This window comes from Lichenostomus cassidix, chromosome 3 (genome assembly GCF_008360975.1).
Source record: "Lichenostomus cassidix isolate B80296 chromosome 3, HeHo_3.0, whole genome shotgun sequence".
In the NCBI taxonomy this organism is placed as follows: Eukaryota; Metazoa; Chordata; class Aves; order Passeriformes; family Meliphagidae; genus Lichenostomus; species Lichenostomus cassidix.
In genome coordinates, this window is record NC_139483.1 from 83270230 (window position 1) to 83341772 (window position 71543).

Consider the following 71543-nt stretch of genomic DNA (forward strand, 5'->3'; position numbering starts at 1 on the left):
CTAGGATGTGGGTGCTCTTTCCTCTGTAGGTAGAACTCATTTCCTGCATGGAAGAGAGATACAGGCAGTATATCTCTTCTTTCCTATATTACAGAAGGTAATCTGGGGTGTTGTTGCTTGGTTAATTTCTTCATTTGTTTTGTTGCTTTTGTTTCTTAAAAGCTGAAGAAGGTTATTGTGACTTTTCTTATCTTTTATTTCACCTCAGCTAACCCTTCTAAGATCCTTCGACACAAGTATGGCTCAGCTAAGCCTCTAGTAAGGTGATCACTCAGAAATTACTATACTGGGGGAAATGAGTAGCATGTTTTCAAATATTTTAACCCAGGAGAAATCACAACTATTTTCTAGTCTTAATTCGTAAATAAATAGGCCATAGGTCCTTCTCTCTGTTTCTGCATTAAGCAAATAACTTCTGTTGAGTTGTGGTCTACTACTGCCATGGACAGAATGAAAATGAGGATGCTCTCTGGGAGAAAACATCTGAAAAAGGAGGGGGGAAAAGATGGTATCATGCCAGATGCCATTGTGCCTTCTGGTCTGCCACGAGGCTGTGCTTCAAGCCTCTGTGGGGCAAGGGCATCTGCTAGAAAACAGATCTGAATTTTCAAATCCAAAGATACTTGGTATGTATTGTCCTGGAGATAAACCTCCAGAAGTCCTGCATGTAATAGTAGTATTTATATAACAATTCAGTTCTTCAAAGAAGTGTACAGAAGCTGTGAACTAATCTGCACAGCAATTCCACAGAGTTTATTATATTTGGACTGTTTTATCTCTGGCGAGCGTGCAGGGAGATTAAGCAACTACTCTGGAGCTACCAAATGCATCTGAGGTAGGGCCAAAATTAGAATATTGATTTCTGGCTTCCTGAGTCCCAGCCTCAGTTCACTACATTATGTTGTCTTTACAGATAACATTTAGACAAATAGCTCTTGACATATCAAAAGCTCAGTAGCCTCTCAGTAAATTGAGCAGGGCTTTAGCTGTTCAGTTTCTGTGATTTGTGCATGCCTCACGCTTGGTCCTGGTACTGTCAGTAGCTATTGTATATTTACAGTGAAGCCCACTTGTATCCTGAGGCATACCAGACTTCTTTTTTTCTCTGAGTAGAAATAAGCCTAATTATATTTTCCTCTTGTCAGTTTGAGGTTTGTACTTAAAATTTCAAATAAATTTTGCTTTAGTCCTGTTCACAAAAATCCCCACATTGGCAGAGATTTTCAGTTCTGACCAATGGTAGCTTGTCCCTCTTTCTAATTTCTTGAGTAAGAAGTCAGAAAAATCAGAAGAGTCCTGCATACCCAAAGTTCAAATCTCCAGGTACTTTTGAAATCTCCGCATACCAAGGATATTCAGTTCCTGATATCCAAACGCCAAAGAAAAGGCAAGTATGTACTTGAAAGCTGAAATAAATTCTACACAGAAAATAACTCGAGTATATTTGTATTAGAAAATTTGTCTCCAGGATTCCACAGAGGTATAAGAATATTGCTATTGTTGCCACCCAGGATACTTCCAAAGTACACCTGAGCTTGCTGAAGTGTAGAACCTTTTTTTCACATTTCTAAACTCCAGGTATCCCATCTGCAGCTAACAAAGGACCTGCTTACTCTCACAGAGCCTACTTGAAGTTTGACAGTCCTACAAAAGCTGTACTGGTGTTTCAAACACGTCAAGTTGTCTAATAGCCTTCTCCACCCTTCTTTGTTACTCGATGTAGCAGCACGATGTCATTTATCAGAGCACCAAAACTGGAGACATGCTGAATATGTGAATACCAAGGAAGTGGTTTCCTTAGCAATAACAGGCATGTGAAAGTCAAAACTTCCTTTCCTCCTCATGTGACCTTTTTCAAAGCAATTCAGCCTGGGGACAATAGGAGTGAATTCCAAACACCCGCAGTGTTCCTGCACAGCTTGGTAAGGATTTGCCAAATGGCAAATTCATCTTACCTATTTATTAATGTAAAATTATATTTCTCTTTCGATTTCTTCACTAGGGATTTGGTGTGTTTATATGTACAGGAAAGTGCTTCTTGAAAGCAGAATTACCTAATGCCACATAAACAAATGTGGCTAGCACAGGTTTTTCCCATGAGAAATTTTCTTGTGTTTTATAAATAAAGATAAAGTTTGGATGTTGTTGGAACAGTGTCCCAGAACTTGGGCAGTGCAGGCCTGGCCAATCAGGCCTGGGGGAAGGCTTCTGACTGACCAATCTGGGTGACTTTTGAGAACTCTATATTTGTGATGAAATCAAAACAATAAAGGTCATTCCTTCTTGCCACTGAGAACTGATGCATTCATTACTCTGCTAGCTGCTCAACAGCAGCAAACAAATATATAGAATATGAGTAATTTTCTTGCCATTGTGGACCAAAACTTTGTTATGCATAAAATCCAAAGCCCTTTCTGTTGTCAGGAAATAAAAGGGCATGAAAATTGTTACCAGCTTGTTTTAAAAGCTGGACTTCCCTGATGAAATTTTGCCCATTTTATTTAAGGTGAAAATCAACACTCCTTAAGGGGAAGAAAAGAGAAAGGGAGATGACTTATGAAGGCAAATAAGACATCTTATCCATCCTGCACACAAGAGCAGTATCGGTCCTCTGTTGCTATTCTTACCCTATGTAGTACAGCCTTCTCTCATCCCTAAGGAGACAGCAGTGATAACCAGAAGTACTTGCACGAAGATTCCTGTCCAAGAATCCTGAAGTATTTTCTAAAAGTAGCTACTAAATTTAAACCTGAGCTGTCTACTGAGTTAGGGAACTATTCTCTCCTTTTTTCCAGCTGGGGAGGTGATATAACAGGTAGTTGTCAAAAGGTCAGAGAAAATTCCTGTTGGAGCTGGAAATGGTCGTTCAGCATGCTTTCTGTATTTTAATGTGTGACAGACTGTCTTGCATTTCAGAAACTCAAGGAAAGTTCTGGTATTACAGTTCTCCCCAGATTCGATTGCTGGACCACTCGTACACAGCCTTTTGCCTTGCCCACTGATGGGGTCTGTATTCAAGTCCCTGGTGATTCACAGACAAGGGTTTAGGCCTCAAGGATCACTGATTATCATCTCACTTTTGGTCACACATGCTGTGGTTTGCTTGGGTTTTCCCCAACACTTTCAGCCTTTAGTTTTAAACTCTAAAGTATAAGTTTTCAGAAATGAACAATGCAATGTGAATAGCCGAGTTTGGAGCTGGTCCCACCAGGCAGGAGAAGAAATTTGACAGGAGACAGTTCCTCTGCAGCTTCTGTGAATCAGAAAGAGATGTGCCGTGGATTTGGAGCCTTAATGTCTGGAGGAAAATAGGGAAGCCATCTGCTCCCACAGGTGCTGGCGCATCGGTGCTTTGTGCTGGTTCCTCCAAGGCAAAACGTATTGTCTAGCCAAGCATTCATGTCCAACAGAGTGTGTAAGTACCTGCAGCGAGTTGTTGTATGAAATCCCAATCCACTCTTGGCAAAATGTCATACCAAGCATGTTCATGTTTAATGCTGAGAGCTATTCAACTGCTCTGTAATATTCCTTTGGTTTCTGAAGGTGGACAGTCATGAGGATGCTTGAAGAAGGATGCAAATGGGCTTTTCTCGGTGGGGCTGCTTGGTGCATGGCAGCAGCCTCTGCCACTGATTCAGTGCCCAAGGGGGTGACATTCAAACTAATTTTTGATAACACCCTCATAGCCAAAGTCAGACATGATCAGAAACAGGGGCAACTGAAGCAAAACAAACACAACTGTTGTGAACAACTGCAATGAGCCTTTCTGGATATGAGACACCTGTTCCACACAGAGAACAAAGACCAGGAAAACTAGGACTGTGCTTCCCATGGGGGAGCAAGTGAGCAGCAGCTGGGTCACGGCTACGATGGCACCACCACAGTGTGGTGCAAGACGGAGGTGGGCTTTCTGCCATCAGAAGGCTTAGCAAGTGATGCCACAAGCCCAAAGTACCTCATTACTCAGGCTGTGTGAAGTAGGTACAGACTTGGAATAGCAGTGGTGGTGAAACCAAAGACAACAGACTGCTCCCAGACAGTGCCTTGACATAGGAAGGGAGTACTCAGAAAAAGGCCCTTGCTTCATTTTTCTGAAGAAAAGATGTGGCAGAAAAGGATCTGAAAAAAGTGTAAGAGAAATGCAGAGAAAAGGTAAAGGGCTGCCCATGAGTCCCCCTCCAACAGTAACTATATAGGCTGGGTCAAAGTCAAGCTAGGCAGTACCCTGGGTCCATAGTGAACTACTGTACTGCCAAACAATGCTGATTTTGTTACATGTCTCTGCTGAAATTAGCAATTCAGGACTTATTCAGCTGTCTCCATGTTGCTGTTCTGTGTGCAGTGCTTTCAAATCTGCTGTCACCTTGGCCAGGAGTTAATGGCTGTCGCTGTTGCTCTCTCTGAGAAACTGGAAAGGCACTGGGAGATTCTGGGATGGAGGTGGGCACGGTGAGGTTGCAGTGGGGACAGGGTTCCTGGGAGCCCTGGGTGAACATGACACTCAGGAAGGATGCTCCCCTCCCAGCAGAGCCAGAGCAGAGCACCCTCCAGCCTCCAGCCTACTCCACACTGGAGGATGTCTCTCTGGCCAGGCTCAGGGTTTAGAGAGGTGCAGATCAGCAAGGGGAAAAAGCAGCTTTGGCCAACACTTCATCTCCTTCAGACTGCACCAGCCTACCACTATCCGTTCTGCTGCCAGCACATGAAGAATTCAAATGAATTTCAAAGGCTAGAAGTCTGCCAGTGGGGAAGCAGCACTGCACATTAACCACCCCAAATTCCAGGAAGAAGCACAGACTGGTGCAAAACCACAACAGCAGCAAAAAATGTGAAAGACAGGAGAGGTGTGCCTGGGGCTTGGGGGAGACTGGCACCAATCTGCCTATGTCCAGTTACAGTGTAACCTGCTGAGGCTCAGGGAATTGTTTTCCTATCAAAGACAAACTTGAACTTACAGGCTCAGTGCATTGTAATTACCCAACACAGAGCAGACTGCAAGATGTTTGTCTCATGATGTGGGACTAGGCACTATTTACAGCAATCCCATAGAAGTGTCGTAGGCTGATACTCTCAGCGACATGTTGCTAATTAATAGGGTTTTCTTTATTCCTTTTTTCATATTAAGACATGCTCTATTTCTCTCAATGTGTCATTTAGCTTGACAAATTTATTTGAAAAATTACTCAACAAATGTTTAAGCAAAGATCCTTTCAAAGTTTTTGTCCGTTTTGGAGAAAATCTGGCCCAATACCTATCTGTTCCTTTGTAGGAGAATAATACAGTCAGAATATGCCAGCTTCTCCTGTGTAGTCCAGTTATTTTTTTTCACTTAGCTTTTGCATGCTTCGGTTTTACAATTGCTCCCACAGGTCATAACAAACCAAGATATAAAGAAAATATATTCAGCATATTTTGAAAAATAACAAGTTATATCCTTTACAGGAAATGTGAGCTGAGGCATACTATACAAACTTTTGTCCTGTCCTTTAATCTCACTTAAGAAGGGCATAGTTCAGCAATGCTGCTTTCTTTAGAGCATATGCTGATAGAACTTAATTAATAAATCAGATTTCAGATTCTGTGACTACTACAAAATGTTCAGCAGCAAAGTCACTTTGACAGAGCTGCTTTTCAACATATTATCCTTCTGCTGAAAGATCTCGCAATGAATCCAATATTTGTCTCAAACACTGAAGACAGCAATGACCTGCTATAAAAAGCACTGCCTGGCAGTCAGAGCTTGCCATCATTGAGTTACTGCTACAGCAGCTCATTCCCAACCTTACTGAATAAACACATGTATTAAATCATTCAGCTGATGGGGAAAAAAATGCAGATTTTATTCAAATATATATACTATGATGTTACTAGACTTCAGTTTTTGAGTTCTGTGTTTTAACAAAACTCTGGCTTCTAGGAGATGGGAGTGCAAGCTAAGGCAGTGCTATATGCCTTAGTACAGAAATTTTCCAGCCATTCCAGCACAAAAGTGATGTCAATTTAGCGCACTTTTGAAACTTGCTATGAAACGATTATGGCAATAAAGAGAATCCAGCAAATCATTCTGGAGCTGTTTCAGGTGAAATGCCCAGTAAAATGAAAAGCTGAGTAGCTGAGAATGAAGGCAGGATGTAGCAACAAGGGTGGGATGCAGAGACAAAGGTGGGATGCAGAGACAAAGGTGGGATGCAGAAGCATAATGAGAAGTGGAGACGAGTGTAGGATGTGAGGATGAGAGTGGGATGAGCAGGCCTGGAAGGACACGGAGCTCATGTGAAAGACGTCTTTCACCTAACACTAGTTGTATCCTTTCTCTCAGCACAGACATACAACCTTGCCTCTTCACAGTGGATCTGTAAGCACTTTAGTTTTGAAGAGCCATCAGGTATCAGGACTAAATTAAAGGCATCTCTGCAGGAAAGCAATAGCGTGCTACAGAACTTTCCTGATGATTACCTTGAAAACATGCAGTCACCCACAAAATATATTTGCTGTTGCAGACAGCTGAAGGACACACAGAAATGCAGCATCTCTGCTATTGCAACTACCAAGACCTGAAAAACAGGTTCATTACCTGTTCTACAGGTGTAAGGGGAGGATATGGATCTATCTGTGGTTTCAATTGTTCCTGGTGCTCGTCACTTGATCAGGAAGATTTGGTCCCATTTCTGGTTCATTCTTCCTTTGTTCCAATCTGTTTCACAGATGATGCCTTATCATCTAGTAAAAATATGAAGCAGACACAGCAGTAGAAGGAAAAAGGGTATTACCTTGGTTTTATCGGGATCCTAGGTGCACACTCATCAAAGGTCAAAACACGCTGAGAAGCACTTCCTGTACATGTATACAACTTTCATGGACTTTGTAAATTAGCATATCAATCTGAAATTCTTCAATAGGAAACTTAAAAAATGAAGTATTTGTCTCTCTATTTTAATTACACACCCCCCGCCATGAGACTATAGCTTAGTTTACAAAAACATGTTCCAGAGAGGAGGCTCCATCTAAGGTTGGAGCCTCTGGTTCTGAGATAGTATGAATGTTTGGTCTTCCCGCCCTGTAAAGCTTCCAAACTAAGCTAAATATCAGACTACAAGAGTAATAACCATGTGGGGCTAAGGTACAAGGAAAGTTTGTGAAGGGTACAAGGAGAGGGAAAAGGTATAAAAATGTATAAAAAGGGTATAAAAAGAAAAGACAAAAATCATCAAACATCACAGGCAGCATTTGGGAAAAGCACCTGCCTCTGCAGCATTGGTTTACATCAGCAGATCTCCAAGAACTGTACAAAATTAAAATAAATGGAAGGAATGAGGCAGATTTAGGGCAGTTGGCAAGGGCAGGTGATTAGGGAAGGACTGTTGATCAATGGACCACCCTTGAGAGGAGCAGATGGAAGAGTTGTCACGTGAAAACACAGTGTGGCAGGTTCTGGAATGATAGCCAAGCTCCCTGAATCCTCTGTGGCCACCACTACCACTGAAACCCACCAAGCAGACCTGTTCTTGTGCCCATGCACCTACAAAGGATAAGCTACTGCTAAACCTAACAAATGCTGCTTCAAGCAGGTGTGGTTATGGGGAGCCTAAACATTTCAGCCCCAATGTGCCAATGTCATGATGCTTTGGGGTTTCCTCCTCCAATTTTTAAAGAAACTTAAAAGCTATGTTAAAAGAAAGCCACAAAATCAAACACTCATGTTATGCAATGTAAGAATTAGAGTTATGCTGTTTAATTCTTTGTCCCTGTATGATACAATCTAACTACATTCCACCAGCTACGCTTTTAAGAAAAATGCTGCTGTTTACTTATCCTGGTAATTTACTATAGAAAATAATACTATAATGAATGACATGTTCAATGGTTACCAATGTAATAATGTGATAAAATATTGTGGCATTATGTATTTGCTCCTTATACAGTAGTTACTATATAAATGTTTTAGTGAACAGCACAGAAAATCTGAAGCTTGAAAGTATCTTTTGAGAAAAAGACTTCTAGCCAGTGAGAAAAAATATCTCAGAAAAAAGCAAAAGATATGGACTAATTACTTTGCTTTCTTGTCCCACACATTCAGCTAGAGAAGAGGAGCATTCCAAAACTCACATGATAGCAGCAGCTTGTCTTGTAAACCAAAATTGTTAGTTCATGCTGTTTGATGGCATCTCCCCAATGTACACTGGGCCATGATCCTCACAAGCTCATGCACTGTGCGTCTGTTCATGTCACATGCATTTACCACAACTGTCCAAAAATGAGTAAATCATAGTTCTTGCAATACAGTATTTCATGTTCTCCCCTCTCTTATTTCTATATTCACCTCTACTCCAAATTTTAATCTGTTAGGAAATTATACATTTAATATTTTCTGGTCTGTTCCTGGTGGAAGATGCAAAGAGCTACAGACATTGACTATTCTCTTACAGTACTACAAATATAAATTGCTTTAAATTTAAATAATTATATAACATCTTGTACCAGGAAAACTGCCTTCTTTGTCTTCAAAGACATTTATTAGAAATATTTCTAATTTTAATTGTTAGCTTCTTACTACTAGATTTTTTTGCTTTTTACAAATACCAAGTGGTACTAACTAAATAGTCCTGCTGTCTTTAGCAAGACAGCTTAAGGAGAAAATTCCTTTGATACCAGAAGGGCAAAACTGGGCCCTTCGTTCTTTAAACAATGATTCAAAGTCATGTTGCCCTTATTGTTGGCCTTCAGTACTAAAGATTTTTCTCATGCCTGGCTTCACTTTGACTTCATGGCTAAGGTTTCAGCTAGTGATGGTATCAGACAATAGCAGAACGCAATTCAAAACAGCTACTGGAAAAATCCCTACCCTCTTCCAAAGCTACTAGGTTAGGGTAAAAGAAGAGCTGTAACACCACCTACAGTGAAGCGAACACATGCATTGAGGCTATGTGACATATATCTGTACATTGGTTTGCTCATTATTCTCTAGTGTTGTTTCAAAAGCAAGTTGCAAGTGGTCTGGTGACAAGGCTTGAAAACAGATAGAGCTTCTGCATCTTTTGAAAACTGGCTGTGTTTTTTTTTTTTTTTGTTGTTGTTGTTGGTCGGTTGGTTTGTTTTATTTTTTTTAACCAGCATTTCTCTGGAATTAACTATTGCATTGTCCCATGATGCTCATCAGAAATGGCAAGCATATGCTGTCATTGTCATTACATCCTATCTAGTCATTTTCTAAGTGAACTCAGGTATTTTTTGTTAGCATGTACTTCTTCTACTATGCTATATGGAGGTAAACTGTGGTATTAAAAATTATGGAGAGAGAAGAGGGTAACTGGTAATAGAAGGGATATATATCAGGGGCATCTCTGTGAGGCACTACAATGAACCCTATCAGTCCAGAATAATCTTTCATTATAGTTGAGATTTGAAGTCTAAAAATCAATATTATTTAAATTTTAGAATGGTATTTTCTAAGTATTTTCTAAGCTGTGTTAATTTTACTTTGAAGTTCAGATGCAAGACAATATTCTGGTTACTCTGATAATGTTTTTTGAAGGTTAAAGACTACATACCTCTCCACAGCTGTAACTCACTGAGTGCATGACAGAAGTACTGAATTAGACATCTGCTGCTGTCCTCTTCACCAGAGAGGACACTTTAAAAAGCTATCTGCTGTGCTTTCAAAGAAACCCATTGCTGTGTTCCAGCACTGAAGACAATAGCGGAGGGCAAAGATGCAATGTCTCTTATCCAAATGTTATATATTCACATGACATCTCCTGCAGATGAGAAACTATCATTACAATGAAGAAGAAAACGAATTTTGGAACAGTGTATTTTTCTGAATTGTTTCAGTAAGAAATTAAGTGGCAGAACTGCCCAATCTTAGTATTATTCATTAAGCAGGTTCGTTATGGTTGTATCTATCAGCCAACCCACATCAGATCCTCTTGTGCTAGACATTATAAAACCAAGAGCTGTTCACAAAGTTGGACTATGCAGAAAATAATTTTGTACCGCTGAAATGTGTTGCTTGGAGGGGTGCCTAACTTAGTCACTTTGTCAGTACAAACATTTTTAGAGTAAGAAAAGTGGTGTGATATTAATTTCACCCAATAACTCAGATTGCATAGGCCATGCTACAGAGAAACAGAACATCAGCCAGAACTTGCTTGTTTGTGACTAGGAAAAGGCAGAGAAGAAGCAGAGACAAGTGGTCAGAGCTGCAAGGGGAGGGTGGAAAATGTTGACTGAGGGAAAAATGAGGAATCAACGTTTCTGACAGAAAAGAGACTGGAAGAATTCTAAGAGTACTGAATAAATATTGAAGAAGGTATGTTCTTCCTCAAGGAAGCAGAACTTTGTCACTGCTGCTCCCAACTCTACCCCTCACTTGGTTTACTGGTGCAAATAACACGTGAGACTATAAGTATTGGCTCAAAAGGGATTTGAGACACATTTCTTGAGTTTGGATCAAAAAGATATTACCGGTTTTGCCCTTGATGTTGCAGTGTGTTTGTCCTTCATTAAAAAATAAAATTAAATTACTGTGCTTTTTCTTCCTTTCAGCCTTCCATCCAGCAGCTTCACTGCAAATCAGATGCTATGTAGGGTAGGTACATCTTCTTTCCAAATGCCTTGTTTAATCTCCTCCTTCCCTTCTGTTCAGTTTCTCTTACAGTACAATAAACCCTGGGCTTTGTCCACCAGTCTGTGTGTATATATTAGCTCCACAACCTTATTTATATCTATAATGACCTCTGGGGAGAGTATATCACAACTTTTTCATCTCACTACAGCAGTGAAAGTGAGTAAAATATAGTTGTTTTTTCTTTGAGCAATGGATTTGATGAGGAAGTTGTCTTGGTAATTAAAAAACCCCAACCCCCTCCACCCAGAGAACTCTGAATGGCTTCTCCATTAATCACTACAAGAGTACCATTGACTTACCATGTTTGTAAGAGACATGCCACTAACAAAGTAGACACAATTTTTTTTCTAACTCAACATTTCATTTAGCAGTCTAATAGCTTTCACTCACAGATACTACAATAATAAACCGTGACTGAAAAAGGGTAATAAATATAGGCCTGCACATCTTAAATATATGACTGAATTTTATATGTTTACCGATCTACTTTAAGTGTAAACTAGTAATGTTCAGATCTTCATAGGCCAGCAAAATTGGGCTAACCCAGCCTTCTGATTGATCCATCAATCCGGGTTAATGATAAGATTGTCCCGGGTTAATGATAAGACTCTCTCCTCCGAGAGCGAAGGGCCCCGACACCCCCTCCCCCACCCACAACAGAACCTCTTAGATGGAAGTGAAGAAAAAACTATTTATTTAACAAAACCACGCAGAGTGCCCTGCAAGGCACAGGGGAAGGGGAAAAACAAGGTGAAAGGCAGTTATTCAACCTGATTAAAAAGTCCTTTTCTCAGACGCAGTCCCTCTCCCCTCGCCCCCACCCGGGGCCGGGTGGAGCTCCCGGAGAGCTCTGCTGTCCTCTGGCCCTCCTGGGTCTCCGGGTGGCAAAGCAGATCGAAGAGAAGGGGTCCAACGAGGAAAAAAGAAGAAGAATGGAAAAAACGGGAACAGAGCTCACTCCGACCCCCGTCCAGCACGCAGTCTCTGCCGGGCGACGAATCCTCCCCCGGAGCGAGGCTTGGAGAAAATGTTTTCAAAACAACCCGCGTTTCTCTCTGCGGCTGGGTGTAGTTAAAGAGACAGGACCACACAATTTTACACATTTTTTCTTTCTTGGGCATATAAGCCAACGATAGGGGATAAAGGATTATCATATCATCAATCCAGGACAGGGGTGTTAAAGCCTTATGAGAGCTTACCTCTGATGGAGTTACCAGATGTCAGCCAAACAGCAGTGCTCATGCCTGCACTTACCATGGCAGAACTGAGATATGACACTAAAACAACCCTCTTCCCCTGTAAAAGCAGCTTAGGAAAGTTTTTTTTTCACATTTGAAACAGTTTATGAGGAACATGGCCAATTACCCTGGGCCAATCAGTGGCAGATCATAAAAGCAATGCAAACAACTATGTGTCTGCTGTGACCAGTGTCTTACTTCACCCACATATTGTGAAGCTGGGCTTTTGCAGGAGGGATTTGTGCAGTATGGATATGAGTGATTCCAAAATTTTTGCCCTGCTCCGCTGCTGAGACTTGGTTTAATCCTTAGGTAGCTATTCCAGTATAAATACTAGATGTCATTGGTCCTTCAGCTTTCCTTACATCTTGTCCAACTCAAGCTCTGGGTTGTTGGGGGCAGGCTTATCCTTGAGGAGACATTTGTACCACAATGGCATAGCCAAGGTCTGTCCCTGGACTCATGCCTGGCTGTGATGGAAATGCAAGCCTTGTAAACCATTATAATGCCTGAACCTCTGTGCTAAAATCAGCAGACAGCAGAAAAGCACCAAATCAGCTCAATAGGTCAGATCTTAATTGAGAGACAGAAATGCAGCAAAAAAAATCTAAGCCCAGTCTCTGTTTTAAGATGCACAGGAGGGGTGCTTACACATTGATGTTCAGCTCGCAAGACTAAAGGCTGAGAAAAAAGGACCTTCATGTCATGTACAGGAAAAATTCCAAGTTAGCTAAATATATTTTTGTTAATCATAATATTGATGAGTCTTCCACGGCGACAAGACACAGTGTATGGCATACAAACAGGAATTAGTCTCTATTGCTGTTTCACCTATGGCGTGGGACTCCTCATGGCAGTCATCATCAAAGGGCAAGAGTCAGATGCTCTTCGCAGAAGGAAGCCAACATGGGGTACCCACCAGTGTACTTTTACTGCCAGCATTCAGAATCAGACTACTTGTCTGCTGCCATTAGTCACTAACAACTGAGAGCAAATGTGTAAGGAGAATACAAGTAAACAGGTGCAAGTAAGCAGAAAGTGGGATAAAATGCAATAGGATTTTGCCAAAGCTATATTTTGTGAAACAAGCCCAGTACCCTCTGTGAGCAGAGGGCTCCTGAATAAGGAGAAGGCAGGAGATTCAGTATGCTTAGACCTCAGTCAGCATTTGGCACATGATTTCACAGAAAGCTGTTATAGGGGTTGGTGAGATGCAGCAGCGTGGGTAAGAAGTTGGCTGAAAGGAGATGCCACAGAGGGAATGCTCCCTCACAGAAAGAAGCTCCAGAAAGATCAGGCATCACACCTATCTAAAGTGTAACAGATCCATCCATGCAATAAATTACAGAGTGTACCGCTGACATTTCCTGATGGTGCAACTGGGCGGAACAGCCAGGAGAAAAATCAGGATAGCCTAAAGAAGGGTTTGCCTGAACTTGAGGACTGGAATAATGACAGAAGTTCAAGCACCAAGGCATAAGAATAGGCATTTTGAGAATAAACAATAAATATATCCAGTTTTGAGGAGCTTAACTGTGACTTACAGGGTAAGGACTAAGTGGTGCATACTTGTGGGTCACAAAATGAGCATAACATAGTGAGAAGGCTTGAGGAACTGGCCTTAAGGTGAGACAGAGGAGGTGCGGATTAGATATCAGAAAAAGATTTTTCACTGTTAGGGTGGTCAGGCACTGGAATAGCTGCCCAGGGAGCCGGTGGAGTCACCATCCCCGGAGGTGCTCAGGCAGTGTGTGGATGTGCCGCTGGGTGATGTGGTGTAGAGTTACACTGGCAGTGCCAGGTGCACGGCCAGGCTGTGTGATCTCAAAGCGTCATAATTCCATCTTAGTCATGGGAAAGACTGTGAGACCCCACGGTGGCGGTTTTCACCTCGGAGTTATCATTACTGTTTCCTCTGCTCACTCCTTGGGTATATAAGGGACTCGGTGTTCTCTACAGTCCAAAACTGACGTAAGGGCTAGTGAAGGCAGGCTTTTGGTCTCTACCAACTCCTCTCTCCGGACCCCAGCGAGAAAGTAACTCTGCTTCTTCACAAGTCGTTTTTCCCTTCCAGCCCTCCCGCCTCCCCGAGGCAGTGCGCGGGCAGGCAGGCGAGGCACGCCGGGCAGGCAGGCGAGGCACGCCGGGCAGGCAGGCCGGCAGCCCGCGGGGTCCCTGCGAGGCCCTCAGGGACACAGCGCAAGCCGAGCCCCGCGAGCCCCGGGCGGCCCCGCGCGCTGCCCCCGCCGGCCGCCCCGCGCCGCTCGCCGCGCGGGGGAGGCGGGCCCGCCCACCGCGCCGCTCCCCATTGGCTCGGCGCGGGGCTCTCCGCGCTCCCCGGCGCCTCATTGGCCAGGGCGCCCCCTGCCCCGCGCCCATTGGCGGAGCGCGCCGGGATCCCCTCCGGCGGGGGGGCGGCGCTCGGCCGGGGGCGGCCGCTCGGTCACCTGCGGCCGGGGCGGCCCCGCTCCGCTCCGCTCCGCTCCGCCGGCCCCGCCGGGGCGGCCGCGGCGTCACCGGGAGCGGCCGGGAAAAGCCGGAGAAACAAAGAACATGGCGAGGGGAGGAGGAGCCTACGCCGCCTCAACCGCTGGGAAGGGCGCTCCGGGGGCGTACAATGCCCGGAGCGGGGCGGGCTCGCTTCCCTCCGCCCCCTTTCCCCGCCCCTGTGGCTGGGCTGGCGGGGGGCTGGGACGGAACGGGACGGGACGGAACGGAACGGGACGGGACGGGACGGGCTGGGCTGGGCTGGACTGGACTGGACTGGACTTGGAGGTGGCCGTCGGGAGTGGGCCAGCTGCCTGCAGCAAGTTTCGCCCGGAGCGGGAAAGTTGCGCGGGACCCGGGCAGGTAAGCAGCGGGCGGGGGTCGCGGGGCACCTGCGGGTCGGGCCGCGCTGTCCGCGCTGTCCGCTCCGCCCGCAGCTCCCGGCGCTCTGGCCGCGGCCGCAGGTGCGGCGGGACGGGGCTGCCGTGCCCGGCGGGCCCCGCGGAGCCGGTGGGGGTTAGCAGCCCCCGCGTCGGGAAACTTTGTAGGAACTGGGAAGGTTGTCCACCTTGGCCCCTGTCTGGGGAGAGCCGTCAGCGTGCGCTGCCCGCGGCACCTGGCCCAAAACCTGTCGGGGCTGGAGCGGGAACCTACTTAAAAACTGTGTCTGGAATTGCGCGGAGTTAACTGACCTACCTGTGGAGAGGTGCCGGGACCGCTGTCCTTGTGGAAGGAAAGCTCTCCAGCCCGTTTTCTTCTGGCGTCTGCACAGAGTGCGGCTCTCTGCTGGTTTTTCTCAACTCTCAAATTATTCTTTTGCTCTGGTCTTGAATAAATATTGCTTATGTCAAAATGATTATGGTACTGTTGTGAGGCCTTCGCCGGGATTTTAATCCTTTGAGTTTGTACTCAGATGGAAACTTTTTTTTTTTAACTTTTAAACTAAGTAATGATTTGAGCATCCGGTTTGAGGCATGACTTAAATGAATCGTACTGAGCGTTCAGCTGTTCAGCGTTTGTTTTAAGATGTCCTGAGCTAGTTAGCTGAAGTTTGAATTTTTAGAAATGTTTAGAATTGAAGAGGTAAATCACTTGCTGCCTAAAGTCATGATTAATGCGTTCATAATTAATTCAGTTACGGTCCCGTCCCCCTTCCTCCCCCTCCAAATTTACATCGAGGCAGCTCAATTGCATATCAAAAGCCTCTTCTTATTTTCATTTAGGAAGTTATTAGACTTTCAAACCCTTCTTGCTCGTTTTCATCTCACTTTGCTCACACCCTCAACAGTTGAAATGAAATTTTGAGGCAAGTGTCTCTTTGTACTTGGTTAGACACAAGTTATAAAGACAGTTTAGTGATAGAAAAGCCAGGAACGTAAATAGCCATTATTTTCTATTAAAGGTTAATTAGTTATCATCTTTATATCTGCACATTTAAGTATAAGATGGGTAAAATTTTAAGGTGAAAGTGCGCTGCAGCTCTGGAAGGTACTGTCACACATCGCCCCAGCTTAAAAAGAATATCTCTTTAAAATGTGTTGACATTTAATTGACCTTTGAAAGTTCATTCTGTTAATCATACTCAAAGCACTAAAGCTATGGTTGACTGATCTGGTGCTCGTACATTCAGCCGTGCTCAGCATATAAATTCTGCAGCATAATTGCTACTTACTGAGCAAGAGTTTCTTTTCTTCTCTGAAAATGAGAAAGTTTTGCTTTGCCTCCGGCTGGGTGTACGGGTAGAGTTGTGAATCCAAATGCTTTCCTGCCATCAGTTGTTGTGGCGGGTGTGGCCTCCAGCCAGGCAAGAAATTCCTTTGCTCAAACTGTGGTTTTTTCCTTCCTGAGGCCGCACATAGGGCAAGGTAACCTTGAAGGTTACTTCTGTATCTGCTTTGAGTCAAAACACAATAGGTCGCTTCGCTTTTTGTGTTTTAAGCTTTTCTATATGCCAGCTGTTTGAATGGAGAAGGCTGAGTTTAAAAAGGTTGATTGCAGAAGATAACTCCCCTCTCCCTCAAAAAAGCTTGGCTCTGAAAATCAAACCTAATATACTCATGTTAAAAGGCATGCTACCTCTTTATGGCTGTTGTCCATAGCTGTGTTGTAAATCAAACTCCTACCGATACCAAGAATGGAAGCATTACTTATGAGCTTGCTGTCAAAAGATCTGGATAAAGATTAATTTCTATTAGGTTCACTTTCTGGATAGATTTCCTGGTGAAGTTAATACAGTTGGTAATAATTTTTGTGTGTTGAGACCTCTTGTGTCATATCATGAATTTATAAGTCTGTCACCTTGTGAGAAATGAGGGAAATACTAAATGTTAAATGCAGTGCCAGTGATTCCTAATAGGTCACTGGCTCTTTGCTGTTATCATTGAAAACTAATTAATAGCTCTTATTCTTAGTTATAAATCTACTTATAAAGTTAGAGACCTGGCATTGCTGTTGTAGTTTTCTAAGCTGTTTTCTCAATGCTGCTTTTGTATTGGAATCCCCTTCCCTAGCTGTGAAGTCAGATGTGATGTTCAATGTGCATTTGCAGCCAAGTAGCTGCCCTGACACTGTGTAGGGTTAGGAGCTGTTAGAGCCCAGGGAGGGAGGAGTTGTCTTCTGAGCAAGTATTTTCATCAGGGCTGAGTCCACCAGCACAAGAGTGCTTTGAATACTAGAAAGTGATCCCGTGGTTGAGTTTTGTTTATTTTAGTAGAATAGATACAAGTGCAACACGTGATTAATTTCACTGATTCTTTAGAAAGCTGAGTGAAGAAAATATGCCAAGAGCATGTCTGTACTTTCTGTACAGTTGACAGAAGGAGGAGCAAAACATCCAGGGTAGTTTAAGGGCTGGAGTATGGAGATGCCTGACCTGCAGCTGCCCTGATGCCCGTAGCCCTCTTTGTCTGTGTGACTTGCAGGAAAAGGCCATGCAAGGTGTCCCCTGTCACCTCAGAGGACAACAATCAGAGCCTCAGGGACCAGCAGGATATATAGAGAGATATGCTCTGCAGCTTAGCTTTTACAGAGGCTTAAGTGTTGGGTCTGGCTAGGTGAATGTGTCAATCCATTTGTTATTTGCAGTTGCAAACACTGTCCTGGAATGAGATGCCTGAGCAGGGTCCCCTTTTCCAAAGGAGTCATCTTACTGATTTAAGGGAGTGATTTGAATGCGGTGCCTCTCCTGAATGGCAGAAGCTCTTGGACTGAGCCTCTCCTGCTGAAAGCTCTGGTCAAAGCATGGAGGGCATCGCCACACGGGCACAGGCATTCAGATGAGGCACTTAAAGGCAAGTTTTGGGTTGTGGCTGAGGCAGGCCTTGAGGGGGATTTAAGCCCTAACTCTTCTTGTCCTGGGGTTTGTATTGTACAAAAAGGTTTCTGGTACAGCTGGTCTATTCCCAAACTCCTTATTTTATTGTTGGGATAAGGGATAGATCTGGAAGTTGCTCATTCGTGCATTTCAGCAGTTGAGGAGTGGCGGGGTGAGCAGGGAATTTGAGAACCATGTGCGGTATTCGTTCAGTCAATGTTATGAAGGCTTCAGTGTTGGCACAAGTACCCGCTGTCAGGAAGCTATGTACTTGGAGGGTAGCAGCAGCCAAGGACGGGTGTTTAAACTTTTAATAATATCTAAAGCTTTATCAGGCACCCAAACCCTTGAGGGTTAAGAGGGAGAGTCTTAGCAAAGTGATGGTTGATGTTCTTTGTATCTGCATTCCTAGATTACTCTGAGGAGGCTAATGTGAAGTCATTCTCTGAAGATTACGGCATTGCGTGAAAGGAATGTAGCACTGGGCCATAAATTAACAGGAACCCGAAAAGCTCATTCTCAACTCCGGTTTATTAACTTAACCATTTGCATAATGTAATCCTTTGCACCAAAAACTTGTACTGTATAAATAATATACCTTTTACAATAAAAAAACCACCACAGCAATAGATTTTTGTGCAGAAAAGCTTCTCCTTTTAAATTCAGGTGTGTAGAAAATAAGTTTTACATTATTCTGTAAGACTGCTTCTGTCTATGACACTTCATGTTGAATAAAACATGTGATAATGTGGTCTTGATCAGTGTTGGATCCACAGATGCTTTTCCTCTGTAACCGTTTGAAATTTTAGAAGCATGAGTTGCAGTGCAAATGTAGACAGGTTTAGTTGCTTTTTAACATACTTGCCGGTCAAGGTGAGCCCAAACCATCCTAATGTGACGTGCCAGACATAATCCCAGGGGGATTAGTTGTTAAGACATTTGAAAAATAAAGTCAGGTCTTGGTTCAGTGTTTTTCCTAAGTGACACATGTTCTAAATTAAAGCTTTTGCAGCAAGTTGATTATAAACTTTCTATGAGTCTAAGTGACTGAGAGGTGTTCTTGGAGCTGTCAAGAGACGTACTCATAGCTCTAATTTTTAGCTGACTACAAAATCTATATTTATCCATCAGGGATTTTCTTCACTTTTGACCATCAAAAAAGTGGGGTTTTTTTCAATAGAAAACAGTTTCATGTGTCCTGTTTCTTTTTCTGTTCCTTTTTCATAATCTTTGGGCACTTATTTCTGCTATCAGGAGTAAAATCCAGTTACACAATTGTTTGCATCTGTGGAAGGCTGTGTGGGGGCACATTTAGAGTAACTATTTGTGACTTACACTGAAAACTTTGGGGTGAAGGTGAGGAAGAAGGATAATTCTAAGTTCCCAATGCCTGAAGTTAAAAGTAGGGGTCTCTTCTCACTTCATGCCCTCCTCCAACCTGTCATTTCTCACATGCAGCTCTCTTTTAGCTGTTCCAGAGGGGCTCACTCTGCCTTCTCCTCTTGTAGAACGTTCTAGTGTGTGCTTTCTTTGGCATGTCAGTGTTGATTACTGTATAGTAGTTTTTTGAGCACTTTGGAGCTTCCACAGTGTCTTCGCTAGGGCATTTATTAGCCCTCTCTCTTCTTGCTTCACCGCTCAGTCTAATGCTTTCTCCTTGCTTTATAGGACTGAATTGTGCCTGTCCTTTAACTTGGTGGGTGGTTTTTTTTATCATGTGCATATTAGTCTCTTGTAGCTTATTTTTTCTGGGAGGAAAGACCTTTTCATGGTGGTGAGGATACAGGTTAATGTTAACACCATTCAGGTTCATGGCCCTTTCAGTATGATGTCAGCATTTTATTTGATAGGTCGGAGTGTTTAATTTCAAACTGTGAAAGCAAGCGTTTAACTACTGATGTTAAGCCTCATTCTGTTCCCTCATTTCTTAAGCCTGGTCACACCCAAGAAAAGGGGACGCTGTTGGAAATAAAAAAAGAATGGGACTTGAGTAGGTGCATTGTCCCAGTCTGTATGTGTGCAAAGGTTAGTGCATTTGCTGCATATGAACTCTATTTTTTTTTTCTTTAAATGTTGCTCTTACGTTTTACCTGTGTAGTGCTATGAATAAACAAGCATTTTCTACATTATTTTAGAACATGATGTTGTTAAGAAAGTTGCTTTCTTCACGCTTTTAGTGGATGTTTTACTTCACGTAGTACCCAGAAGTTCTTTTTCATCTAGATCTAATTTCTGGTCATGTTCAAGTACCTTTGGGACAAGACTAATCAATGCATTGCACAGCCTCATAGGTAAGAATGTGTAAGCTGAAGCTTTGCAGACTCTTCTGCAACATCTGGGGCTTATGCAGTTCACTGTGGAGCACATTAAGTTAAAATAGTGTTGTGGTCAGAGTCTTTATTTGTTTTGATCTTCTGAAGGTGAAGGACAAACATTATGATTGTGCTAATTACTTTGAGAGTCTTCATGTCCCTGTTGTGTGTTTGAGCTTTGAATGAGGGAAGGCATGATGGGAAGTAAAAAATGGCATTCCCTGTATTTGCAGGGTATTTGGGGTGGGTGCAGTGTCCTACCTATAGGCAAGCAGAACTGATGCCTGCATTAACTACCTGACCCCGAAATCGGAAATATGAAGGTAAACTTGTAGCGTATGAGGTGTGACTCACTGGACCAACACAAGGATCAGAGTTAAAGTCCCTGCTTTATTCAAGAGTACGGAAGGGTGAAAAATAGTTCCCCAGTGACATGACTTCAGCAAAAGTAACATGTCTTTAATAAAGGACATGAGAAATATGAGTTAGGAGACAGTTTGCAAAATACAGGACGAAGGTGTTATAGAAATTCTTGGAGGATTTTGGGGCAAAATTTTGAGCATGGTTCTGGTCAGCCCAACATACATCTGCTCGTGTGTGCAGGGATCTCAGATATGTGACATGCCTGTAGTGTGTCCCCTGTGCCAGAGGCTTATCACTGCAGCTGTGTTTTGCCTTCCCTTTGAAAATGGATAATGCAGCTGAATGAGTTGTGTGCTGTAGGTAGTTTGTTCACACTCAAATCTAAGTAAATGTCTTTTGCTAAGCTTGGGATCTAGTATGTTATGCTCTCTTGGACAATGCTTCTCCCATAAAACTATGAGAAGTTATTACTATTGGAGACTGTTTTCTGGTCCAGTCTATGCTCTTTATTCTTGTCCTGGACCAATACACGATCTTTGTATTTATCTGAAATGGGAAGCCACTAACTTAAGGTTTCTGCACTGGGAGGTGACACAGTGATCCATTGTTAGGCACTGCTTCAGGCCGGACACTGCCCCGCTCATGGCACAGCAACTGGCACGGCACTTGGCTCTGCTGACAAGGAGAGAGAAATGCTTTGAACCACCTTGGTGCTGCCCACTTCTACCAAAGGACAGCTGAACCTGTTGCATCTTACTTTCTGTCCAGTACAAAAGGTTTGTGGGCTTCACAGCAATTCCCTCATGACCTTGAAATGGAGAGGAGTACACAACACTGTACTGCTCACTGATACTATAGCAGAGCATAAATAGTGCTCATACTCTTCTTTAGCCTTCACTTGTTGCTACAGCTGGTTGGTGGCAATGTATTTATCAAAGGCATCTTTGTTTCATGTGGCACCTACAAAATGGGTTAAAGTACTTTCAAAAGTTGTCAGGAGTGCAAATTGATAAATAATATGCTTTGAGTGTATACATTTCAGTAAGTCCTTCGTCCTGCACTGCTTTTGCTTTTGTTGTGTGCTCATAACTTAGATTTCAGAACTGTCATGTGTATGTTCTCCCTCTGCTTTGGGTTGGTTTACTTTAGTTCTCCTTATTGTGTTCTTTCTGTGCTTTCTCAATCTCTATTTTTTTTGATTTTGCCTAATATTGTAGTTCTGTCTTGTGTATCTGTTCATCCATCTTCGTGGGGGTTCTGTGTGTCCGTTTTCTTCTAGAATGATTGCATGAAAAGGCTCTGGGGGTTTTGCTTTTCTGAAGTGATGTTAAATCTGAGATTGATTGTGCGGTTAATTTTGGTTGTGTAATCTGTACATTTCTTAATACAATAAATGAGAAGTCATTATGGCTACCTCTAGTGGGAAATTTAAATTCTTCAGTGTAGTTTCTGAGTACTTATGCTGCCTTAGCAGTTACCCTTTATCCACACTAATTGAGAGACAGCTGCATTCAGGAGTAATGCATCACTTTAAACACATTCTAAGTTTTAAATGACTGTGCCAGAAAAGGACACAGTTGTAATAATGATTGTTAAAAGCTATCTGACTTCTTGCAGACAGTCCTAATAATGAGAACTATGTGATCTGAACTGCTGAACTTCTGGAATTACAATAACTTCTGCTCATGTATGTGATACAGATTACTGGAAATCTGAGGAGCAGTCTTTGGCGGATGAAGAATGTAATTCTCCCCGGAGGTGTGGGTATCTCTTATGAAGGGGACTGAAGCAGGATCAGCTGATATCCAAGAAGTAAGTTCTTGGGTTTTTTTCTCCAGATATATTACTAGTGAGGTGGACTGTAGTATTCATTCACTTGGATGGATTATAAGTTGTTTAAAATCCTTAATTAGACAATGAGGAGAGAGTTTTGGGAAGAGGCTCAGGAAAACTCGGCACTACATGTTGTTCATGATTTTACCAATAGTTTTGACATCTCATTCCCAAATGTTTGGGTGTTTTGTGTCTCATTTGGTGTGTAATTTCAACTGTTTGTCTGCAACTGCCTGCTTAGTGCAAGGAGAGGCTGCTGCTTCAGGCATTTTAGAGTTCAAATGCCGTTGGGAGAATTGGATTCATCTGCAACAGTTGGAGATACTCATGCTGTATCATAACAGCTGTGAGCTTGAGTTCATATAAGTAATGTGTGCTTAATCTTCTGTGCTGTCAGTGACAGGAAGAGGAGGAATAAGATTTTCCCATATTTAATGATGATCCTAAAGATTTTGACAAGCAAATTTGAAAATGTAAACTAGAAAGCAACTTAGGAAATAATTGCCACGAGTTTTTTTCAAATTCTATGTGGCTTTTGATTTGCATTTTTATCTGTTGATATTCCAGTGTTAATCCGATACAATCAAAACCTAATTTACCTATCCGAGTTACCCTACTGCCTCATCTATTTGGAAGGTAACAGAAAAGGTAGATGCCCTGGTTTTGGATTCTAGGAGCACTTGGCAAGTTTTGTTTTAGTTGCTTTCTTTTGTTTGGTTTTTTTCATAGTTCTTTCTTTGTCAACAGTAATCCATTCATCTGTCTTAGAAATTTCAGGGGAATGAGGGAAAAGCAGTGGAAAGCTTTTTTTTTTCACTGAACAGGGCTTAAGTGCTACGAGTTTGCCCCTTTCTCCTTCTGGGACATGAATTTATGAAGACATTGAAAAGCTAGAATGTTGTTCTTTTTGTCTCACCTGTATTTGTTCAGGTATGTTTCACCTTGTCGAGATCAGCATGTATCAAGCCCTGTTGATTGCTGTTTGCATCTTGGACACTTTCTCACTAAACACCTCTATAAGAATACTTTACAAATTAAATATCAGAGTGGTAAAGACGACTCATTGCCTTCTCTTGCATAACAGTCCATACGGGGGACAAAGTGCCTCAGTTTTAGACTGACCTTGTTTTGACTTTCCTACAGATATCATCTGTTTGTGTTTTTAAAATGGAAAGGTAGCCATACATGGAATTGAGTGGCGTATTGTTGCTGATACAATGGCTTTCATCTAATTAATTCCATTTTATAGGTTCCCTACATTTTCCACCTCTAAGCTGTAGATATTAGGCCAGTATATTTACAAATGACATGATAATTTTAGTGTCATGACTAGGTGCAATTAAGCTGAAATACTTCTTTCTGCAATCAGTGTTTTGCATTTGAGGATTTTTTTTTTGTTGGCTTTTTCTTGTTACTACCTATACATATTGTTTTACAAGATGATTTAATGAAACTTGCCAAAAGAGGAACTTTTTTCCTTTTTTTCGGAAGTATTGTTATAGTAAATATATTTTCTTACAGTCTGGCTCTTCAGTAGACCTCACATGGGAATGGCCAGTACCTCCTCGTATTGCCAGCTTTGTGGAAAGTTAGGGACCTTACTGACAGTTTCATAGCTTGTCATGGTAGCTTTCCTAAGGGGAGGGTGAGTGGATCCTGTGGCTCTGGTGTGGTATATAGATGCCAAGTGCTAGGAATTCCTGGAATGTAGAGTTGTGCAGCACTGATAAAGTTTGCTTTGTTTCCCTAGTGACTTGACCCATTGAGAAAATGTGATTCCCTAGGAAGCTTTAGTAGCTCAGTTGATATTGAATAAAGGGAAAGGCCCCAGCATAATTCTGCTTGTTTTCACCTGCTGCCTGAAAGATTAATTTTCTTAACCTTAGTATAGAAAATATAACCCTGAGTTTTGAAAGTGATTTATAGAGATCCTTCACACTTATCAGTTTGAGTAAATACGCCACAGGCTTCTGCGTTCCAGCTACAGTCTTTTCATAACTTACTCAGTTTACAGTGTGGTAATTTCATTTGGGGGTAAGAAAGTTTCAAGGAAAAACACCTTCTAATTAGAGTGATATAATCACTCTGCTTGCCTGCTGTGGTTTCGTATGACTTCAGAAAAATAGTTGAGTGATTAATCTTTAATTTTCCCCATCATTAACTTAATAAGGAAACGGGATATAGAATGAAAAACAAACAGCAGAACTGTACAACTGAGATGTTGTTATGCCAAATCTTTTTGGCTTTTTCATTTGGTGAGCAATGCCGCTCTGCTAACTCTACTTGAAGTGTAGCAGCAACTGGTTAGCTCAGATAATTTGTAAAAATCTTGTAGCAGGTCTGAACTTCACTGAAGCCTTGGCAGAGCTTGCTATACAACTACTTCTCTCTTCCCCACAGTCCCCTGTGGGCTGGGTGGTGGGGTTTTCTCCATGGTTTTATTTAGAAGCAAATATTGCATAAGCTAACTTCTAATATCATATAATTTCCTTGCACCCACTTTTCTGTGGGGAAGGAAGCTGTCCCAGACACTGTAGTGAAATACCCTTAGGAAGGGTTTGGTTCTATTTTTGTATCAGTTACTATCTTTAGTTGCTGTGCTGATAAGTGAACTTGGTTGTAGTCATGCAGTTTTTGTATGAATATGACAGAATTGCTCAAGTCTCTTGGAGAACAAAAACAAATACAACAGTGAAAGCAAGTTGCTCTTTTTGTCCATCTTTATTTAATTCTTACTGGGTGTAAAATAGGCAGCATAATTCTAGAAGTGTAATGCTTGAATAGAAAATATGCCTGGCTGTTTGCAAATGTTCCTCTGGAAGCTGTACTTTATTTCATTAGTAAATACTATAAAAACAGACCCGTGTACATCTGCGGGCAGCAACACAGCAACAGAAGTTGTGGTGATCTTAACTAACCTGCTTGGAGGCCTCTGCATGTTCATAATATAAAATAAACAGCCGAGGAACGTGTATTGCTGTTGACAGTGAGCGACTGTAAACATCCTCGACTGGAAGCTGTGAAGCAGCAGATGGGGCTTTCAGTCGGATGTTTGCAGCTGCCAACTGCCACAGACGTCAAGAAATGTTTGACACCTAAAACATAGCTGTCTGTTTAAAACTTTTATTTCGTTTAGCACAGGCATACGAATTAGGCCAAACTTTTCTACATGCTGCTTAATCTTTCTTGTGATGTCTGTGTCTTAATAATTAGAATTCACCCACTCTCTGATAGGAAGAATAAAAAATGGAATGAGGTTATATTTTTAACTGCAAACTCAGTTCTAAGTTTTCAGAGCTGCTTGGCTTTGTTTTTAGACTCTGCTAGAAAGTTTTTACAAGATTATGTCACATCTTTAATAATAATAATTCATTTAGAATTTGAAATCCTAAGCCTTGTAGGAAATAATCACTTAAAGGGGTTTTGGAAACTGGAAATGTACCAGTAAAAGAAACCATGGGAAGGGAAAAAAATATTAAAAATTTATTTTTCCTGGAAGAGGTACAGCCCTGAAAAATGATGGGGAGGTCAGGGAGATTTCATGTGTCCAGGTTCACCTCTGACATGTCACAGCATCTCAGCTGTTTGAGGTTCAGTGATCTTCCCTTTCACCTTCCCTTTCAAGAAAAAAAAAAAGAGGAGGAAGTGCTAAAAGTTGATCCATACTTTTCTAGAAGGCAACTGAAGCAATTTCAGGACTCCAGTCCTGCCAGCTAATTATGTTTGTGGGTGGACCCTGTTGCTAAAACACGACCCTAAGACATAGAGAACAATTTATGTGATAGGGACAGTACTTAATGGTGATTGCTATCATACCAGAAAAAGAGCAGTGAGGTTGTAGCACACAGCTGATTTTAGTTGATACTGAAAGCATTAGTGTATTCTTTCTTGAGAGAACATAGATAAGAAAGGCATCTCCTTGGAACATGGGCTAAATATCTATGCTTTTGGTAAAGCAAGTTTTGTTGCTAATTTGTTTTTTCTTGTTGTCAGTATCCATTTTTCTCAAATATGTTTGTATGCATGTTTGTATAGAAGTATGAGAAAACATAATCTAAACGTTAATCTGTCCCTTTACATTTCACATAAGATGCAGATACCCTAAGACTTTCTGACTATTTTGTAAAGGAGCTAATATCCTGGTCAGAATTCTTATGAACCATTATTGTCATGTAGGCAGGTAAAACAGTATCTACAATGTCAAAAAAACATATTCTGTATTTGAGAAACTTCACTAATATGTGTTTTGCAAATAGGTTTCAGTGAAGATTTCTATACTTGTCAGATTCAAATTGTATTGTATTTCAGTACTGCATGCAGGTCCTGTTAGCATTAGCATTGTACGTTATCTTGCACACTTATTGTTCATAGTAAGGTATGAGGTCTCCCAAAAAGGATTTACACTCTGATTCAAGACCTGTGGCATCAAAGTGGAATTTAGATGGTGTGGGCAGGGGTCAAATGGGAAGAGCAAGAGGAGGAGGAGGCAGAGGGATGGGCATTTGTAGGTGGCTCTGAATTGCTTGCTAGTTAAACTGTGGAACACAGAAGACATATCTTCTTAGCTAGTTAGTTATTGGGCTGTAAATATCTTGAAAGATGATGGTTCAGTTGGATAGTATATGGATTTGAAATTAGGACAGACACTCATGAAGCTGTGGTTTTAGGTTGGTTGTTTTTTCTCTGCAGATGGAGCAGGTGAAATGGGCAGGGCTTTCCAAAAGCCTTTTCTTGCAGATCTAGGCAACTCTGAAACGCTTGTAGTGACCTCAGAAAAAGAAAATTCAACAAATACGGCCTTTGACGTAAAAGAAATGCAAATTTAGTTCAGGGTCAAGGTAGTTGTTTAAGGTATGGCTTACATGCATTGTAGAAGTAGCTGAATTTTTGGGGAGTATTTATGACAAAAGAAAAATGGCAATTACTGGCAACAGTCAGGTTACATTTCTGAATGGTAGAGGTTGGTGTTATTGTTGACAAAGTAGAACAGTAATGAACAGAGCTGTGGTTTAACAAAAATTACAAGTGCTTAGAGGAATGCTTCTGCAGCCTTTCTGGGCTTAAAACTGGCTTTATTGACAACCAGGAGAACTTTCTAAGTGACCTTGTAATGAAATTAAGGAGACTTGGATGCACTTGAGAAATGCCGTCTAGCAGAGGATTCTTGACATAATCTCCTCATCTGGAAAGCTTCACAATAGTTTTGAAGAGGATTGAGCAATAGGAGAGGACTTGCATAGGCAGAGTATTTAATATCAAGAGCATTAAGTACCTCCTGTGAAGATTTACATATTGATAATACTTGTGCTTTGGCAGGAAATTCTTTCAATACCCATTCTATTACTCTTCTTCCTGAATTACGTACTGTCTCAAAGTTCAGTGTGTTTCCTCTTGGAAGATGTAGTAGTATGCTGGGACTGTTTTCTTCAGCCTCTAATCACACTACATGCACATGAGGATTTTTCTTCATTAAAAAAAGCTTCAGATATGTAATCTCCTCTTCTGCCAGCTACCTCTTAAAAACTGCTAGGGCTAAACTTCAGAAGAATTTATGGTGGTTTGGCCCTGGCTGGATGCCAGGCACCCGTGAAAGCCACTTTATCACTCCCTTCCACAGCTGGACGGGGAAAGAAAATAAAGCAAAAGTTTCATGAGCTGAAATAAAGACAGAGAGAGATCACTCACCAAATACCATCATGGGCAAAACAGACTTGACTTGGGTATATTAATTAAATTTATTGCCAATCAAAATTGGAGCAGAATAATGAGGAGTAACACAAACCTTAAAAGCACCTTTCTCCCTCTCCTGCCTCTTTCCCAGGCTCTACTTCCTCCCCCATGGTGACAAAGGGAGATGGAGAGTGGTGGCTATGATCAGTTCATCACAGGTTGTTCCTGATGGTGCTCAGGAAGAAGTGTCTTTCCCCTGCTCAAGCGTGGGATCCCTCCCATGGGAGACACTTCTCCATGAACTTGTCCAATGTGAATCTTTCCCACGGACTAAAGTTCTCTTGCTCCACCATGGTTCAGTCTTCCACGGGGTGCAGTGCCTGATCCAGAGTGGGTCCCCCACAGTGTCACAAGTCCTACCAGGAAACCTGCTACAGCATGGGTTATTCTCTCCATCTCCTCTATGTCTCCTCTCTCCATGGAGGAAACCCATGGTGTGGGTCTCCTCCATGGGCTGTGGGTGGATTTCTGCACCCGCATAGGGTGCAGGGGAATCTCTACTCCAGTGCCTGGAGCACCTCCTCCCTCTCCTTCTCCACTGACCTTGCTGTTTGCACAGTGTTCCTCTCGCATATTCTCGCTCCTGTCTTCTTAGAGACAAATTATTTTTGCACGAGATCTTCTTTTCCTTCTTAAATATGTTATCGTAGGGCACTACTTCCTTCTCAGACTGGCTTGGTCTTGGCCAGCAGCATGTGTGTCTCAGAACTGGCTGGCATTGGCTCTGCCAGACATGGGGAAAGCCTCTGGCAGCTTCTCACAGAAGCCACCCCTGTTGTCTCACCTGATACCAAAATCTGGCTATGCAACCCAATACAAGAGTATTAGAGCAGTGGCCCTTATTTTCTGCGTGAAATAGCAGCTGGCTGATAAATTTGTCTTACCATAACTATTGGTGTATGTTGTTGAGGTCGTAGTCTCCCTTGGAAGGCAGGGTCTTGTTTTCAGGCCCTGGCTTTCAGGTTTGGATAGGTCAAGTCAAGCCCTTTTCATTCATCTACTGAATTAATGATGTATTCTTAAAAACCTTCTTCATTCCCCAGCCCTGTTTCAAAGAGTAGAGCAGGTCTTGTCTGAGGGGTCCTGATTTTGGCTCTGTGGAAGTCATATCTACCGACCAGGAGAGAGGGAAGTAAAAGAGAAGAGTCGACCAGTGCAATTTACATGTGCCTGCTGTTTATGGAAATCATCTTTAAAATGAGAGGACAACTACTGGAAAAAGCACAATCCATCTGCCTACATATGCACTTGTTATGAAGAGAATACAGTTGATGATGTGAATGGAAAGCTTTCAGTACTGAGCTGCTGTTCTTACTCAAGCTGCACTCAAAACTGTATATTGTTCAGTGAGATGCTTTAACTGTTTGCTTGAAAAGTGTTTAATCGCCATGTTTCTTGAGAAGTTCTCTTTGTTAATTATATGTGAAATGGCCGCTAAACAATGTGGTTGTTTTGCTTAGAATAAAAGATGAACTAATCCTGTATCACTAAAAAAGTCTGAATTGGAAAGGATGATTCTTTTGAGTTGAAGTATTGAATTGAGTTGAATTTGGCATATAACTTCTTTCCCTTTAAGCAGTAATTTATAGACCAAGATGCATGAACTCAATTTTTTTTTTTTTTTTTGTATTTACATATACAGGCTGTTTTGTTTTTTTCCTAAAGCTTCAAATAGTTATTATGAAACAACTAAATGAACAAAGGATATGGGAAGGAAGCCACGTGCCACGCAGTGACATAGTGTTTTACCAGATGATGGCTTGAGGCATCTTTTTAGCTGTGGATGTCAACATAGCTGCTTTTATTTAACAATGCGTCTCTCAATTTAATATGGATAGCCAGCATTTTCCTCCAATTCAGGCTTCCTGTTATTGGCACTTGGATTTTTCTTGTGAATAAATTGGAAACACTTTCTGTAACTTTTTCTTGTGTTGCTGAAGTATTTTTTCTTCCCTGCTTCCTTGTACGTTCTTTGATTAAATACATACCTCCTTTCATAGTGCAGAGTGTGGAAAATTAATTCAAGAACTTCTGCCTGTAGCAAGGCAAGACCATCAGTGGAAGAGAAGGATATTGCTCAGACCAGTTTTTTTGCAATCTCCTTTGGCCATCCAGGTGTATTTCAGTCAGTAGTAGGTCTTTCAGCCATGGAGGAGCAATGAGCCATTCTGTCTTCTCCTTTTGGACCTCTTCTTGTGTAAGGACAGAAGACTTGCTTTTAGCTCTCCAGGATGCTGTGCAGAGATCTCTTGTCGTCTTTGCTTTCACTGTATCACTCACCTCTTTGCCTTTCCTTGACTCACCTTTATTCATTAGGTGCAACTTAAACTGCTTGCTTTTGTCTTCCTCACAGTCTATGCATGAAATAACTTCCACATCCAGTTGCTCTGTAATGCTATTATTCTCCATTATGGACCTGAACTTTTTCAATCCTTTTCAAACCTTTTTTCTTGGTTTCAGAAATAAAAGGTTAATCAGTCAACAGCCTTTTTAACTACTTTGTTTTTGGAAAAGCTTTGGGAAGAATTTGTGCACTTTGCTGAAGTCCGTAGGCTGTTAAGGGATGTTCTTACAGTAATGTTTATAGTACCTTTTTTCCTCTTGCCCTCATCACCTTCTGTATACTTGGAGAATAGGATTAATATTTTCATATTGCAGTGTTGATTTTGCAGAGCTGATAGCTGCATTTCTGATGTGTGCTGCTATTTCTGGGGAAGCTGTCTGCTTTGTTACGTGCAGAATGTTGAAAATATTTCACTTCCTCCATAAAGGTTTTCACCATTTTGCATAACAATTTGTATCTCCTTAATGCTCCTTTATATTTTTATGTACATATGCTTGAAACTAATTGTATTCAGAAGTTCCAATATACAAGGCTGATATACTCTGCCTTGTATTTTTATTTTTGTGAGTGTACATACGTGTATACACACACATACCTGTATCAGGGAAGAAGGAGAAGAAAGAGGCAAAGGAAGCTGCACAAATGGCTTGGTTTTTTTCCCACCCTTTGCCTAGATGTGCATGCTGAGCAGAGTAAACCAGCCTTGTGTTCTAGATTTCTTAATACAATTAGTTTCTAGCATTCTGCCTGTAGTTTATGACATTATTACAAGGAATATGTGTTCATCTGAAGCTCTTGCACAGAAATCAGTGGTTTAAAAAAATTAAGCAGCTGAATACATAGTCAAATGCTGCTGCTGCTTTAGAGCAAGGATCTTATTAGTGTGTGAGCAATTTAATTTGTGGAGGCTAGAATGAGCTATGAAGTTCCTCTGTTTTGAATGTTGAAAGCTATATAACCTTAAAGCCTTTAGATATCTGATGTGATTCTGGGAATCATGGCAGTGATTAATTCTCTGACTATAAATGTTCCTCATCAACATTCTGAAATATTTTCAAATGATGCAGAGGGGTTTTAGACAGCTTAAACTAAACAATGATGGAATGGCAGAAAGCCTATGTGAGACACATTTCCTTACTATCTCCTTGTAATTGTACGTGCTATGAGGGTTTTTGGTCTTTCATATGAGTAGCAATGTCCCTTGAGACACTCCAGACTGTAATTGGAGCTTCTGTATAATGCACAGAAAGCAGTGAAAGCCAGGAAACTGGCTTAGATCCTAGATTTACAGGGCAAGGGCAAGACCCAACTAGAAGCAGAGGGGAAGAGCATATAAAGCAACACTCACATGGCTCTGCAGGGTTGGCACAGTGTCCTGTCTGCTAAACGTCCTCCAGCTCTTCTTAGACAAAACTTGCATGTACAGAAGCATCTTCACAAACACTTGAAAGATATGGGTCAGACCCATTTGAAATGGCAGTATATATTCTGCAGAGCTTGTTAGATGAGGCCCAGGACTGTGACCCTGCAGTTCTGAGCAAAGGTGGCCCTAGAGATGGCATAGCAGCCATTTGACAGGTCAATAATACAGGTATCTGTGAATCAGTGAAGAACCTCAGAAATGCTTGTTTTATGAATACATATGCTTCTTCACAAAGAAGCTAACAGGAATTAACATTCTGAAAATAAATATGGTCATATCTTAAGGTGGAAAACCACTGAAAATGTGGTTAATCCCACACTGTAGGTTCTTGTGGTTATAATTACCTTTGAATACTCTATGGGGATTCTAATTGTTCATGAAAGTTGGTAGGAAATACCTATGATAAGCATTCATATTGCTGAACTTACACAACTACAGCTGTATTGTATTTAAGTATGTCTGAGCTGTCCTGTTCTAGGCTTACACTAATGAATAAGGAGAGGCGCTTTCACATGACAATTTTATATAATTTATTTTAGATACATATTTAGGAATGGCATGTCTTGTCCCCAGTTGCCCTGCTTGTTTGTCTTCTTTAGTTTCAAAGTCAGTCTAGGATAACTACCTCAGGTGTGCGTACCTTTGCTCACAGAAGTCCGTTTGTTGTCAGATGAATTCAATATTTTTTTCCTCAAAGGAAGAAATTCAAAAGGTAGAAAGCTTTTGAACGACACAAAGGGAAAGATGAAATATGGACTGAAAAAGTGTAGCATTTTGAATGGCTTACAAAAATCTTACTAGTTGTAGAAGAATCCACAATCAAGGGAGATAGCAAAGATAAAATGTCTGAGAATAGAGGTGGAAATGGCACTTAAAAATATTCTTTCCCTTCCTCTTGCCACAAGAAATCCCTAAATATATGTCTGTCAGGTTTTATTCCATGAATACAAATTAGCAGATAATGAAGCAATGTATAAAATTAGCAAGAAAATGACATGGTTGGAGGGAGGACAGCTGGACGGTCAGAGAAAGAAAGATTTTTATTAGAAACAAAAGGATTTTCATGTTGATGCTCGTCATCAGGTAGAAGTCAAAATTACATAGTAGTGCTTAAAGACAATACAGATTTGTCAGACGTGATTAAAAAGCTGAGGCTAAGTCAGGTACAAATGCTGATGGTATTCTTTCAACTTTGATAAGCCAGGAGGATGTTTAACAGCAGCTATAAAAAAATTGGACATAGTTCAGAAGACGCCGATAACTTGTATCAAGGAATTGGCGAGTAGTAATATAAAAAACTCTGTGGATTTCTAATTTAAAATTAGCTTACTCTAGATTACAGATGGGAACTAAATTATGCCAGGGCTTAACTGGGTGAGTAGAGTTTATGACTCCATATGGGCTGTCAGCTTGATATGGTTTTGGACAGAAATATTGAAAGATACCTTGGACCAAAGTAGTTGAGTCTATCCTGCTGGGAAATGGAACTCATTTGTAACGTTGTCTTCTTGTTTTATGTTAAGTCCAGCAGACTGATAGCCTGACGCAAACACTAGCTTTTATAATATATTCCACAGTATTGGATTTGGCAATACCCAAACATCCTGATAGAAAAAACTGAAATAGTAAAGGGTGTAGATATGATGTATCTGAGAGATTATAATTTAGTGAACAGATTTAAAACTATTGATGAAGAGTAGTCGCTGAGTGGTATGTTTTCCTGGGGTGGAGAGTGGTAGGCTTTGATTCTTTATTTTCTCTGAGTTGGCTTTTTTCTCTTGAGAAATCCTTGGGTATATCTGTTAGCTTGCAAGTGAATTAAATATTGGAGAGGTACTATGAAGATGGGAACGGGCCATGTGGTAGTGTATCTTGTGTCTCTTAGGAAGCGAAGTGGTACCCGAAATACATACATGTACACACATACATGCATACATTTAGAAACCAGAAATGTAGGGTATGTTTACACATCCTCCAGGTTGAATTTATAACAGTGGAGTTAGAAAAATGACACTATGTAAGAAGCCTAAGTGGTATTTTGTAGTTTTCTCAAGGCAATATGTGCATTTGAGGATAATTGGGCCGTGGCTATGACCTAGTACACAGCTTCTGTGTTGGAAAAGGGAAGGCAAGGTTGCTATTGATTGCAAGGTAGTGGGCAGTGTTAGGAGATGGGGGAATAGAATGAGGCATGAAGAATAAATGTCTGGCTCAGCAAAAAGAAAAAAAAGAAAAAGAAATAAGCAAGTAAAGCTGAAAATGTGGAATGGACAAGCATGGGAGAAAAAGTTCGAAGAGCTTTAAAACAAGTGCTGCAGATAATATTTTCGAAATTATTAAATATTTTCACTCCATGTTTTGTGTTCAGCAGTAAAGCATGACTCTGGCAGGCAAAATATGTCACCAGTGTACCTCTGATGCCTCTTATCGAAAGCATTCCTGCATGCCTCACTGACAGGGTGGAAGCAGAGCACTGACCGGCTGCCTGGGGAGTGAGGGTGTGGACAACAGTGTGAGAGGGATCAGGCTTTACCTTAAGGTGTCCTAAAGAGCTGTACCTTTCTGTTTGAGAGAGAGAGAGAGACTGGATCCTTGATGTCTTCTGAAAATCAAGCCCTTGGAGGATTCACCTTCATGCAATCAGCAGAGAATGCTGATTTGTTTTTCATAAAACATAGTTGTGCTGTTTTGACCCCTAAAGACGATCATCAGTGTCATCTCACAGCTCGTGTTGGGTGGTATCTTTAAGAGGGATAGAACTTGGCTATATAAAAACACATTAAAAGTGTCATTTGAGAGTTCAGAGAGTTGTTTGGTCTCAGACCTGAAGTAGCTGCACTATGGATTGCTTCTAACACTTAGCATGCACTATCACGATCAGCTGAGGTTAATAGATCAAATTCCTAAGTTAGTCTCTGATTCATCTTTTGAATGTTGTTCCAGGTCTTCAAAGTAAGCCAAATTCTCTACAGCAGCAAGTGGTTCTACTTCTCTGAGCATACTGAACGAGTAAATAAGTCCAGCAAAATCTAAATGCAGTTTGGCAAGACAGGAAAATGCTGGAAACACTTGCCAAAACTGACTTGGCTAAAGTTCTTCTGTTTTCAGTAGATTTGGAATGAAATCTGACAAGATCTCAGCTCTCTCTCCATGGGAACTATGTGACTCTCTTAAATATTCTTAGTGTTGGCTAGATTTTGTTTCAGGAGTCAAGCTGTAGAAGCTCTGGATGCCTGGTGGTTTTCTTGCACAGGATCCCTTATTTCTGAGCTGTGAGAACTGGGTTATAGCTATATTAGCAGAATCATTGTGACACTTGTTAAATAAATGGTAAAGTGTGCCTGTAAACATGAAGGCGCAAGACTTTTTCCAGTGTTTAAAACTTAATAGTTGTTCTGTCCCAGTCTGGCCTTAGTGAAGGTCTGATTTCTGTTGGCAACACACAGTCAGGAGGGCTTCTGGGTTAACAGCTGTGAGATTAGTATCTTCCCTTGGAAACAAATCCTAGAAGATGGAAGAACCAAAAAATAATGAGAAGAAGTCTATGCCAATACCTTCCAGTGTATTTTTTTTTCTTCAAATTTCTAGTGGTGCTGGTACTAGCACAAATACCGATTAGGTGCTACTATTTCAGTTTAGGCTGTTTGCTAACAGTGGGGAGTAAATGGTTTGGGGCATTAGTTAAACTTCCCAGGCATATGTGACAATACAGAAAATAGTATTTTTGCACTTCGTGCAAACAATAAGCAGGTAAGGAGAAATAGATTATGGCAAACAATAACACTAGGGGCAGGGGATGAATAAATTGCAGTCTAAAGAGAACAAGAAAATGGACATAGAATTTGAAAGTTGTCACAGATCTTGTTTCCTTTCATATTTATTTCTGAGTTTTGAATTCCTGACCTGACTGAGTTGCATTTTCAGGCTGTAACAAGATGCTGGTGTGGCCACTGATGATGCCTAAGATCGATGTTCGAAGCAATTTAAATGACAAAAATTAGACAGGATCTCCCTCTGGAGGTCTTTAAGGGCATCTCTGTCCATGAAGGCAATTCTGTGCTTATTTTAGAAAGACTGCATCATTTATTTCCTAAACCTTGGAATTATCCTGGATCAGGTAGTTGCGTCTACCTCACTCTGGATGTTCAGTGGAAGTACAGTATATGGCAGCACCAGACTGGTCACTGACTGAATGGGAGAACTAAACTGTTCTGTATGAATGGGTTTTATATACCATACTGAAAAAAAGTTTGTTAAGGCAGTTCATGCAGGCAGGTTATATAGAAGGTTTTGGCAAAAAGGTTCTACTCTATCTGGCTGGCAAGTGAACAAAGGATCTAGGTAGAAATTACATTTGGCAGCTTCTTTAAAACATGGAGTCTTAAAGAAGTGACTGCAAAGACCAGATCTCTTGCATAGCACCAATATCACAATAAAGAACAGCCTGAGTATTCAACAAGTGATAGTTACATTCTTATCAATTGTCGAAAGAATAAAGGATGCATTCTGTTCATGATTGATGAAGAACATTTAAGTTTTATACTTCAGCACCAAGTTGCTGCGAAATTGGTGAAAATGTCCTTGGTGGAGTCAGTGGTGCCTGGATAGTAGTCCTCTGGTCACCTGTCTAAAGTAAGTGCCAGTTAGGATTTCTAAAGCATTGGTAAAAATTGCGTAATGCTGATGGATACAAGGTTTACAGGAAAGGCAACTGAAAGTGAGGTGAACGTGCCAGAACACTGAAACTGACAGCAGTTACCTGTGTCTAGGTACCTGAATTAGACCCCTAACGTCTGCTGTAGAGTAAGCTGAATCTTTTTGTAGGTGTTTTAGGCAGTAGGGAACTGCATGGTTTAGGTGTCTTATTGAGAGTTGAATCCTGCCCTAAGTGTCTTTGTCTTATTCTTCTTGAATCTGTAAATAGACAGGCATACCTGTTGGGATAAAACCTATGTAAGAAGTTCTCAGAAGAATCAGGATTTCGCCTGAGAATGTTGAAATGGTGTATTTTTTTATAGATCCATGCAGTGTTACATTGTGGTGAAGTGTTGACAGTGTTCAGAGATAATCTGGCATTTCATTCCCAGAGTAAGTCTCTTTTCCCTTGAATAAGTCTTTCAGGATTTAGTTTGGCTTTTATTCTTTTTGAAACTATATTGTGCCTCCTGTCTGTTGCCTAATCCACGTGGATGTTTTTCTCTCGCTCTGTTCAGAACATGTGGGAGCTTTGTAAAGTTGCTAACACTGTGTTTGTTCTCTACCATCTGACAGCCTAAAGACAGGAAGCTAAAGGGTTTCAATTTCAAGATGGATCAAGTGGAGCATATTGGAAACCTGTAAACAAGAAGGCTGATCTCCCCTCTTTTTCCCCTTAAGTCTGCACCATAGCAACTATCTACACAGAAGGATTTCATGTCTTGTATGAGGAAATCTGTAAAGAAGCCTTGTTGTTCTTTTGTTCATTTCTATCACAAAGATATTTTATACAAATATATCTGGTGCTGTCCTGGAAAGCTGGGTGTTTCATTCCTGGGAGGAACTGACTGCAGATACCAGCTTTGTTAAAAGATCTTTTTTCTGTTACATTTCCTTCTATGTCAGTGTGTTGAGCTGAAAATCCGATTGTAAAGGAGATGCCAACCCATAATGAAAAATAGCATGCAAGTTTCCTAATCTGAGCATTCCCCTCCTCATGAAGAAGATCTGCAGGTTTTTCACATTAGTAAAATGGAATTAAAGTGGTAGCTTTAGGGAAAGGAGAACATGTATGTTTCAGTACAGGGTTTGAATAATTAAAATTTGGAACTTGACACATTTTTGCCTTAGGCATTTTGCAGTTGCTGCTTATGGGAACAGTGTTATTTTGGAATGTTTCAGATCTGTCAGTTTCCCTGATATAAGACTGGTTTAGCCCTTATACTGCCAAGTGGACATATACTGAGGGGAAGAAGGTATAACTGCTTCTCTTAAGACACAGGCAAAAAGTTGCAAGCATGAAATAAAGGTATGGAAATCTTCTTCCTTGCACTAGTGTTGCCTGGACCCAGGTCTAAGTCTGTCTACTACTTTTCTGTGGTTATACATGTGAGTTTTCTCCACTGCTAACTGAATGTTTGATGTTTGTGAAGATGCTTGCCCAGCAGGGCTGAAGCGTAGATATCCCTACCTGGGTATTCTCCTTGAGATGGGCACAGTTTGCCTTGTGTTCAGAAGTGTTTATTGTCTACAACTTCTCTTGACTATGTAAGTGTACTCATTCACTCATAGCTAAAACAGAGTTAAAATTTTTCTATAAAGGGTACTGGTGCTCTAAGTCCTTCAGACTTCTGGCACTTGCTCTCTGATGTCTTGGGACATGGGTGATTAGCCTTGGTCAGATGATTGTCGGTGCTTCTCTTGCAGAGGAATTTTCTGAACTGATGGCAAACTACACTTGCTGGGTGTGTTGACTTAAAAGTGGTGTCATATGCATTCTCTCCTCCATGAAAGCTATAGAACAAGAAAATGCTCCTAATGGCATCTGTAGAGTGTCTGCTGTCTGTTTGGGATACTAGTGAGGTATCTTTGTTCCTAGAGATTCAGTAGCTCCTAGTAAAACATGTACAGATAAAGCTCTTTTGCCTTTGAAGTAGGTAATTTTTAATTTTTCAAAGATGTTTCTGCAGCAAATCTGTTATGTTGTGTGAAATATATGAGAAGAAACAGGATGTGCTAAAATTGCATCATGAACTTAATCAGAGTTGTGACATACATCGTATGTTGAGAAATAGTTTCCACTGAATTTCTTGAACTGTCTTATAGAATATCATACAGAATTTCAATTTTTTTACTGAAAAGAATATCTGAAGGTATAAATCCTGTAGTTTTCATAAGCAATGTAAGCAATAAATCATCACTTTGATTTGATTGCATTTTGCATTATATTGCTAATAACCTGCTTTAATTTGCTGGAATTGATTTGTGGAACCAGTTTTCTCCTCTTAGAAGTATCAGCTGGTGGGACAAACATATATCTGAGCTAACCAAAAAAGTAACTAATGTGTCTTGAATGCATCAAGGCTTTTTAATCACCATCACAAGACATTCTTACTATTTTGCATAGCCTCCTAACAAACAGCCTATGTGCCATTTGCCATCGGCCCTCTCTGGGTTTGTGTTAAGCACAGAAGGTAAAACCAGGGTGTTGCTGAACTCTGCCGAACACATCAGTTCCCGCAGTAAGACCTGTAGAATTGCAGTGCTGGCAAAAATATCTCTAGAAAGGAAGGACCCAAGCTGCTTACATCCCTTTCTTCTTGCTTTAACACTTGGCAGGCTTTCACTTAGCTTGGTCAGGAAGTTAATATGGGGTCTGTCTAAAATAACTAGCTGTGTGCCCTCATCTTTAGCCAGAAAGGGCACAGGAAGAACTGCATGCAGTTGCTTTATTTATTTATTTATTTACTTAATTCAATTTTATTTTTCCTTATTTTTTTCCTGTGTGGCAGTTAAGATTTCCTGGTGGTTTAAGAATTGTCAAAGAAAATGAAGGCTCTGTCCACTGGGTCTAGAAGAGGTTTCTTGCAGATTAGGTTTTCTGAGAAGTAGCCTGCTAATTTTTGTACAGAAGAGCTCTGGACATGAGTAGCACTTTTCCACGTTAGCACAATTCACAGCCGTGAAGAGTGGAACAGGATGAGATTTAGTGGCTTCAATGTGGGAGGCATTGGGCATAGAAACTTTTAAAGATATTATTTCTACTGCCAAGCCATTTACTTACAAAAATTCTTGTGCTGGAGCCTGTCTCTGCCCTTATCTTCTGCTGCTGACCCTCGAGTTTCTTCTTTCCTGCTTCTTGGATGGAGCCTGGATTTTCACATTTTCTCTGACTGACACTTCTTTGCCTCTTGCTTCATACCAGCTGTGTCTGTCATAGTCACCAGGCAGGTCACAGGACTGGAAGTGAAGTAGAAACAAGAAAAAAGTGTGCATTTTTCTCTTAATGCCTGTTTGCCTTGTATTATACATTTGCCATATGATGTTACAAGTTTGATTCGTTGGCAAAATGAGAAGCAGCTTTCTGCTCCATTCCTGTGTTAATAACTGTGAGATTGAAACCACTTCAATTACCAGATGGACTGGGTTTTCCAAAAGTTGTAATTCTCATGAACTTTGTGAAAATTAGAGTTTATATTTATATATCCTACCCTTGGATTAGAGTTTTCTGTATTTATTTGTTTAAGTACAGGGTACAGCATGTACTATTTTGATGTGCTATTTTTGATGATCACTGTATTGTTCCACTTCCTTAAAATAAATAAAATAAAAATAGACTAATACTTAGCAGCATGCTAAGTGGTGAAAGGTTGATACTAATTAAATAAGGTTGTCAAAGTGCATGTATGAAGAATTACAGATGGTCCAGAGCCTTTGTAAATACTTTAGGTACTCCACCTTTATATTTCACAAAGTTTTGCCAGTCTAAAGCTTTTCAGTAAATTTAAAAAAAAAACAAAACCAAAAACCAAATCCCACAAGAAAAAAGTGTTCCTTTATTTTATATTGGTACGCTTTGGCCCCTGCATATGTGGAAGTTAGGCAGCAAGAGGAGAGGTGGGGATGGAAATACAGAACTGCTGCTAAATTGGTACCTTTCAGTTCCTTTGTTCAGCATAAGATTTACTTTAACCACAGTAAAATCGATGTGGTTTTTAAGGAAGCCTCCATATAAAATAGCTTTAAAAGTCTATCAGCATTTGACTAATGCTTAATTTAGTACTCTTTCATGAAAAAAGAAAATACTCTGCTGCTTCTCTTTTCTTTCAAACTATTTTTGTTCCAAAGTATGTGAATCTCTCCTATTGGTGACATTGCTGTTTCTGTAAACACTGTCCATGGGCTGGCTCCAGGACTCTGTTTGTTCAGAGCATGAGTTGGGAGACTCCCTTCCAACAGAGGAAATGGGACGATGTGTTAAGCTTTTGCTGGAGATTGTTCACATCCACAGAAGCTATATCCTCTGCAGGAAAACAGAGCTTGGATCCATGCCACAGCGTGTCTGTGATGTTAACGAGTAGGAGAAACTGTGCTTGCTTCAGCAGCAATCTCCTAATTCAGGGAAGGGGTGAGAGAACAAAGTGGAGTTTGATGAAATTTAAATGCGTCACTTAATCCTGTTAGCACACAGAGGGAAAAGTTTTTTGTTCCGTGGAGGGGAAGGAGAGGAGCTATTGAATTTACCTGAAATCTATGCATCAGGAAGAACCATATCAAATGGAATCTGGGTCCATGCCTTGTTTCAAATACATCATCTTTGCCAAACAGAAACCTCAGCTGAGTTTCTGTACAACTGAAGCCCTGCTTGTTTTCAACCTGCAGCAACTGTTGTTTAATACAGATGAGCAACTTGATCTTGGCTTGCTCGCATACCACAGTGATGAGCCTCACTGACATACTGCTGAAGAAATTTTAAGTTTACTGCCTGTTTAGGAGAAAAGAATGTTCAGGTGTGGGGTTTTTTACTGTCTTCATGGTCAAGTGGTGAGTTTATTGCTGAAAAAATTTCTGTTTCAGCATTGCTGCTTCAACTAATGCCTGTTTTTTCTCTCAAATTTTATTTTGATGTTGCTAATTAGTCAGCCTTAGCCTAAAATGGGTTAAATGACTTTATAAGTTGTCAGATGCTCAGTGTGACTGCAGCATGTGGTGGTGCTGAGCACGGTGATTTCTGTGAAGTCCCTGGCATAGTTCTGGATCGCAGTGGGGACATGAACTTACCCATGAATGAGAGGAGCGTGGGGCAAGGCAGCACTGGTGGGACTGGTATGTGCAGGCAGTATGAAGAGGAGGACTCTGAGGGATGCTGTGGGGGTGGAAATTGCATTTCTGTTAAGACACAATGAAGAAGAAAGCACGAATGAGCCTTAATAGAAACTAATGTGGAGTGCCGAGTCTGTCCTCATGTGATACTGGAGGTTGAGAAGATGGCTTATTAAGGGCAAGGAAGGTTGCAGATCTTGATAAGCCTAGACCATGACAGTGGCTGCTGTTTGATTCAACTGAGAAGGGACAGGTGGCCCTAAGAGGATATAAAGACTTCTTAGAGTATTCTTTCTGGCAGTAGTTTTCTGAACGAATTCCAGTCACAGCAAGATTTTTGCCTTCCCTTCACTGGAGAATGTTGTGTAAAAGCGAACCTGGAAGAGGAGGAGTTGCTGGATGGTCTGGAAATGTAAGGATCAGTTGAAAGGATTTCAATTTAGATTTTATGCATAAAGAATCTGCAAAACTGGGTGTTTGGCTAGGTCTGTGGAGTTGCAAGTATTAATGATGTGTTAGAGTTAGCAGGCGTATTTTTCTTGAAATGATGGAGAGATGAAGAAAGACTTCATGTGTGCCATTAGAGACAGATTTAGAGTAGAGGCAGTCTTCTGGGCTACGTTCACAAAGGGGACAGGGTTTTTTTTAATTGCAAAGTAGACCACCCAGATTGAATGTGCAGAAGAGCTTTTAAGGATCTCCACTTTAAAAACAAATGTAGTATCTTCTGATAGGGAAGGAAGGAGGGAGGGTAGCAGAATAGAAGAGCTGGTTCTGGACTGTCAGAGAAAAGATTGGCAACTCAAAATACACAGGGATGGAATAGTGCAAATGTCTTTGGCAAGAACACTGTTTGCTAAGTTAACCTGAAGAAGATCTACAATGGAAATAGGAAAGTGAAACTTAAGGCAACTTTTGGGCTTGGAGATGAAATGGAAATCTGGGTATTTAGAGAAGAATTGAGTCATCTAAGACGGGGGAAATAGCTAAAAGATGAAAATTCCCTAATCATGCATACTTTGCCATTAAACTTATGTGTAAGTTCTTGAGAAAGGGATATCATTAAAAACAAATGAACCAATGTAACTATTGTAACATGGTTATAGTAACCATAAGACATTAACAATCAGAGATGCTTCCTGCATTGCTTAATTCTTATTTGTGAATATAATAGAACTCTCAAACCAATAGTGGCAAGAAAAATTGAATGTACAAGTCTTTCAAGCGTAGTGCCAAGCTTCTTTCCTACTTGTCCATGTAAAAATGACAGCATTTCAGGCTGGCAATTTCTCTTTATTAAAAGCATCTTTAGAACTTTCTTCATGGAGGAAGAAAAATGTGTCCGCCATTCTCCATCTGCACGGTCGTGCCGATACTGGCATGTAACCATTGAAATGCCAGCCTGTCAAAGATTCACAGCTTGAATGCCGTGGTGCTGTAGTGGATTCAGCAGCAGAGCTGACTGCTTGGTGGGTGTAGAGCAAATGCTAAAAGCTAGCTCCACATAATTTAGGTAATATAGAGAAGGATCCAAAAACCCCTTTGACACTCAAGGGTGAACTATAAAAGATTTTAGGAAATTAATTTGTGCTAAGTAGTAACTGACTGTAAGCTTCCTTCCACTCAAGTTTTGCTGCTGATGTGACCTCTTCAGTAACTTTTAAGAGCATCTTTGCAGTTTTGCTTTTGCAGAAGCTGAAATTCTTTGTGATCTTAAAACTTTGATTTTGAAGTTAAATTTCTTGGGTGAAAGGAGCCAGCTATTTTATTATTCTGGCATATTTTGCATGGTGGCTGTTGAATCATGTACTCTTGATGCAGGTAACATTCTTGAGATTTCCTGAGTAGAGTGTAACTGGAATAGTACTTACCATCTGGGCATAGTGAACTCGGTCTGTGCAAGTGGCGTGTGTGAAACCCAGAGACTTGGGTTTGGTTTTTGCATGTTTTGAATGTGCAAAAAAGTGGGAAAAAATTACTTGCAGAAGAGCTGTTGTAGAAACAAGTGTTTACGTGTAGAGAATTTGAGGGAGGGAAGTTAACAGAAAGAAACTATGAGCCTCAAGGGTCTTTTTTTACAATTAGTGCCAAGACTCATGAATTAAAAATTCCAATTTAGAGAGTGCACATAAATTACCTCTTGTTTTAACCTGACAAAGACATGCAGTTGTATGGAACCAAATAGGAATTGTGAAAGGTTTCCTAATGGAACTCAAAAGCAAGGTGAAACATGCTTCTAGTTTTTCTATTTAATTAAGCACTTAGCTTTGCAACAAACTTTGCCTTTCCTCTTGAGTCAGTGATTAGACTCCTGCAGGAGAAACTTCTGAGACTACAAAGCTCACCTGAATTAAAGGGAGGTTCCAAGGCTTAGTTTAGGTATGAAATTAAGAGGTGCTCTTCTTTAAGTGGTTTGAGGGTTTCCTGTGAAGTGATTTACTTCAAATTCTTTTTTTTTGCATTTGCTGCTGCTGACTTACAGGCAGTTTTTACTCCATCTCCTTTTCAAAATTGTATAAGAGAAATCTTTCAGAATGCTGTCTGCCTCTCTGCTTTTTCTCTTTTTCATATTACTATCCCAAGATATTGAGCTATGTATGTTAAGAAAACATAAATGCTCGGGAAAAAGCTCCGTGTATCTGTATTTCTATTGCTCTCCCAATTTTACTCAACCTGAGATATGAAATTGTGAAAAGGAAATCTAAGAGTGTGGTAGGGTTAAAACTGAAGCTAAAACCTCAGAGCTGTGCTGAAACTGTGCTATAAGGCAAGACAGATATTTCAGTAAGTTCTTTTCTTCACTACTGGCCTAAAAAGTTAATTTTTTATTAATGTTTTTAAACTCACCAAGTTTCTTTCAGTTATATAATTGTTTAAATTCTTTGCATTGCACTTAAGAATATACATGCATTGGGTTGATTGCATTTAGTAAGAAAATAAAAGAGATTTTGGTAAGATTGTTCAATAAGGCAGTATTGAATTTATAAGCATGATTTTTTACATTACTCTTATACCTAAGAAAGGAATTGCAAGCAAGTTTTCCTGATGTAAATTTCCACACGTCAGTGTATGTTGTTTTGCATACCTGAATATTTCTTACAAAATGGGAATCAAGGTGTCACTAACATTCAGTAGTTCTATGCTGAGCAAAAATTTTAAGTTATGTTTCTTAATAATTTCACAATTCTCTTCTTGGTTTCTACAATTTCTGATTTTCTCCTAATTCATACTTTTGCTTCAAAGTAAGACTCGTTGATTGAGGTAGGACAAGGAGCTCAATCTATAAACTAGCAAAGCTGAAAATTCTTGCTGAGACTAAATAATATAGATGGTTCTGGGTGAGAGAGTGGTTTCTTTCCTTTTTTGATTGTTTGTTAATCTGTGCACTAATGGTCTGAAGTAAGGCCTGCTCTTTAAGTAGCCTGTGAAACCTCTCTAGTTAATAGCTTTAGTAACCAAGTTTATAACTGAATTTGGACATGGAGCAGAAAAATGTAATGCCACATGTCTTGCTGAAACTAATTTCTACCATGAAGAAATTGTAGATTTTGGTATTTATTTGCACAAAGAAGTTAAAGTCTGCTGTTAGAAGTTTCAAAGCAAAATCACCTCATCTGGGGATGCTCTGGAAACAATTTTCTTTGCAACTCGTGTAAAAAATCAGAGATGAGGAGAAGGTAGAGGGAGCCTCTGCTGTAGCACAAGGACAGACATGGTAATGCTTGTTTTGCAGAAAAGCTTTATTTAGCTTAGCAACCTCATTGCTAAATATTCCTTGTCACTTTCCAGCATAATCTAAGGAGACTAAAGCTGTTTAGGAACAGAGGGAATGTGAATGTGTGGGGCCAAGACTCATGCCATTGCTAGAGGGTCTGGTGAGCATGAGAAGAGAGGAGGGCATTGAACCTTAATTACAGATTGTTTAATATCAAGCTGGTTCTTGATGTCCTGAGGCACTAGAAGTTTAGGCCTATTCTTACAGCTTTGTTGGTTTTTGCTCATGTTGATAACATGCAGAGGACATCTATTGTATGTGATTTTTTTTTCCATTCAGGACTTGTGGAAGGGCTGGATTTGTGTACCTGGACAGTTGGGAGGGATATTAAATAAATACCCTTATCAGCCTGGAGGAGGGGGTTGTACTAGCCATTCTCTAGGCTGTACTGACATCTGGTGGCAGTTTATATGTTTAGTGTTTGAAATGCTTTTCATTTAAAGGTGGGCCAATTAATTACTGTCTAGAATGTGCCTGCTTATGTATTTTGGGCTGTTCCACCTTTTTTTGTGGCTTGTGGGTGGTGGCCGTTCTTTTCCTACTTTCTTGCTTCTAACTCTCAGAGGCAAAACGTTTAAAACTGTTGAAATTAATCATTCTTTTACCAAGTTTAAAAATGTATTGACTTTGTTTTCAGATTGTTTTTAATTCTGTGTGTATTATAGCAGTTACATAGAAGAGGAAACATTATTTTATTTTTTTCCTTTCCCTTCAAATATTTGCAAGGCTTACAAAGAAAGTGAATGGGATAGTTTCCTTTTTTTGAAGCTGAAAGGAGAGCTAAAGGAGAGCCCTGAGATCCACCTCCATTTTTAGGTCTTCCCCATCAGACAGAGACCCCGGGGCTCTTGTTTGCATACCCAGATATATAAATACATGTTTCTAAAGTGGAACACAGAATATTTAAGACAGGAAAAAACAGAATTCATCGTCATGGGCTTGAAGTAATCTTAGAAACATGCCAGGGTTTTTTTGAGAAAGTTGATGATTGTTACCAGGACCACAGGGTGTTCACTGAAACTATGTGGCCTTCCAGGAGCAGGCACATGAGAAAGAAAACTTGGCACTTTTGAGAGAAATTGTTCTTCATGTAGAACAGCAGTAGTCAGAGGTTTGTGGTTTTCATGGTTACCACACAGAGATGGAGGCATAGGAAGGGGGATCCACCAGACTCTAGGTAAGCTGTAAGGATGCCTGACACTGTACCTGCTCCTTCCCAAGTCCAAATCTCAATTTTTAGTGCAAACTGACATGGCTATTACACTATATACTAGCTCCTTCTTGAGGGGTGGCTGATCAGTGAAGGAGGTAAGTTGGGAATATTTCCAGGTGTAAAGACCACACAGTCTCCCGGATTCCACCAGGGAAGGAAGGAAGGGTTTTAAACAGTTTGCAGTCTTCCGTGGGCCTGCTGCTTTATAAACTGTCTGTATTCAGCACGAGTATTTTGCCCCTCAAGTGGGTCGCTGCAGGCAGGTCAGGTAAGCCTCTATGTAGGCACATTAGCCTTCCCTGTGGGCTTTACAGATTTTGAGGAAAATTTTGGAGACAGTTTGATTTTTTGTAAAAGACAATGTAAGATGGCTTCCTATATAAATAGTGAGTCATTCGTTTTGGTAATGGTATAATATTCATAATGTTCAGTGACATTTGCCCCCATTTTAATGGTGTGACTGATGTGGAGTAGAAAGATTAGCTTTTTCAGAGGGCCTTCAGTACACAGAAGGTAGTATAATGTCAGCTCATCTTACAAGGCTGCAAGGGAGTTAGACCTTACGCTATATGTAATTTTCTCCCTGTTTGTGAACAGGGTAATTTTTTTTTTGTTTTCTGGTTCTCTGCTGTTGGGTGATATAATTGAGTGGTTCTGGCTATAAGTATTCTCTGAAGTGAGCAGTGAGTAATTTGTGCATGTTGGCACCCAACTTACTGTCATTACCAGAAATTAAATCTCTGACTTCCTACAAAGGGAAGAGAATACGTTTTCTTTTCAGTCCTTCCCTTTTGTGCTTCATTGTAAAATGAAAGCAAATGAATGACTACAGTCTCTTTATAGTGTGGCATTTACTGGGCAACTCACAGTCTCTTCTTTCCAGGTGATGGCAGGGCAGTGCTTTAGTTTTGGGTTCTTAATTTGTTGTTGCACTACATTCTTTTAGCAGCTGCTTCTTTCATAACTCTGTACTACATTTTACAGTCATATCCCTCAAGTATAGGATAGTGGAACCGAGGGAGGGCAGGTTTTAGGATCAGGTAAATAACTGTGTTGCTAACAAACACCTTGCCTCTTGGAGATCTGGGGGAGAAAGTTTTTTTTGCAGTAGTTAATCTTTACTTTTGTGATAGGTTTGCTGAGACCAGGATCACTTGTGTGGCTGTCTGTGCAGGTGGTGCCTTCCTGTAGATCCTTCGTGGCAGGGTTTTAGCCTAGCTCTGTGCAGGGCTTGCTGGCAAATCACCAGCTTTATTTCTAAGACACTACAGAAGTCATGCTTTGCAATGAATGCTGAGGCAGGCAGGTTGCTGTATCTGGGTACCTAGACACTTATGAGGAACTGTGCCTAGCAAGTGGTAAGCATCTCTTGGCAAAGGGATGTGATGTAACTTCTTATCCCTCCCCAAGTACGTCACCTTAGACGCATCTTTGACTACATAAATATTAGTTAAAAGGAAGTAGCCACCTGAAACAATTTGGAAGTCAAAGTCAGTCAGTAGAGAAGCATTGGAAATACTGTGGGTCTTTACTTAAAGTCATAGTTTAATTATTGTTATGTTCTTCTGTCATTTGTTTTTACTTTAGGCCCTTTAGAATAGGAATTACTATGTTGAGTATAAATCAAGTTCTTGCCAGAAGATTTCCTCAAATTGTTTCAAGTTACTTGGTGCACCTTTCTGAAGCACATCTGAAATAGATATGGAAAACTGTCTTTTACAGTCTAAGTCACTTGTGTCATTCATTTAAATGCTGAAGCTGAAGAATATATAGTAAGTCCTGAAAGTGTTTGGGATTCTGTTCGACCATAATATATTGCTTGATTTTTATTCTGATTTTTCTTGTTCTGAAATTCCAGATTCTTTTTGTTCATATGTTTGAGTATTTCCTTGTCACTGCATCATTTGCCTTGACAAGTTTTCATCCTCTGTGTGCTGGCAGTATGTTGCCTGTTACTGCACTGACTATCATAAATTTTCTTAGATATGAGGCCCACAGCTCCACTAGTTCATAGGCGTATTTTGAAAACAGAATATTTTCTTGCTGTAGAAAAAACCCAAACTGGACAGTTCAGGGTTTTTTTTTTTTCCTTCTACTTACTTTTTAGCAAATACAGTATCAATGCTTTCTAAATTTACAAAGTTGTGTGGGTCTTTTTGTCTTGGGGACATACTGGGCTGTTTAGAGAGGGGTCATTGTTTCGTTTCCATGTATTAAACTTGGAAGAACTGTTCTAATGTTAGAGTCTAAATTAATATTTTCTAAGTCAACTGTGTGATTTTAAGCCCTGAACTTTGAATTGTACTGAAAAAGTAATTGTAAATAGCAATTCTAACCAATGGCAATAAAAGATGCATATCAAGATGATACCATGATTGATAAATATTATCAATCTTAATATTTTAAATATTAAAAACATCATCATAGCTCTTACAGAATCAAAATAGGATCTATTAGCAACAGAAATATCAGACGCCTGTTAGATAAAGATTGAGTGCACTGTGGTAAATGCCATCAGAGACTACCACAATATTATTTTTCAACTTTCTCATGTAAAGGGCTGAATTGCATTCTGCAAATCATACATAATCTGGAAAACCTTGAATGAGAAATGGAAGGTCTCTACCAACAGTTCATGTGGGATTTCAAAAGTGGCTCTGCCTCCAGGAGCACCTGGATCTAGATTACTTACTGAGATGTATTCACACCTGGATTATTCTGAGATTTACTCCTTTTCCTTGTTCTGAGAGCAGCTCCATGATTTTATTTCTGCATTTTATGCTTTTATTTCTACTGCTAGATTCATTGTTGAGCCAATGCCAGGCTGTTTCTTGCAGGGCTACATGGCAATCGGATTGGTGTGGCTGCTTGATTAAAGACAGGGATTTTCCTCTTCTGTTGTGTGCCCTAGAGAGAGATCCAACCCAGGATCCTACTGACATGTAAAATTGGTGGAGTGTTTTAGGAGAAATGCATCTTCCTAGTGCAGAGCTAGCAGAGGTTCTTTAACTGCTGACCAGAGAGATGATTTATTAAGGAGAGACAGCTCAAGAAAGAAAACTTTTAATTCTTGCAATTTGTGCAGCCTTTACCCTTGCAGTCCATATTCTTTGATAGCTGACTAGAAGGTAAAGGTGATCTGCTTTCAGATCTATTTCAACTTTTGAGCTTTCTGCAAATCTCTAGGCCTCCTTATGAATGGTCAAGTGCAGCTTGTGATTACATAGTCTCCTTCTTTCCCCTCCTGCTGCCCCTCTGTTGACCAAAGGGATTCCCTCCAGACACTGGCTTTTAGGTACCTGTCCTGATTCTTAGAAGTACTGGAATGATATGTAGGTAATGGTAGAGGAGAAAACTTTGGTCCAAATGAAACATACTTCATGCCACAGAAAAGCTGTTTCTTCAGAAAGCTGGCCAATATACTGTGCTATAAATGGTGTTCATGTGATGATGAGTACAGTACTAGTATTGACCCTTCCATGGGTTGTGCTCTCAGCTGAAGCTCCTCTACCTTTTCAATAGCAGATTAACTTTTTTTAAAGTACATTGCTATGATTCTGCAATACCATTCATGTCCCCGGTCACTTGAACATGTTTTTTTTGTGCATGCATTGTTTTTTGAAGCAGAAACTTTTAATAATCTTGTCCCAAAGTATTTCTTATGTACTAAAACCAGTTTAGGTGGAAATTTTTTCTCTTCTGAGGTTTTGGACTTTTGTTCTACATGAGAAAAATTTTTCTTCTTTCTAATTGGATTTTTTTTTTTTAATTTTGTTTGTTTATTTGTTTTTTCCCTTACAGGTGATGCCTTCAAGGACACTGAATACTTAAAATGTTTCTGAAAATACAATCTCAAATGTACCTAGGCTGCTGTTAACAGCCACATGCTATTTAACCAAACTATTCAATTTACCAAGCTATATCTTTAAAAGTATTCTTTTCCTCACAATATGCATAGGTATCCCAGAACCATCATTCCTCTGTTAATTAAAAATAAGCTAGATAGTGTAGGCATTATGTGAGCCAGCACTCTAAATGTTGCTTTTAAATTTTGTTAAAAGCTTCCAGTCCTTTGGAAATTACATGACAGCTCTTTCTTGTAGAATGCTAAGACCTGAGCTTTCTCTGCTCTGTGCACTCATTAAAATAGTGAATTCTCTGTTTTTTGCAGGCACAACTTCAGGACATGCAAGAGTACTTTGGAGTGAACTGGCAGTAAGCCTTGCAATACCATGGTGGCAGTAACGCTGGCCGTCCTCTGGAGATGCTGAAGCTCAGCCTTACCTTGAACTTCTTTCTTAGACCTCCAACCTGTTCACAAAGGACTTAACACTGATTTGGATTCATATGGTAAACAGTAGTCATGGGTATGGATTTTTTTCCTCCCATTACTTGACATCTGCATGTTTCCAGCAGTCAGTGATGAAGTAGTACTAGGTCTGCTGACATTTGGTCTGTTCTTGGGAGCTCTGAGTGACAGGTATTGTAAACATCCTACACTCTCAGCTGTGGAAACTAAGAAAGCTGGGAGAAGGCTGTTTACTCTTCCTGCCTTGGAAATCGTCTGGAGGGCGAGGATGGATTATTGTGTTGATTGTATTTCTGACAACCTGTATTTCATACTTTACATTATGGTCTCAGTGAACAAATTATGTCATTATACCACATCATCAGTGTCTCGTGTTCAGACTAAGGTCAGAAGGGCCCTATGATATGCTTTAGCTGTGCTGCTGGCTTGAGGGAAACATAAATTGTAGCAATAATGCATTGCAATACTTTCATCCTTCAGTAGTGATTAAAAAAAATCAGTCACACTCTTTGTTTATAGGTGGTGAGACAAAAGTTGCAGTGTAGACATCCTCCAGTTGACACATTAGTATTGTATTTAATCAAAATCACCCTTAAATGGTTGGTCCTTTTTTTCTAAGATTCACTCAATTCTCATTTTCTACCCAAAAGGGCTAGAAACAGAGGTTAGAATGCAAAAATGTTCTAGGGGACTTCAAATTTTAGTTTCTTTTCAAAGAAAATCAGAGGTGTCAACATTAATTCCAACTCTAAATTAACTTAATTAAGGATATAAAGGTCTTATACCTTATGTTTTCCACTTGCTGTTCCCTACCCCTTGCTCCCCAGACTGTATTATACTCTATACTTTGTCCTGGCAATCTTTCTCTTCCTCCTTGTATTTCTTTCATTCCAAATGCTGTTAGCCAAGAACTTCCCAGTTTAAATGTAGAATAAGCTGAAAAAATAATTTTCCTTCTAATATCCTGCTGGCATGGTCTAAATACTCTGAAAGTGAGTTTTGCAGCTTTTTGTAAGCAGGGACTCTGGCAGAAAAAATACTGTTCCCCTCTCTTCTCTTTTTCCTTGTTTATGGGGAAGGGATACGCCATATGTGCTCTTTAAGAAATTTTTCATAATATAGTTGAATTCAAAGATCACCCTCTAGTTTCTTTTGCAACAGAATTCTTATGTCTTCATATCCTGCTGCTTCACCTTTTTAGAAAAGGCATTTAAATATAAAATCTTTGAAATGGAGGCTCCTAGACAAGTTTAATTTTCAGAATTTGGAAAGGGGTGGGAGTAGAAAGACAACATGAGAATGAAGAGAATGAAGACAACATGAGAATGATTTGAAGTAGTAGTTACACAAAAAGGACCAAAAAAATTTCCAAATTTTTACACAGAACTAAAAGAAGTCAGTTATTCAAAGTAATAATGATTTTTCAGGCTCTGGCTTGTCTTCCTATTGGAAGAAGCAGTAACAGGGAAAGCCAGGGTCATGGTGCTGTAGCCAAGGACTAAGTTGATGAATAAAAAGAAAGCTCATGATTTATATAGTAATTTCCAAGAAAAGCAGAGTTACCTAAAAAAATGATCTTATTAAGGAAATGTTAGCTGTTCAGACTAGTCAGACGATAGGGGGTAGCATTTCCTAATACATATGGTTCCCTGGGCAGAGAGAGATTTCTGAGGATGATGGAGCACACTTACTTTCTCCTCTGCATGACAATAATAATTGTAGACTGTGCTGTCTGGGAAAGACAACCTTCTGAAGGAGATAACTTCCTGAATTTCTGAGATGTGGGTTTGTATATTTTTATTTAGACACACTTTGGGGTTGGAATCATTATTTTGTGTCAATTGAAAAACTCTATATTTAATATTACTTATTTGTGCATTTAATAGTGAAATTCCATCTTCAGTTTCATCAGTGTAAGGCTCCAATAGTCCCAACTTTGTTGTACATTCTTCCTGGCCCACACTTTCCTGCCCTTGTACTGACATTGTTTGTTTCAACTGCAACCTAATTCAGTTTCTTGACCACACTGAAAACTAAATAAGCAAAACAGCTTTTATGTGGATCAGCTGCTTATCACCATGCTGTGGCCTGAACTGCTACTGAAAGTGCTAGTTCCTTCAAATATGTCCACTTTCCTGAAGAAGAAAAACAGAGTTTATTTTAGATAAATATTGTAGTCCTAAAACAATAAAATAGTGAAATTACAGGATTTTGAATATTTTATTTGATATTAAATTATTCTGTTGGTGCTGTCTGAACACAATTGCAAGCATAGTGCTAAAATAAATTCAGATAAAATTGTTTTAATTAAAATGTTTTATTTTTTGAACACCATTTACGCTTCTTTTTAAAAAATTTGTTGGTAAAGGCTAACTGAATTGTGTCGCTGAAAGGGAGCACGTGGTAATTTTGCTATCTCCACACCTTTAATTGTAAAGATACCTTTAATTGTAAAGGTATCCTCTGATGTACTTGCACCATACTGAGCACTGTATAAATTGCATCATTTCTAGATCACAGAGTTCTTTTCCCTCCAGGTATTGCTTGCCAAGCCAAAGGCAAACATTATGTCCTCTTCTGTTGTTAATCTCAGACTTCAAAGAGTTGAAGATTCTTTCCAGTCTATCTATTAGAGTTTTTCCATTGTGAAAAAAAAAAGTAACAGGGCTGTTTCAAAAGCCTGTTGCCAGTAATGAGCTTTGGATTGGGTCCATGGAGAGGTAACTAGATGAAGCTAGCACCACAAGTCTTCTCTGGGAAATTGCTCATTGTAGGCATGGCCCTTCTTCTTGAAAGGCAGTTCTGCCAAGATGCAAAATTACTTGTTCCAAGTGATCCTTGGCACCACCCTGGACAATATTCTTCTTGCATATTAAACTCAACATACAACATCAATTGTGTTTTCTTTTATTTTTGTTATGAGGAAGAGGACAGTTCTTATCATATTTCCCTATTTCTAAAGTTTAGGTATTGTGATTTTCTTCCTCTGAACTCTTAACATAGAGATGAAGGAAATTTTCTTCCCCTTCATTGTCTATTTTTGCTTTGTTTGGGGTTTTTAAGCTACATTTTTTATTATCTAGTCCTTCAAGGTAATTGTCAAACATCCATTACATTTGGTAATATAGGGAGTGACTGTGGGAGGAAGGAATGTGTGGGAGTAGTCAGGCAAAGCTGTTGCTTGTACAGAGACTGCAACCTGAACTTGCAGTTTACAAGTGAAATATTAGAAAAACATTATATTAAAAGTTTCAAACAGCTGCTGGTGAGGGAAATGAGAGGTGAAAGGGGACAAGAGTTCATTGACTTGTCATCCAAAGGGTGAAAAGTAATATAATGTTGATTTTAAGAATAAACACTTCCTTGATGATGCAGTGAAAGAAAGCAGCAATTTCCCTTAATGCTTTTACAAAAGTCAAGTTCTGTTTTGTGCAGTAAATCTCACTGTCACTGATTCTAATTCAGTACAGGAGAATTTAAAAGTCTGTGACAAGCTATTCTACTTTGAAGACCTATACTGAAATTGAAAAAGAAAAAAGAGTTTCTTTTGAATGAAGAAGGAGAAGAAAACCACATTATGTGGACTTCAGTCATAATTTCCCTGAAATGAGAGATGGAGTTTCTAGATCTGAGTTTTCTCTGTGCTGTGATTGAGATAAAAACATGTAAAAGCAACTGTCCTTCTGCAAAATTCTACCAGGTGTGAAACATCTGCAGTACAAATATTCATTCATATGCAAACAAATGTTTTTACAGCGTAAAAATACTTTACCTTCATATCTGATCAAACACTTTGTTTGATTCAGGTTTTATTCAAAATTAGGTTTTGTTTTTTAAAAATCTTTTTATGTAAACTAATTCTCATAAAAAGCATGTTTAATTAAACAGAATGCAAAAGCTGATGTTTCTCTTGCTCTTTTCTGAAGCTTTTGGTTCTTGTCAGCTCTGGGCTCCATCCAAGACCTACTTAGCTACAGTTAACCTTTTGTTTCCTTGTTTTTGACCTTTCATTTTAAGGATGTTAGCATGAATTAAATGGGAATATGCTTTTCTAGCAAACACTTTATAGAATAAGCAAACTTCAGCTGAGCAGTGTGGTCTATAACTACAAAGCTGAGGACTTGCTTATTTTAAATAGTGTAATATGATAGCTAAATTACACCTTATTTAACTTTTCAAAAAGGAGACAAGAGTGAGGCTGTGTTGCATAAGCCTTATGTTTGCAATGCTGACTCTGCTTTACAAAGGGATCCACTTTTGTTCCTGCTTAAATTAATAGGGGATTTTTGTTTACTGCCTTGTTGCTGTTATTAAACTGTTAAAATAATACTGCAGGGAGCTGGGCTGTAATCCTGATTTTTGACAGACTCTACCTTCTCCATTGTGAAAAAGATGACACTTCCTCTGGAAAGGCAGAACTCTATGTTGTTCATCAGTCTCATTGCAATAAAGCATGCTTTCCAAAATCATGCCATCACAAGCTGGTTTGTCTCTTTGAGTTCCACCCTTTCCCTCTGATTTAGATTGCACTGCCTGCTTGTGTTGCTGGGGGAGCAGAAAGGATCTAACAGATCTAATGCAGGGTTATTGTAAGGGCTGCTGAGAGCTCCTCCTTGTGCTTCTGTTGTGATGCTGCCCTCCCAGGGATGACAAGAGGGCATACAGAACTTCTGGTGGTTTTATGTGTGTGCTTGTAGGGCAGCCCACATTTTGTACAGATGTACCCAGCCAGCTGAGATATTGAGATCTACCCAGTTATGGCACCATGGAAATTGGCTCCAAGCCACCCTCACCCTGCTGGGAGACCCTGGGTATATTTTTAGCTCTGGGAGGGTTCAGCTGACCTTGTTCATTATTTAGATTGGGAGGAATATGCTGAGTATTGTCACCAACCAAGAATCATTTACATCATTTGAAGGCTCCATTTCTCCAGTTGTTTCTGTGTAGCCTAGAGCATCTGCTGGCTCAGGTGTTCTGAAAAAGTGCTGCTAAAATAACTCAGCTCTGATAGGCAAGGAATAGGTTGATGTTGACAAATGAAATAATTTCAGGATCTATGAAATTCATGTTCTGTTGCTTGGCTAGAAATAGACGATTCTGAATAGCTGTGAGCTTTGGAAATAGTTGAGCGTTGTGCAACTTGCCTAACTTGCAAAGTTGTTGAAGGATGTTGGGATGCCACTAGATCTTATGCTTAGTTCACAAAGTGCAGATGAAACATGCACAGTGGTAATTTTTTTTCCTGTATGTGACTATACTCACTGCATAGATATTAATGGAGCTGCTAATTAAGATCTTGCAGCTTGACTATGTGCAGTTTAATGTGAAGTATTTAAAAGATGTGTAGATGCAGCACTTAGAGACATGGTTTAGTAGTGGACTTGGCAGTGTTAGGTTTATGGCTGGATTTGATGACATTAAAGTTCCTTTCTAACCTAAATAATTCAGTGATCCTATGTCTTCAATTGATGAAAAACTACAATATGCTTTGTGCCTGCATGGAAGAGCAGATCAAATCTAAATTGAAACAGATTATGTTTTACTGCCTTGGGGTAATTGTGGGTAGCATACAGTTTTTAAATTAGAAGTGACAAACCCAGTAGTCTCCATCGCCACTCAGAACAGGTGTGTGTCACAGTGTATAGATTTGCAAAAGCAGGAGTGACCAAACTTTTCTGTTCTCCTCTGAAGTCCTGACACTAAGGAAAAGTCCCACAGCTACTTGTGTTCATGGCTAGAAGTCTGTCATGTTGACTCCTGGGGACCCTGGCCCTTCTGATCCCAGGAAAGGCTCTTCAGAGGATATTTATTACCTACTTTCCCTGTTGAAAGTGAGAAGTATCAGCTGCCTTTTGTGATCAACCTTGCTGTGGTTTGCTTGCTCTAAAAAGTCTGAGCAGGTAACCAGACTGAGGGGAGCTTGGTGACTGTACCATGAGAGACAAGCTCTACTGCTAACACAGATCTATTTTCAGATGCTTCCAGTGGCAAATCTTTTTCCAACAGTGTCTTTTCACCTATACTTCCAAGGTTTTTCCTCTCCTGCGGAGGTGGGGGAGTGTGTTAGCCCAAAATACTCTTTAGTGACACTTTGCTGTCCTTTAGTTTGGAGATTTGCTTAGAGCTGTGTGAACTTGCCGTGTTGCATGGCTTGGTTAGGATAGGGGAGGAGCAGGACTGAAACTCAGAGAACAAAAGTAGTTGGATTGAAAATACCTGGTAAGATTTTTCTGTGAACTGCTGAGTTTTTCCAAGTGTGGGAGAAAAAAAGATCAAAAATTAATTGTATTAAAGACGAATTGATGTCTGAACTGTCAGTTCAGGAAACTCCAGAGACAAACTGAATGGAAAGTTTTCCCCTAAGGTCCCCATGGAATTTCTAAAGACAAATCTAAATGGAGAACAGCGTGGATTTACGTCTTTGTCTACAGGAACAGAATAATTATTTGCAGCCAGAAAAGAAACTCCAGGTTCTTGGCAGAAAAAGAAAGAGGTCTGGCTCAGAGACTTGAACCGAGTTGATTTAAGGTCTTTCAGGGACAAGTGTAAGCTTTTTGTATGTACAATAGAACCAATTTGTGAAAATGCAGAGGTGGGAGATGAAAAATGTTGCATAGTACTTGAAAATATGTATACCTGGATTTGGTTTTAGAGTATTTCTGCAAGCTCAAATGATGTTTGAATATATGCCAAATGCACTGTTTAGAGTAAGCAAGGTAATTACCTATAAAGGAATATAATATATTCCCACTTCCGATTGCAGTCTGCAACTTTAAAAAAATACTTATTTTGAGTGTTTTAACAAAAATGCCATTTCTATTTCTCACTTAATTCTGAAATGACAGAAAAGGTAGTTGATGCTGTCATCATCTCCCAGCTAGAGCAATCTGAAAAATATATGTGAATTTTAGGTGCACAAAAGTTCACAGTGATTTCTTGATTGCTGTGGGGAGTAGTTTTGTGTTTTGGTTTGTTGAGTGGGTTTTTTATGTTTTGGATTTGTGTTTTGGTGTTTGGTTGTTTTGTGTGTTTTATGTTTTCTCCTTTTTTAGTAGATCATGCTGTTCTTTTGATCTGTTTGATGTTGGAATCATCTAAAGCAGCGTTAGGCTGGTTTTACTCCCTTCCCTTCCTCTCTCTCTCTCTCTAGGCTGTATTCGTGCCTAGTTAAGCAGGAAAGGTAAGGATTTTGCTTCCGTCTGTTTGAGTGAAGATTCCTGTCCTGTGCTGTGCAAAGATTTTTGGTGAGGCCTTTGCAGGCTTTTGTGGATGGTTCTAAACCAGCAATTAGTTCTGCAGTATGTGAGAAAGTGAATCATGGACTGTGTGCTCTGAGGCTTGCACAGAGCAAGATCCAGCAAGGCAGCAGCAGTAGACTGGGCTTTGCTTCCTCAAAGCCTTCCCCTCCAATTCCCCTGCTAAACTTTAAACAAGCTTCACAGGATTGTCCAGTTTAATTTCTCTTCAGATTAACCAGAAAAAACTGAAAAATGCATATGGCTGTCACAAGTAGGGCTGGTTTACACATCTTACCAATCTAAGGGGTTTTTTTAATGTCTGCTCTTGTAAAGAGAATTTGAACTGAGACTCCGAAAGGTGAGCAGGGGAGAAATGCTCCTTTTTCAAGCAGGAGTGTTGGCTTTGTTGTTATCTGGCTCTGGGGACTTGCCTATACATGGACATATTCTGAACAGCTCTCCACAATGTTTCTGTGAATAGAACAGGGGCTTTCAAAAAAAGGTTCATATTTGTAGCATCTATTGCATTTGAAATGCACTCTGCTTTAATATTAACAGACTTTAGGCAGAGACAAGTTCCTGACAGCTTGTTGAAAACAAAGTATTTTTATGGAAATATTTTCTACTTTGAAAGAATTTTTGAGAAATGTGCTTGGATCCAGACCATTGTTTGTGTGTGAACAGTGAGGGCAGACCTGCAGCACAGGCACTGAGATTCAAGTGGAATGTGGGAGACCACAATGCACATCTCTTACTTGATTAAAAAATGAAAGCAAGTCTTGAAATCAAATACAGTTCTTGTATACTGTGAAGTTTCTGACATTTATCCTGGTTGATAGTATATTTTTCAAATTAAGTCATCCTAATTTCTTATTTCTTTAAATATAGAAGCATCCAATTTCATCTGGGATACAATTTTTAATGTGGGGAAGGAAGGCTGCGGAAAAAGTCAAGGGCTGGTCATGCACAAAGTACAGAGGCATTTTGCAATAAGCCAAAAGGTACAGCTTGATCCTTGCTGATGCTGACAAGATCTGTGGAGATCAACAGTCAACAGATGGGGCTATACCCTTCTTATATTGTGCCTTTAAACCTTGTCTTCCTCCAGAGCAGTATTTTGGAGGTAGCTCTGCAGCATCTGTTAGGTTCATCCAGTGCTGTGGTATAGGACAGGAGCTGTCTGTGTCCCTGCTGGTGGCTGATGTGAAGGGACCAGAGGCAGGGCTGTGAGAACAGAGCAGAAAATAAATTTAATGACATGGATCTATGTTTGGGGATTTTTTTGCCACTGGAGGCTGCAGAACTGACAGAGGCAGGGGCTGCCTCTGCTGCCTCTGGAATGTTCAAAAATAATAATAATAAACCAGTCTTCAGTGCTGCTACTGGTTTGGTAGGATGCAAATTCATTATATTCCCTCAGCATTATTTTCCAATCAGCTGAAAAGCATCCTTGCTCGTGGAATTTAAAGAAATAAAATAGCTTCCTCAGTCATCTATAGGACCTGTTGTCTGAAGGTCCAACCAGGTACAGCTGCCATTGCCCAGCGAGCACACAGCTTTCATCTGCCAAGGGACTGATTCGTCCTTTGGCTTAAATACACAAGGTAACTGCCTTGCAGTGCCTCGAGGAGAAACTGGCAATAATTGGAAGTAATGATCTAGTAATAATGGTTGAGTTTTAATGAGCAGAGACATGGCCTGGCTTAATAACTCCTGTTTGTTTTGGGACAAGAAAAGTGATTTCCCTGCTTTGCATCAAAGTGAATACTGTACTCTGTTTTGTCTCCTTGCTCATTTAGGATTTAGGCAATAGATAGTTAAGGCAGTCTGATTTTTTTTTTTTTTTTCAGCTTGCTAGTCTGTGAATTATAGCAGTTTTGGCCTATTTTCAGAGAATTTTGAGGCAGAGATGCTTACAACAGCTTGCAGAAAGGACAAGACTTGCTTTTGTAAAATTCTTCTTAGTGTGCCAGCATCTGTGTAACTCAGTCTTGCTGCTGTTTGGCTCGTGGATTTCGGGAACATCTTTTTTCCCAGTCATGTCCCTGTTTCTGGTGGTGGGGAGAGGTAAGACCTTCCAGCATGGTGAAAGCACAAAACTTGATTGTGTTTTCAGATGAAGCTCCAGCTGCAAGCTGCACAGCCGACAGAGGCTAGTGATGGTCACACCATACATCTTGCTAGCTCTTTCCAATTTCTTTTTGTCACCCCACCAAGTACTACCTTTTCTGCCCCACTACATTCTGGAAGAATTCTTTGAGAAAAGACAGCAGAGGATGATAGCATTATACTGTCTGAGATGGCTTTCTAAGAATGGTATGAGATTCCCAATTATTCCTTTGGGGCAGGAAAAAGAAATGTTTTATTTGAGGAAAAGTGGACAACTCTAAAGCCTGGTTCTTTCAAGGACAGTTTGTTTCCTATTTTCATCTTGCTGAAATTCAAGATAAATTTTTCTATCAAAATTTCTGTATATAATTGGGCAATAAAGACAGAGTGCTGGGGGGCTGTGGATGGCTTCACTTTTTACACTTATAAGAAAAGGTCAGGCTTGTTAATTTATGTTTTAAGAAAGCACAGTGTTCTTCAGTATTTCATCCATCTGCCTAGGCTTTCTGTCTGTATCCAACTGAGTTGAGCAATGTGGTTGTGTTGTGCAGTTGTGTTGATATCTGCCTGTGACACAGAGGGTTTCACTGGACAGAGAGTCTGCTATTTAAAGTCCACTCTTCTTTATCATTTGAATGGGGGCAGAGAGGAGGAATGCAGAAATGCAATTCTGCGAACGTGCCTCATGTCTGCTGGCACACAACTTCAGTGGCAGCCACTGGGAAAGCACACTTCTCTCAGGCTTAGCACCCTGCTCTTAGTGTGTCTTACAACACAAGTACTGATTTTTTTTTTTTTTTTTTTTATGTAAGTCATAATTGTGGTGGGTTTTTTTGTTTGGTTGGTTTGGGGTTTTTTGAGGGGAGAGTGGTGGGGATTTTTCTTTTCTTTTTTTTTTTTTTTCTTTCTTTTCAATATGTCTCTTACATTAGGCTCCTGGCTTTTGCTCAGGATCAAACTTTTCTAGTGAATGCTGCACTTTAGGCCTTCACACCTGAATATGGACTTACTGAGGGAGTGACCAGCTCTGCTTGAGCTGTGAGCTTGAGACCCTTGTAAGTAAGGGGGCAATTAGAAATCAGAAGATTGACCTTGTGCTATGTTAAGGCAACCGTAAGACCAATAAAATGGGCATTCACAAGTCAAGAAGATCTGAAATTGCAAAATGCTTGTTGTATCAACCCAGACACAGCTTGACAGTAATTGGTGTAGGATATCTAAATTAAGCAATGAGGTTTCTGTGGTGGCAACTGCTAGGAAGGACTTTTCAATGTACATCAGCTCCTCCAAGACCCAAATGCACTTTTACATTCAAGGAGGAGTTGTCAGCATTCAGATCCTCACAAACAAGCTACTGAGGCCCCACATCAGCAAAATACTTTTAAGCATATCCTTAAGCACTTTGCTGTTGATGAAGGGAAGACATAAGCTCTTAATTATTTGTGCTGAACCAGGGAGCTAGGAGGCTCCCTGAATATCTTTCAAAACACTTAAAACACTGGCTGTGCCCCGAAAGCAGAGCCTGGATGCTTCTGCCTTACCCTCTCTCAAGCTGCACTTGTCCTCTGTGAATATACTCACTAACCTTCAAGCAACTGTTGCCTTGCATACAATTCTTTGTGGGAATTTTGCCTATCTAGAGTGCTTTTCAGTCTAGAGGAATAGGCATAATGCTGTATTCAGCTTGAACTGGAGCACTTTTGATAACTGTCTATCTTATTCAAATACTGCTGAGCATGGGATTATTAAATAATCTGAAAGCCACATGGAGGATGAAGCCAGGAGGGGAGCTGACTTTGTCTTTTACATGTTTGTATCTATTTCATAACCAGCTATTGGTAGATACTTCATCCCTATCAGCATAGCTAGCATTTTGGAGTTCACCACAGGAGGCAGAAAAAGGGAGAAAAGACCCCCCCATCCCTTCCCCAGAGCAGCAGGCAGTCACAGCTGTTCTCAAGGAGAAGGTTTGTGTCAGCAGATCTTATACAGCTATGCTCAAAAAGTTTGTGTCAGCAGCCATAAAAGCTGGCCCATCAGCATTTCTGTTTTATTCCATACACAAGATGCATATTACTGAACAATTATGCCAAAGGCAGGGAATATTTCTTGATAGCACAACTTGGAAGTAGCATCTCCCTGTGGGAGCAATCATGCCATGTGCCACAGAAGCCTGTGTGGGTTTTAGATGTAAATCCTTGTTAGGTGTATTTACTGTAAGATTGTATTGGGAACCAAGTCATTTGGTGTTACATCTTGGCCAACAGAGTCTTGGTCTGATCCAAAGTTCATGGAAAGTAGTGAATGGCTTGTAATTCTAAAGAGCTTTCAAGCATGCTCCCCGAAAGCATATTCATTATAAAGGGAGCTTGGTGATACTTAGATTTTTTTTACTCCAAAGTCTTCAGAGAATACATACAACACACAGTGATTTTGGTGTGCAGTTCAATCTACTTGGTGTAAAGGGTAGAATTGAGAACTAGGGTGAATTTTGAATAAAATCTGATTTACTGCTTTAATATGTTTACTGCACTATCTCAACCACAACTTAACTGCTTTGGTTAAAAGAAGAGTTTGGGTTTTTTTTGTTGTCTCCATTAAGATGTTTTATATCTCTTTTGTCAAAAGTCACAGTTCAGAACAGTTGTTTTATTTAATAACTTTGGTAGAGGAACAGAATTGGGTTTTAATTGCACTTTTTATTGAATGAGCCCTGCTTTTCTCTCCTGTGAATAGGCAACAACTTGCTGCACAGTCCTCATCTCTGTTTATGGTAAGCGCAAGTTTCATAAGAAACAAACCAAAGAAACCCAAGCATAACATAAATGCTTAAAGTAGTTAAGGAAGAAGAGAAGAGAAGCATAAAAATCCACAGACACTCATTGTGGATTTGATATCTATCCACATACAGGATCTTGACTAGTTAATTGGATGAGTATCTAAGTCTGATTTCTGATAATAGAAACCTCTTTGGACATGGTGATCCAAATCAGTGTGGAAATCACTGTGATGCTGAGATCTGCCTTGCCTACTTGGTGGTTACCAGTCTGCTGCTGGAGGTAGCTGCTGCCAACCCCTCAGCCAGCACAGTAGGTTTTATGAGGCACCCATTTCTTTTAAGGAGCCTTCGACTATTTATGATAGATCTGGATACCTGTGTGAATGCAAGGGCTAGGTGTGCTCAGAAGTGTGCAACCAGGCCACTGCTGCCAGGTGATCATCTCCAGCGAGGAAGGGGGGGTGTGTGTGACCATAACAACTTTTAAACAAGAAACAAAATGACAACAACAACAAAAACCACATTAAAAAAAACCCCACCACCAACAGGAACAGCAAAGTCTTTTGCAAAGTCATCTGACCCCAGCTGAAGCCAGACTTAAAAGAAAACACCGTCTACATAAGAGCTAACATAAATCTTAACAAAACAATACCAAAGAATGCAAGGTAGAAGAAATGTTTTCATGCAGTTGCAGTTTCTCTTTTTCTCTTTCCCTTTCTCCTTCCCTTTCTCTTTCCCTTTCTTCTTTCTCTTTTCCTTTCTCTTTTCCTTTCTCCTTTCTCTTTTCCTTTCTCTTTTCCTTTCTCTTTTCCTTTCTCCTTTCTCTTTTCCTTTCTCCTTTCTCTTTTCCTTTCTCCTTTCTCTTTTCCTTTCTCCTTTCTCTTTTCCTTTCTCTTTTCCTTTCCTTCTTCCTTTCTCTTTTCCTTTTTCCTTTCTCTTTTCCTTTCTCTTTTCCTTTCTCTTTTTCTTTCTCTTTTCCTTTCTCTTTTCCTTTCTCTTTTTCTTTCTCTTTTCCTTTCTCTTTTCCTTTCTCTTTTCCTTTTTCCTTTCTCTTTTCCTTTTCTCCCAAAATCAGGAGACTCTCAGAAAAGGGAGAAAAAATCAAGTCATTACATGTGCAGTATCTTCTGTTTTCTCAATCGACCTTCTAGTAATATGGTATCTAGTCAAAACAAATAAATGAATACAACAGATTTTTCTGTGTTGTGTTTATGAGAGAATGACCCAATTATTAATTTGTAGCCACAGGTGCAGGCACAATCTTGTTTGCCTCAGAAAATGAAAACAAATGCCCTGAGGACTAACTGTGGGTGTTTCTGTATAAAAATAGTTCTGATGCCATGCCATCTTGAATATCTCCCCACCACTTAGGGACTGAGTTGATAGTGATGTCCAGTGATGATTTGTTTTCTCAAAACCTCCTCTACAGTAGTTCCTTAATGGCTCTGATGTGCAGGATCCCACCTGCCTTCTGTCATGTAGGATCAGAGTCAGGTACTGGCCAAGAACATTAGTAGGAGCCACACAGTGTTTCCATTACCTTCCTCGTCTGACTGCACACCTTCCTGCAAGTTATCTAGAAGCTGAAATGTCCTCTCTCTATTGGTTAATGGTGTCCGTGAAGTGTGTGAAACTAGAGGAAAGAAGATCTTGAGAATTTTTAATCCTGTAATGTTTCAACAATTCAAATAACTTTAGTGACTCATTAAAAGATAAGAGACACCAACTGTTTCTCTTTGAGAAACCCCTCTAATTGCCGAGGAGAGAGGAAAGGAAGGGGATCAAGCTGATTCACTTGATTCACAGTCTGATTCACAGTCAACTGATTCACAGTCAGTTTTTTCTCTGTCCAGCCAACCTTAGTGTCCTCATACCCACTTTTTCCTAATACAGAGCTTAAACTGATTTTTTTTGTTTCAGCTTCAGCCCTTGACACTAATGCAACTAATCCCAGTGAAAATATTTCTCTTCTTTTCAATCATTTTTTTTCCTCTGAATATTTATATAGTTATTTAGTTCTTTACTTTAGTTGTTTTCCCTTTGGGCCAAAGAAATTTAGTTCTTGTTATCTTACTTTCAAATTGTAGTTTTAAATAACAAAGCAGTGTTAAATATAGTTTAAATCAGACAACATAATGCATCTGAGATTTCACAATAATTTAAAAATTAGGCTTTAGGAGATGATAGTGTCCATTTTACTAAGACCACCAATACAATGTTATTAATTAGTCCCTTGTCAGAAATTTTTGAACATTTGAAATAATAACTGTCTTTTAAAAGTAATTTACTGTGTGTTACTGGCATATAAAAGCCTATTGTCAGACTGTACATAAATTCTCCATCCTGTTTTAATACTAATTACAATGACTACTTGAGTGTTTAATTTTTAAACAATGAATTAATTTTTCTTTTGCTTGGTAAGGCGCTGTGAAATAGCTTGGAAAATTTTGTGACATTTGACATTGGATTTCGTAATGCCTGATGGAAGGTATTGCATGTTTCCTCACATCCTCCTCTGGCAATGTTAATGCTATTCACTCTTTAGCAAGTGGGACTGGGAAGAAGTCCAGGCTTATCCATCTATTCCTGAGGGAACTGGAAGATCCAGGGGATTATGGGATTCAGAGATTCCTAACTTCTAAAGCATTTCTTTGAATTGCTAGTAACTGAAAAGTTTAATATACTAAATATATTTGAAAAGCCTCTTACATAAAATTTGTATACCAAATGGATGCAGGACTTGAGGGAATACTAAGTAAGTTTGCTGACAATACAGAATTGGGAGGAACTGTTGATGTGAAGGCAAGGAGGCCTTGCAGGGAGACCTGGACAAATCAGAGAAATGGGCAGTCACCAACTGTGTGATGGTTAACATCTGCTTTTGGGATGGGGCAGCCCTGGATGTGCATTCGTGCTGGGGAAATACAGTACCACAGAAAGGGACTTGGTGGTGCAGGCTGATGGCAAGTTGAACATGAGCCAGCAGTGCCCTGGCAGCCAGGAGGGCCAAGTGTGTCCTGGGGTGCATCAGGGACAGCATGGCCAGCTGGGCAAGGGAGGGGATTGTCCTGCTCTGCTCTGCACCAGGACAGCCTCACCTCAAGTGCTGCGGGCAGCTTTGGGTGCCACAATGTAAGAAAAACATGAAACTGTTAGAGAGTGTCCAGAGGAGAGCAACAAAGATGGTGAAGGGCCTTGAGGGGAAGCTGTGTGAGGAGCAGCTGAGGACACTTGGTCTGTTCAGGCTGGAGGAGACTGAGGGGAGAACTCACTGCAGTTTCAGCTTCCTGGTGAGGGGAAGAGGAAGGGTAGGCACTGATCTCTTCTCTGTGGTGACCAGGGACAGGAACGAGGGAATGGTCTGAAGGTGTGTCAGGGGAGGTTTAGTTTGGATATTAGATCAAGGTTCTTCACCCAGAAGGTGGTTGGGCACTAGAACAGGGTCCCCAGGGCAGTGGTCACAGCAATAACCTGACAGTTTAGGAAGCATTCAGACAATGCTCTCTGTCACATGGTGTGACTCTTGGGAATGGGTCTGTACAGGGCCAGGAGTTGGACTCTGATGATCCTTGTGGTCCCTTCCAACTCAGGATATGCTATAACTCTATGAAATGGTATCCTGCAGTGAGTTTTTCAGTGGACATTCTCTCCTGAAAAAGTTATATAGCAGTTAACAAAGATGTAACAACTGGTGAAAACTTCTAAGTGCACTTCGAGGCAGAAGTACCGAGATGCCTGCAACACAACTAAAAATATTCTGAAGATGGATCCTTTGAATGGTTTGACCAATAATTTGAGCTTTGCAAACTTGGAGCCTTCAACTCCAAGCACTGGATATTTTAAAGCAGGCTCATAACGAATGATGGAAGTTTACCTTTTCCAGGTGACAGTCTAAACACATTGCCAATATACCTAGTTTAAATTTACCAAGCAAGTAAGCAATAAAATGAAGTCTACAGAGGTATATAAAACCAGTGCTGCTTGGATTTACTGACAATAGATGCATGATGAGTATTATTAAGAGGCAATTTATGCTGACTTTCTAATAATTCTCTGCTAAAATATGTATTTCAGGCAGTTCTGTCAGCTTTATTCTTTTTAATTTTGGTCTAAAGATTTTTATCTGATGTGATTGTTTCCTTTGGGGATTATAAAATGCATAAATTTCTCAAGATGAGAGAGTTTCTGTGATTCATTTTTCTTGAGTTCTGTTGGTTAAGATAAAACTCCTTATCAGTGTCTGTAGTGTTGTTTTTTACTCTGAGTTCTTCTCTTAAATCTTCAGTTTGATTTAAAACTACTTATAGCGTAAAAAAAGTTTCCTTTCTGTATGAGTGCAGGAGACCTGTGTACTGCTGTGGATATATGAAGCATTATTCTTTTCATAGGTGGAAAGAAACGGGGTTTGAATTCCCATAATTTTGTTTGTATTACAACTAAGTTCAGCCTGTGATCATGTTGAAAGAAGCTTGAAACTGAAGTCTTCTGGGAAAACCTCCTGCCCTAAAACTAAATGTATATTGTTTTATCAAAATTTTCAAATGCAAGTGCTTTAAGCCTTTTGTCGTTACATAAATATTCAAACTGTATTCATCCTTTCCATGATATAAATGTGTCTTGCTTGTCCAGCACAAGCAACTGCAGCCCCCAGTCTGTCTGGCTTCTTCCTTGTGGTTCAGAATGGCACTGGTATCTCATGACTCCAGTGTCACACTGGTCAGCCCTGTGTAGACATAACTGCACCAATGACTGCCTCTAATATCTAGAAAGACCTTATAGAAGAAAAAAAAATAGAAGACTAAATTTTTTGTTTCTTGGAAATGGATGGATGAAAGTTGATACAGGTTCTGCTTTAATTTCTTCTAAATTACTGTGACTTTCCAGTACTAGCCTACAGAAGCAACAAAAATCTCTGGCTGAGTTCAGCCAGAGCTCAAGCACAGTTTTTTACTACATATCCTGCCTAGCCTCCAGCTGCTGCTCCAAATCCTGTGTCCTACCTACCATCCTTGTGTGCTGTCCTCCTGGTTCCTAGTTACTGTTCCAAAACCACACTGGTCTCACAGAAGTCTCATGTCAGGTGCAAGCCCTGTCTGGACTCCAGAGTGTCTCAGAAGTATTAGACACTGTTTTGTCTAGAAGTTGGTGTCAAAGCAGAGGGCTCTGCTCTGTTACCAAACAACCACAGCTGCCCCGTTGTCATTTTGAATAATAGACTCGTAGAGATGCACTGGTAGCAGCCTTTTCCACCTTCAGGAAATTGCATGGAGTAAGGGATGGGATTAATTTCACCTAACTTTAGAGATCTTTGCTAGTCTACAGAATGCTTAGCTAGCCTACAGAGGGAGTCTAGATAACTAGCTTGATAGTTATCAAGCAAAAAGGGGGTTTGTGATGAGGAGGTGCCTGAGCTGCATGAGATGATGGTGGCTATTTCTTCCTTGTGGCTGAAGAGCAAACCTGGGTGGCTAATTTGAACTGCAGCCACAGAGTGTGTGCTTACATGGTCTGCTAAAGAAACCAGGGTTAGACTGTGGGTGTGCACTACGGCACAGCCAGGCTAGGAACAGCCTAGCAACTCGAGTGTCCAGGGTGCTTTGTCTGTTGGCGTGTCAGGCACTGCCTGTGGGACAGCAGAGGGGAAGGAGGTGAAGCAGGCTTTGCTCCTGGCCACTTAGGAGAAGACTCCTAGCAGGTAAATAGGTAAGGCTTTAAGACATTTCCATTGAAGATATGAAGGTAGCTGTGCAGGCATAGCCAGGTCTGAATCCATGCCTGGGGAATCTGCTATATGAGCAGGGCTACAGCCCACTAAACTATGCCCACCCTCTCTCAAAACACCTATTAATGAGCTTGATGACTATGTGAAGACATTTTATGTGAAATTCAATGTGGACTAGTTGCTTAAATATTTACCCAGTTTCTCAGGGTGGGCCATGGCATATGCTAAGTTCCACATTGCTGCTGCCACACTACAGTAGCACATTACCCTTAATAAGGTTAATTGAAGCTTTTCTAGAACGGTTGCATTAAGTCTGCAATGTAGACATAGTTCCTTAACAGGGAACTTCCTGTAGTTCTTGAGCAATCCTCAGAGGCAAGTGAAGACACCCATTTCCTCTTTGAAGTAGGCAGGAGTTTGCTGGGGAAAGTCCTGTATTGCTGGCTCTGGGCTGACTAACCAAGTGTACAAGATTGTTGTCTATGAGTATGTTGCGAACTTCATAGTTGTATGATGATCTGAAAGCTGACTCCTTTTTTGTTCTCCTTGTCATCCTGTCATCCTACTATAGATCTATATATATATACCCACACATGCATTGCCACACAGTTATATATGCATACACACTGTAATGGGCAACGTGGGTGGCTGTTCTCATAGTTCTATTTGGAACACTAAAACTAGGCTTTTGATGTTAAAAATGGTGTACAGTGCCCAGAGCAGTGGTTCAGCTTTGCCTCCTCTCCCTGTTTGCTGGGTAACCATAGCTACTGCACTTTTCTTAGCAAGAACAGATTTGTGAGAGATTCCTTCTTGCAGAATTACTGATGTAATTACTTTACAAATACCAGCAGAAAGCTTCTGCAATGGAAGTCCAGTTTCTTCTACTGCTTCAGCCTGTTTCCTGATGTACCTGCTCAAGCCATGAGCAAAACCTGCCCCTAGTTTGCTCAGTCACATACCTTTAACCCCTTTAACTGGTTTTGGCTGACAGGAGCACTGACACCACCTGTCCCTGATCTAAAGGAAATAACCAGTGGCTCTGCTTCTGCTGAATATGTTGATGTTCAGCCATAGATATTAATAGAGTAGTTATCCTGAATTGTTTTCACCAGCTATTGGAGATGCAAGTGTTAAAAAAGTACAAGCCCCTTCATAAAACGCATGCAAGGATTTCAGGGCTCCTGCAGACAAGGCGAGCCAGAGGGGAGAATAAATCATCACAGGCACTGTGGTACCGATGATTTGTATTCTTGTAGCACCTATTCCATAGTCCTGAACAGACACAAAATAAAAGGTATTCCCCTGCCCCAAATGATGGATAATCTTGGCACAACAGAAGGAAAATAGCAGATGGGTATAGATGCATCAGGGAATACAGTCAGCCTGGGTCAGGATAATGCCAACCTTAGCTTAGCAACTGTCTAACTTCAGTTGAATTTTTGAGGCTTTATGACTTTGCAACATTTCAATATGGAGATACAACACAAACACTGTCATTGTGCTGTCATTAAAAAAAAAACAAACCTGCTTTGTAACATTTCTAATATGCAAGGAAAGGTTAGATTTTCTTTATTCTTTTATTGACACCTATTTGCAATGTGGTTCTTGTGTGAATAACTCACTGCTGTAATTGCCGTGACCCACCTCCAAACCAATGCACTGCCACAAAAGTAAAAACTAGGCAAAGATGATGCCTTAGTGTAGGAGTCTACAGCCTTGCTACTGATATGTACTCCCATTTCAGTGAGACAGAGAGCCTCAGGTAATCAGCCATCATGTGTCTGCAATGGGGCAAGTAATTTTTAGGCTTCCTGAGCGATGATGATTAGGTTGTCATTGCCTATGATATAACCTGGATTCCCCTGGATATCTCAGGTGTCACCAAACACCTGAGCTTAGGCTAAATCACAGCCCTCCTCCCTGCTGTCCAACAGTGAGGATGTCTGATCAGAGCCTGTGAACATGGTGTACAATCTTCATTTGGGTAACCTCAAACATGAGTGTAAGAGTAGCACCTGAAAAAATGGCTTAGTGTTGGAGGGATGCTCAGCCTAGATACCTGCAGAGTTAACATTACACTGGGGACAAAACTCGATATGGGAGTGGAAGAAATCTGATTTTCACTAGCTGGGCTGTGAGTAGGCAGAGATCCTACACAGCATGTTCTCAGTTGAATTCTTTAGGTTACCATTTACCCGAACAGCTTGTCAATGCAGTATTCTTGTTTCGAATGCCTTGTCAGGTGTGTTACATCAAACTGAACAATGCCTTTGCACTTTGTACCCAGTGACTCAGCTTTGCAGGGAATAGGTACAGGGGGAGCTACCCCTCAGGGGGCAGTGCTGTGGGCATTTCTGTAGCCTGTGCTGCTGTCAGCCTGAGTGCAAACCTTCTGCCTTGGCAGCAGGCGAATCAACCTGCATCTGGAGAAGCAGAGGTCAGCTCTGCTGCCAGACTCTGTGCCCTCAGGACAGGGCTCTGGTACTGGTGTGCACTTCCTGTGTTGTAGGGGAATAGCCTTGCACAGGATGGGTGATGGTATTTCACAGACCTTTGCCTGATGGGAACTCAAGGTAAACCTTGGGGCTAGGAAACCGAGTGATCCATCCCTGAGTCCTGCACCATCTGCTTGCACCCCACCAAAGCGAAGGCACATTGCTTTCTCAGCATTACGCATCTCATCCACCCTCCCATGCTCTTCACATTCAATTTTCACATAATTTGGTTGCATTTTGTCTTAGTTTTGAGCTAGTTTTGCTAGTGAACACTGCTGTTGTACTGCCATATGCTATGTGACTTGCACCAGTGTCTACATGAGCTGAGATCCCAAGTGTATCTCTCAAGGCAAGGAAAGTAGCTTCCCATGGCTTTGAACAGGGACATGGAACAAGAAGTCCTTGATTGGAACCTGTGGATGTTAGTTTAAT

General features: G+C 40.5%; 1 protein-coding gene across 1 annotated transcript; it reads left to right on the forward strand.

Annotated features, from left to right (window-relative positions):
• Positions 1-14283: 14283 nt before the first annotated feature.
• On the forward strand, positions 14284-55245 carry LOC146440130 (uncharacterized). The gene is made up of 2 exons (XM_085056536.1): positions 14284-14715; positions 50628-55245. Exons 1-2 carry the CDS (start codon positions 14419-14421, stop codon positions 50673-50675), a joined length of 345 nt encoding a protein of 114 aa, XP_084912662.1. The 5' UTR covers positions 14284-14418; the 3' UTR covers positions 50676-55245.
• Positions 55246-71543: the final 16298 nt, after the last annotated feature.

Bases quoted from the DNA above. Each gene is read 5' to 3' on its own strand.
- LOC146440130 (XM_085056536.1), top strand. From the start codon at position 14,419: ATGGCGAGGGGAGGAGGAGCCTACGCCGCCTCAACCGCTGGGAAGGGC. The intron at 14,716-50,627 runs GTAAGCAGCGGG...TGTTTTTTGCAG, and splicing joins GTTGCGCGGGACCCGGGCAG to GCACAACTTCAGGACATGCA.